The sequence below is a fragment of the Aplidium turbinatum genome, chromosome 5 (assembly GCF_918807975.1).
Source record: "Aplidium turbinatum chromosome 5, kaAplTurb1.1, whole genome shotgun sequence".
NCBI lineage: Eukaryota > Metazoa > Chordata > Ascidiacea > Aplousobranchia > Polyclinidae > Aplidium > Aplidium turbinatum.
Genome location: NC_137476.1, coordinates 36,223,122 through 36,295,210, shown reverse-complemented (window position 1 = coordinate 36,295,210; position 72,089 = coordinate 36,223,122). Strand labels below are relative to the sequence as shown.

Below are 72,089 nucleotides of genomic sequence, written 5' to 3'. Positions count from 1 at the left end.
TCGTGAATTTAACCTTCTTGTTCTAACGTTCAGTCCGTTCGCTTGCAAGTCTATTTTTGAATGAATGTCCTTTTCAATTCCCCGCTTACTTCATAATATACCGGTAGAGCCTTTTCATCAATAATAGATATCGTAAGAATCAAGGGAAAAGCTATACCGGTTTCATAGTTATGTCGCATTAGAAATACAGATGTGTTGAGCTAGATTCTGTGTGAGTGGCGTTTGTTAACAGGAAGCTTGACTTATGTTTTGTGAGAACGTTAGGTTTTGAATTTGCAGCATTGAAATGCATTTTGCAATAATGATAAATTTCGGTCAAATGTTAAAATATACATTTGTTAGTTAAAAACATGGTACATGTTACACACTTCCCTCCTTACGGCAAAATAACAGATAAATAATATTACAATAACTCGGTTATACATGATGCAATAATATATAGGTGTGTGGTTATAAGATATGCTTTTTACAAAGAAAATTGACAATTGTAGGCTAACAATTGCTAGGGGAAGACACATGACCCCCCTCCTTTCGTGGGATGAGGAGATTGGACGCACACATAAGTTAACAAGTAGTCGATAACGTGATTGCAGGGGTAACAGTCGTTTATCATAAGAGATAAGGCGATGTCTTAAGTTCCCTGGGAGCCATTTTGGCTTAGTAGGCTACGATATACAATAATTGCAGGACTGTAATAGACTACAGTAATTGCGGTTACAGGGGTAACAGTCGTTTATCATAAGAGATAAGGCGATGTCTTAAGTTCCCTGGGAGCCATTTAGGCTTAGTAGGCTACGATATACAATAATTGCAGGACTGTAATAGGCTACAGTAATTGCGGTTACAGGGGTAACAGTCGTTTATCATAAGAGATAAGGCGATGTCTTAGTTCCCTGGGATCCTTTTGGCTTAGGATGATTTTCACAAATTGCACTTGCGAGATAAAATACACAAATATGGTAGGCTAGGCTATACAGGCATGTGAGTGTCCTTGACTGTTCATGCCCCGCGTCCGGGGAGATAAGCTTGACACTCATAGAAGCAACCATAATAATAATAGAATAGCGGTGAGCGGCGCGTGCGCAAAGGTTGTGCGAGACTGAGATGGCGTTCATAAGAGTAATGTCTTTGAGGACCAGATATGCTATTGAGTTCGAGCAATGTTGAGTTCGAGACTTTGACAGCAGTGCTGATGAGCAGTTCAGTTTATGACTGTTGACAGATGATGGGCACGACATGAGGCCAGCTTGTAAATTCGCAAGCTGTAAAGCAGACGTCTTGGGCAGCTGAATGCTGGATAGACAGTGCAACTGTGGTGCACGTCGGTGTGTCGCAAGCAGCAGTGCTTCTTGTGTGAAGAAGGCTTGAATGCGTAACAATGCAACTACTGTGCACGGTATCGCAGTTTTGCGGAGGACATGAGTTTAACCATGTTGAAAGATAACGATGCAGCTTCGGTGCATGTAGGCGGCAATGAGGTTAGCCGAGTTGACGTCGTCTGCGCAGGGCTTCTTTAAGTAAAAGCATCTCTGAATAGAGACATCTCGCGTGGAGGTAAGTTGATGAGAGTCACCGTGTGGTGGCGATAGAGAGCTCTGTCGTGTCATCCGTCGTAGTGCTGTAGTCTCTCAAGGTCTCTCAAGGTCTCTCGAGGTCTCTCGCATCTCATCTAGCAACAACCATGTGGCGAGGTGGCGCATCTGCAAAATTCGATACGTAGTAGCATTCGCAAGATACATAATTGCGGTATAATAAGTAAAGTACGTACACGGTAGTATAACACAATAACAAAATATAGCATAAAATTGTTGAAACCACTAGGCGACATGATTTAATCATGGCGGCAGATGCCAGCTTATACGTGAAGCTGTTAAAATGCGAGAACAGGCGAGAAATAAAGCTACCCTTGTGTAAGTTGGGTTTGTGGGGTTTCTCCCCCGTTTTCCTGTGTGGGTTGACGCTGGGATTGTCTGCGCTGTTGTAATTTACCAACAGATGATCGCAGGCTTTTAGCGATGGTAGGAAGATAGTACTTTAGCGCTATGGTAGTAAGAACAGCACTCCAAAAGAAGGATAAAAACAACAATACGACTAGCAATGTAGGCTATTAATAAATGGGCCTGTAATAGAGGAAAGAATTTGAAAAAAAACATTTGACATCACTTGGCTAAGTGTCGATGACACGAATTGCATATCTGCGCTGTCGCCGCCGTCGATGTTGGACTGTAAGAAATCGTGAATGCGTTCATTGCCAAGTTGGGAAGCACTGATAGCGATCAGGATTGATTGCAAATTTTCGAAACCGTAATTTGACTGGTTGTATAGAGATTCGATTTCAAGAAAATCTGGGGAGTTAACCGGCTGAGTTAACGGTGCAAGGTGGGTTTGAAGCAACTTAATCTTTTTGTGGATGTGTGTTAGGGAATAATTTTCGTAAAGGTAAAATGCCTCGCCGATGCGGAACGTAAGAATCTTTCCAGGCATGTATTTTTCTAGAAGGTGGACTCCAGGGTAAGCATTTCCGTCTCTCATGACTTGACCGGTCTCTTTAGAGCCATTGTTTAAAAATTCTATTAGGGGACGTTGAGAGTAATAATTACCATATCGCAAGCTGGGAAGAATAGTGCCGTTTATTCTAATGCACGAAATTTTTGTAATTAAATCTCCCTGGGTAATAGCGGCATGTGTTCCACCTAACAGGGCAGAAAGGGATTCACCTGGATATTGTTTTGAAATAAGATGATACACGGTGGTGAAGAGGGAATGAATTTGGCATTCTAGAAAGTGAATCTCGTTGGTTTGTTTTTGAAGAATATCAGTGATAGTGTCAGACGCTTCCTGTAGCAGGCGAGTGGGGACCAAGCCTAGTTTCTTTCTAGTTATAGAGTTAGCATTTCTTATTGTTTTTCCCATAGTGTCGTGAAATGCAATTGAAGAAATGTTAGTACAATTAAACGGTTTTAATATTAGGCCAGCGACGTCACACAGCGCATTTTTTCCATAATAAAAAGGAGGTTTTTGGAGGACACTTCGCCTGTTGATGAAGACTGATTCCCAGATCCTTAACTTCTATACGGTATGGTTGAGGCGATTCGGAGTGGAAATGCATCAATAGAGTATGATTACCCATTGGTGTTGTGTTTGGACAGTGTATGCGTGGTGGGACAATCCAAACGAATTGTCTGGATCCGACAGTACAAGAACCCCGATTAATATTACATTTGGACATTGTAGCTAAGGCAATATAGTGTTTGTTAATGGGTCGTAACGGGCTTTGGTTTGAGTAACTACTGAACTTAAAGTCTTTCCCTCGGTAGTTGTAGGCCATTTATATTCTAATTTAACTGGGTTATGGGTGCCCCACATATTTTTAGAGATTTGTTTTAGAGAGCCTATATTGGTAGCGTGATGTGCTTTTGTCCAATACCAACAGCTACTGCTAGATGGCGGTGTTACTGATTTTGTAGTCTGATGATGGGTTTGCGCTACGAAGAAATAGTGCGTGGTTGACCATGTTGTTTCAAAGATTTGACACGAGTGAACAGTTAGCGGGACATAGGCTGCAGATGGGTTATGTACTTCAGCAATACAGCTGTGTACTGAAGCATGTTGATGTTTGAGGCATCGTATTGGTTTTTCTATAAAATATTCAGCTTCCGTCAATTGCGGTCTGCACAATTGAATTTCTATTTCCTGTGATTGGCCAAGCGCCAAAAAACAGAGGCCCAGTAATGCAGACATACATCATGCAACGTAATCACTTAACTTTGCAGGTCTGTAAATGACTCTTCCTCTGCGGCTGACGTGTACTGGTAGTTTCGATGGGCGTGGAAAGTGTTGTTTGTCGTTGCGTTCCGTGGATGGAGACGTGACGTTTGTCTTCGTTGTTCCAACGTTTGGCGTGAGCGAGTTGGATTGTGCGGAGTTTTCTGCAAAGGAATCGAGTGTAATTAAGTTTGCTAGCCCAATTAATTGATTGTCGTCGTCTGACATTTCCTCATTTCTGTTTTCTTCCAACAGATGTTGTGGGAGTCTGGCTGCTTTTAATCGGTCAATTGATACCGAATCAGATTTACCGTTTATTGCTAAAACGAAATACTTTGATTTTTTTTCTAATACACAATAGGGTCCTCTATACGGCGGTACTAACGTCCCTGCCTGCAGGTCGGTTCGTACAAAAACGTGGACTGCCAAAGTGCATTGTCGATGTATGGTTTCCTTGACGTGTTGTGGTGGCGTGTCGCAGTGTACCTTAAATTTGACATAATTTGCGATAGTTCAGCGGCATTATCTGATTCTTGGTGTGGTGGCGCTATTTCGTCAAAAAATTCACCTGGCAGCCTTAATTGTGTGCCGTACAGCATTTCTGCTGACGAACATTTTAGGTCCTCTTTCACAGAAGACCTGATGCCTAGCAGATTTAAGGCTAGATGGGGGAACCAATTAGGGGTGTCTGAGCATGCTTTTAAAGAGGCTTTTAGTTGCCTATGGAATCTTTCTGCCATGCCATTCGCAATTGGGTGGTAGGCGCAAGTTGTTGAATTGTTCGCTCCTAGTTTTTTACACATTTCTTGTCACACGTGAGATGTGAATTGTGCGCCTCGGTCCGTTGTTACAATGGCAGGGCATCCATAACGGGCGACCCAGCCCAAGAAGAAATGATCAGTAACTGTAGAGGCTTGTATGTCTCTTAGAGGTATTGCTTCGACGAAGCAGGAAAATCTGCAAATGCATGTTAATAAATAGCGGTAGCCATGGCTTTCGGGAAGAGGGCCGATGATATCTACATGTACGTGCTGGAATCGTTCTTTCGGCTGCTCAAACCTTTGAAGTGGTGCTACATTGTGACGCGTTATTTTAGAGCGTTGACAAGGGATGCAGGAGTTGCATCGCAGCTTGACGAAATTGCTCAGTCCAGGCCATATAAAACGACGAGATATCAAGTCTTTGGTTGCTTGAAATCCTGGGTGCGACAAGTTGTGATAAATGTCAAAAACAAGCTGTCGGTGGTGCATTGGTACAAGTGGGCGGAAGTTTCCTAAACTGACGTCACCTTTTAGTACAACATTGGTGCCTGATAACGCCCTGTCTTCTATCACCATGTTGTTATGCGACTTGTTGAGAAGTTGACTTATAGAGGGGTCTGTGAGTTGGTCCTTTGCAATTTCTACATAGTTAAGCTCTCCCTCTGGTAATTGAAGTGAGTTAATCTCTATGCGTGATAGTAGGTCAGCGATGTGATTGTCTTCGCCTGGAAGATATTTAATCTCAGAAGCAAATTGGGAAATAAAATCATAATGGCGGACTTGTCTCGGGGTCATTGTGTTTGGCGGTCGGTGGAATCCAAACGTTAGGGGTTTGTGATCAGTAAAAATTGTAACTGATCTGCCCTCGACATCATTTTGAAAATATTTAACGGCGAGGTAAATGGCCAACAGTTCGCGGTCATACGTAATGTAGCGCTTTTGTGCGGGAGATAGATTTTTGCTAAAATATCCGAGGGGTTCGCATACCCCGGCTTCATTTACTTGCTGTAATACAGCGCCAACGGCGACGTTAGAAGCGTCGGTGTTTAGTTGTAGTTCCGCGCCGTGAATTGGATGGGATAGAGCCGTAGCGTTAGAAAGCTTTATTTTTACGTCTTCAAACGCTCGCTTGCCTTAGTTAATCCAAGGGACAGCTTTTTTGCACTTTTTTGGATGATTACCCAGGTAGTTGTTGAGCTCTCTAAGAGTGCTGGAGCAGTTAGGAATAAACTTGCGGTAAAAATTCAAACAACCTAGAAATTTGCGCAGCTCGGTGATAGTTTGCGGCAGAGGCGTGTTTCGGATTGCTGCTGTCTTATCGTTTAAAGGCGAAATGCCTTCTTTGGAAATGTGATGGCTTAGAAAGTCGAGTTCTGTTACGCCAAACACGCTTTTCTCAGAATTTATGTTTAGACCATATTCATTTAGGCTCTCAAACAATTTTTTTAAGTGGCAAAAATGGTGGTCGTGCGATTTGGAAGCGATTAAGATATCGTCTATGTAGGGAAAGCAAAATGGCAGTTTTTCTGTTACCTCATTTATTAGTCTTTGAAACACTGAAGGGCAATTTTTAAAGCCAAATGGGGCGCGGTTGTAAGCAAAAGAACCTAAAGGCGTGCACATTGTTGTTTTCTCAATAGAGTCGGGGGCCACTGGAATTTGAAAAAATGCGTTTGTTAAGTCAATTTTAGAAAAAACTGTGCAATCACGTAAATTGTTGCGAAAGTCTTGCAAGTTTCTCAAGGGGTATCTGTCTGGTTTTGTAATATTATTTATTCTTCGGACATCTGAACATATACGTATTTTTCCATTTGCTTTTGTGACCACATGAATTGGAGAAGCCCAACTAGACCCAGAGATTGGAAAAATGACTCCTTTCTCTTGGAGGCGAATTAAATCTGCTCGAACCTTTTCGAGCATTTCTGGGTGAAGTCTGCGTGGCTTGCTAAAAATTGGTTGCGAGTCATTCGTAATAATATGTAGTCTGTGTCGATGCTTTACTGCTTTCGTACAATCGAATTCGGCTGTTAGCGCAGGAAATTCCGCCAATAGGGTGTTGTAAGTATCTGCGTGTGAAGGGTTTGCGTTGCGTGAAACGTGAGTTACTGAAAAGGTTTTGATAGAGTTACGTGCTAATTGTTTTTTAGCGATGTCAACGGTTATTTCGTTCGCCTTTAAAAAATCGCAACCTAAAGTTCCTTTATTAATGTTGCAGCCTCCTTCAATTCATGCACTCCCATACCACTGTCATTTACAATTGTGTTAAGCCATCTTGTTTTTGGGCGCCCCTTTCCTCTTCCTCCGCTGACCAAACCAAGCATGATGTCTTTTTCCATTGATTTGCTTCTCATTATGTGGCCAAAATATGAAAGTTTCCGGAAACATGCAAAGTACATGTAAACATGCAACAAACAAAATTAATGATTAGAATTTAGAAAAACTGTGATTTTACAATATTAACTTTGATTTGATCAGTGATCACAATACATATCAGTGTTGCCACTAGCGCAATGTTTCAAAACCTTATCCGGGTTTGAAAATGTTGCCATGAGCTCATTTAAAATTCATGTTTTTGCGGTCAACATTAAAATAATAATCCGGATCCGATGACAACCAATTAGGTCCGGATCCGGTTTCTGTACTCTCTGACGCAAACTTAGATAAGTGTCTGGTAAATCGTTCAGCCGTAACCAAAATTGCTTAAAATTTGCATATAACAAGTGTGATGCACTAGCGACAAATTCGTTGTCGTCGTAGTTGTTAAAGTTTCTTTGTTTGCACTTTTAAATTTTTGTTTTTGTTTTTTTAATTTCTGATTCAATCAGTTCAGTCAAATTGATGAATCAAGCGATCCAGGTAAAACATTCGTTTAGCAATTTGATATCTGTCCAGTAATTGAATCAATATTAAAACGACAGAGTTTGCTTGAAGGAAATAAAACTATTCTCCATACCTAGCCTCAAACGCATATTATCCAGTGCAATCCCTAGCCTGAAAAACTGTAGCAACGCTGTTCTTACAGCAGGTTACATTACTTTCCTGATACCAGAAATTATTGAGGTACTTTGTTTAACAAGTACCTTTTATTTTATCATATTCGTGATCACGTTTGACGGGGACTACATCTTAAGATTCAAAGTGACTTCACTTGATCAGTCATGGATCTTTTCTAATTTTTCTTCAAACAAGTCTGATCTTCATCTTAAAACAGGTCGACCAGTTGTCTACAGCCACTCTTACATCCCTCTGCAGTTGACATAATTGAGCAACCAAAATCATTTGGCAGAGTCGTTGAAAGGATAATTTGGGACAGATACCGTACCAATAAAATTCGAAACCGTCAAAAACTAAACAATAGAAAGCCAACGAATACGTTTTTCAGATTTCTGAGAAGATTTTTGGTTGCTAAAATCAACTCGGGCCCTTACCCAAAAGTGCTCACTGGACCTATCTACCAACGGTATACTACCATTGTCGGCTTCTGGCTAATCGGGGTTTTAGAAGCGTTAAACCGCAAAGAGTTACAAAATGTTGTTTGTTCATTTGTAAAAAATAAATTGGAAAAAAAGCTTGTAGGGTTTTGTTATTTTATGTAAAAAATAACGTTTGTTTTTTACAGTCTCAACTTATTAATCCTTGAAATCCTTTTTCATAATAATGCTATTGCTTATTATTTATTATCGCTTTATAACAGCTAAGGTCTTTTAGCGACAGGGCTCATTTTTAAATATGTATCAGATTTAAGATGTCATCACATTATTACCCGACTCATCCTCATGGCGTTATGCAAGAACCAATATTTTAAAGTCTGCGGTATGACCCCACGTGGAATCGATCACAGATCTACCAGCACCCGAGCCAAATACTAACATTAACATATTATTTATGGTTAGTGTTGGTGCAATATAAATGGTAGTGCAATTATTTTAAAATGTAGAAACGTTCAAAAATGCCTTATATTAATAAGTAAAAGTAATTTTTTGTTTAGTTTGGTTATAATTCAAGAATTTCAATTTTGAAGCTACGTATTTTCGGGAAATAATAATAAAAACCGACTTTCTGACGGTTTTTCTTTTCAAACACTTTATTTCAATAAATTTGTTGGTAAAAATTTAATTTCTATAAGAACAATACACATGGCTATTATCTAGTAAAATCTTTTGGCTTTGTGATTTTCATAGCTCTCATTATTAGCGATTAATTCGCTCAGACATCAGATAGCCATGACGTGCTTTACGCTTACGAAAACAGATCGTATCAAGATAGCTTTAAACGTGAAAATATCCAATCAGCTGAAGCTCACGTTGCCTTTATTCCGACAGGAAGTGATGTCACGAATTGGCTGCAAACATTCAATTCTCTCCTAACATGGAAGTCATTTTGTTCACTGAGTTGATGAGCTCACAGCAGTACAGATTGGTAGCTTATAGACAAGGGGTCACCAAAATACGTCTTGCGGGCTAAACCCTTGTTTGTCCACCTTGCTTGTCAAACTGTGCAAAAAATGTGTTATACAAACCAAATAATTAAAACTTTAACGTTGTGTGAAGTGTTTTAGCATTTATTTTACCGTTTTAGTCTTTTTTTGAAGAAAAGTTTTGAAAATAGTTGATTTTGAAAGCTTAAGTGACCTATACATTTGTGACTTTTGGAATTTCTGATAAAATAGTGTGTCTTTTTCTCCATAACCCTTTCGCTTGCAATAACTTGGAAATGACCATAAGTGTCAATTGATGCGTACAGGTGGATTCATCACACTCACTTTGTTGAATCACCCCCACCAGTTGCAGACAGTACTGAACAAAACGGTTATCCTACAGGGGAGCATCTCACAGTCATCTGATCCTTTCCTAAAAACGTTTACTTAGGCTACCTTTGCAATGACTCATAGCATGCAGTATCCAGAATGTATTGGCGTTTCGAAACTGCTGTCGCAATTTCTAAAATTAAAAAGTAATTAAAGATTTTTTGGCGAGTTCTGGCTACCGTGAACCAGTGAACCATAATTGGTCAACAATGAGAATAGAAGTGTGAGTCTTAAGGCCAGCCTTTTTTTTTCAAAGCTATTTAAAATCAAAGTTTTTCAATTTGTTTCGTGGTTCACAAATACTGTAGTTAGTTTACTTTATATCTGCCTACAATACCGCAATAAAGGTTTTTGTATTTACTGTAATGCGTCGAGCTTTGGCACGATCATTTATTTTGTACAGTGTAGCCTACAAGACAGTTGGCTAGAAACAAGAAAACGATCAAAATATTAAATATTGACATTTTAAAGATAGTTTAGGGAATAAATTATAATTGTGGCTGAATCTTTGGTTAAAGAGTGTTTAGTTATTATTGTAAAAGGCAATTAAGCTGTACAAGAGTTGTAACACTAAAAGTAAGTCTATCAACAAAACAAAACAAAATAGTTCTTAAATTTATTCTGTTTGAAGCTTGAAGTAAACAATTCGATTTAGAATGCCATGAAATCCATGTAAGCATTTTTAATAAAAGTGAAAACTAAAAGATCAGAAACCCCTCAAAGCACATGTAGCTCCACCCAAACTTAAAATCATTTAACTTTGAAACTATTTTTATGATATAAAAAATTAAAGCAATCCAAACTAAATTTCTTTCAGCCACAGACATATACAAATTTCTTTCACTGCACTAAAGAGAGCCGTATAACACAGTTGAACTAACACAGTTACCGAAACAGTTGGCCTCCGTCTGTAGTTAGTAAGTAGTTATGCCTTGTTCGCCATTTTCTTTAAAATCATAAAAAAGAGTTTTAAAATTCATATAGCCTACTTTTTTTTTATATATACTTTTTACTTTGTGCGGAGCAACATGTATTTGGGATGTTGCTGATTTTTTGTTTTTACTTGTTGAAGCAGTTTTCATCCTTGTGGTACCTTTTCTTACTTCTTGGGCAAATCCGGCGGATGTTTGAAGTGCAACCCTATTTTTTTCTTTCAATTGCTATAAACTTCAGTTATATTTAATAAAAAGTGAATAATCAAAAATAAATCGAAAACTGCTGAAACTTGAAAGCGTATTTGAAAGTAGATATTGTAAATTTATGTTAAAAAGTAACAATACTTTGACCAATGAAAATACGACTTAAAAGTTGCGTGTATACAATAAAACTCTGTATAGGTTGACCATGGCCACCTCGAAATGCGGCCTGATTTGTCACATTTTGATTACAGCTACTGCTAGTGCTTGACTGACATTTTTTGAGATGTTTTCACTTTTTGCGGTTTCCTAATGACATAAAACTTTTTTGTTGCCTTGGGGAAGCAGTAGCAAATGAGAAAAAGTAAGTTGAAAAACGCTAAATCAGACTGTTATTGAAAATTAACAGTCTGACTAAAATCTTCGAAATCAAATTTTCTTTGTTTTTCAACATGTGAGGATGTTAAAACCTATTGTGTCATCTAGGGAAAGGAATAAAGAAAGCGTAAAAATCTAATTTTTCGAAAATTTTATTTAAACGTTCGCCCAAAGTTAGAAAAACCTGGAAATTTCTGCAAAATGTGACAAATCAGGCCGTATCTTTAGGTGGCCATGGGTTGACATTAAAAATATTTGACTAGTTTTAATAGAAAGTGTTGCATTAGAATCTTTAATAATAAAAAACAAGTTAATAAAATGACAAATTATTCATTTGAGTATCTTTTAATTTCATAATTCTCAAATTTCTTTCAACTAGCGAATGTCTCTTTGTGTACCAACTATACTTCTCAACTGATAGGCATATCAACATTTGTCGTGCATAAGTCGTGCCGTTTGCGTTTTATTTTTATTTTTATTTTTCGTTTCCGTTTTGTTACGTTCTTACAGCGTTTTTCCATTTCTTTGTTTTTACTACTATTTTCTTTTGTTGCGATGACCAAGGTTTAACCCTTAGAAGGTTGGGCTCCTGGAGTCTTGCTCAGTTTGGGGGTGGGGGCGTCGATTCGTCTTATGCTTTAGGAATGATATCTCTGTTATTTTTTAAGGTACGGTTTCAAAATTTGAGATTCACTTGTAAAATTATTCACGCTGAGCATATCCGAAAATTAAAACTATGTGAATTTTAGAACTGCTCATATACGTTGAAATGTTGAGGTGACTTATGACTTTTGGATTATTTAGTATTATTTGGTAGAGTAATGAAGAACATGCATTGCAATTTTGTGATTAAATTTTTTTTACATAATCTCAATTTGAATCATTTGATTAACGAGACATGGGCCAAATTAATTACTTTCATCCAGCTGGTGGGAAAATTTTGAACAATAGAATATGAAACATTTCAGAGGATGTGCTGAGAATTGCCTTATATCTCTCAATTCATAACCTTTATTCGCTCAAAATTTCAGCTCAATAGAGGTGTATAAAAGTTAGGAAAAGTCAAGAAATCTCGTAGTCGCAGCCTCAGTGGTTTTATAAATACAACTGTTGATACAAAAAAGTTGAATTGACAGCCTCCCCAACCTTCAAACGGTTAAGAGAACCTATCTGTGGGCAAAATATAACTGGCAAGATCTTTACGTATTTCGCGGAATTTACGGATTGAATCATTAGATAGGTGAATATGAAAAGCATGATAGTGAGGCAAAACGGATAAGATAAAACCATAATATTGTAGCTCGATTGTGATGGGCATTAACGTATAGTTAAAGCATAAATTGAACATCTGTGTGAAAGTTCAAATATCGAATGCAATGTAACTGCAAACAAAAATTACCACCTAGTACAGGCCTGTATATATGTTCAATGTAATAATTACTTTGAACTAATTACTTTTTTCTAGAACGACAAAGAAGGCCTATTCTAGAACACTATTAAATAATGACATATTTGCATTACACAATCACAACAACACTAAAAATCGCTCAGTAAGAGTAAGTAAAAGTGATGATATAATTAATTAATGGCCAATTGCAAACTTTGAATACCATTCTCAAGAACTGTTGCTTTCAATTCTTGTTTCTCTCCAAGCGTAGCCTTGAAACTTCGCATCAGATTATTAGCTTGGTTCAAGCTTTGATAAATCTGTTTTCGGCAAAAACAAAATTTCGATAAGTGCAATACGATTTTAGACGAGATTACATTGATTAAATTACCAATAAAAGTTAGTTTGGATATTGATGGTAACTTATACCAGACTTTAAACAATCTTGAATCTCAACAAACGCAAAACGTTTGTGTTACATCTTGCGTAGGGCCATGAGGAAAAGAACATCAGTGTTTTTAATTATATCGTCCAGCATTAATGATAATAGTAAAATAATGATAATCATGATGACTAGGACTAAATCAACCTGGTTAGAAGTTGACAACACTAATCTGAGTTATTGCGTTCGCACCAAGGTGACAAACGTAACGTATAACACCATAAAAAATCTAATAAGTGTGGCGATTTTTTGTCATTAAAGTTACTTTTTTTAGTTGTACCAATTAACAAAAGAAATGTAGAATCAAAATTTCATGGTTGTTAGGTAAATATTTAAGAACTTATAAAGTTACCAAAAGTCACTTTTTGTGTTTTTAGATTACTTTTTATTTGTTAGGTCACTTTATTTTGCATACTTTTGACAGTGCTATCCAAGATATATTAAATGCTTTAATTAACTTGGTTAATTTATTGAAATACTATTTTTTAAAGGCAGAAAGTGGGGGCACGAGCTACTGCCTCCCTCTTTTGCGTAAGTCATTGAATTTAGGTCATTTAATTGAATGAAAATTGTAAGCTACTAAAGATTTACTTGTTGGTCAATCTCAACTAAGAATGTCTTTTCAGGTACAGTAGGCTACAATGTTTACATATTCACAAAATAGAAAATGGAATAATTGCATACAAAACCATGGCTATTTTTGTGGTTCTGCAATAACTTTTTACATTTATATACAGTAGAATCATTCTTTTCAATAATAGAATAGCAATAATATAATGTCACATATAATGTAATAATAATGTCACATAATAATAAAATCATCTTTCACTACATTCCTAGTTCCATTAGAAACACAGATAAAAAGAAACACCTTGAGCATATTTAAAAACTTCTCATTTCAAAGCAATGTCAAATTTACGAATAAATGCTGCGCTTGTATGTTTTTATGGGTCTGATGCATGCTTACGTAATTGAAGACCTTAGTTCAAGAATTACTGAGGCCTAAGTCCGAAATTCGAATTTTGAGACAAAGCGAAAGTTCTCTCAGAGTTGTTTAATCTTTTATTTCCTATGTAAACACCAGCGTGCGTTATACTGACATCAAGTCGTTTTTAGATCATTTTGCGCGGGGGCAGGCATCCATTGTAACCTACACCATATTTTTTGACCATAACTCGATTTCCACAGACGGTGACTAAAGTAGTTTTTCAAAATTAGGCCTTTAATTGCTCTTTGTAGAATTATTTGATGTTGCTACTATTTGTTGCAATAGGTAATACTAAGTGAATCCCTTTATGTACATTCTTTGAAGTTCCTAGAAACTCACAATGGACGCTATTCATTCTTTAACGTGTTGGTTGGTTATAATCTTTATGCTGCAACAGTTTTCAAGAAGTAATGCAAGTAAGTATCATATTACCTAATTAGCACAAAGCTAAATCCATTCAAATATATTATGCACTGTGTAGCATGTAGAGGAATAACTCGCATCTCTTAGAAGTGTTGACTCAAAGAGGTGCCAAGATGCCCTGTGCCCATTAGGCGTCCCACAGTTAATATATTTTAGCTTATCAGTAACAATTTGTTTGCTGTACTGATTTAGACTGTCATTCCGAGCAAATATGTAGCTATGGCTTAATTGATAGAAGTGTGTTTGCAATGAGTTTCATTTATGCTGTTTTTTTAAACTGGTCTAGAACTCAGAGAGTCTGTTGAAGGAAACTACATTTCCATATCAGTGCAGTGAAAATACACACTACATTATCATAAATCTACTTGCCGATAGGGTGGCCATATTGTTATGGCTCTAGGGTTAAAAAAGGCTTAGCACAGCACTGTTTAAGTATTTGTTGCAGGCCTCGGTTGTATGCATTGGCAGCTCTCGAGCAATTGTAACGGAGGAGCGGCAATCTTGATTCGATATATGTTTATTGGATACTGATAATTTTATTATAGTTTTAAAAAATGTGCAAGAAATATTGTTAAACTGTTTCGTAGCCAATAACTTATTGTAAAAAAAAAAACTTTCACTAACCTAGGTTTTTGTTACCAATGACACAGCCAAGTGATAACTAGCAAGCTATATTCATAATAAAATCTTTTAAAATAAATATATTTACACTAGTTACTTTTCATTACTGTTTGATTTAATTACCAACTCAGCCTCCCAGTAACTTCTCTATTTTTCAATCAAGAACAGCTTGATTCTCTTTTTCATTGCGCTTCACAGGCTTGGGTTGTTTGACTTGCAGCTCACCCACCAAGTATGAAATTTCAATTCATTGCTGGCAATATCTTGCTTTATTCAAGTTGCTTTATTCAATATCTTGCTTTATTCGAGTAATACTTAAACAGCTTTCTTCTACAAAAACAACTTGAGGGGCTGCAGCCCTTGTAGTCCTTGTAAACGAGCCGCCATTGGTTATAAGCATGTATAGTTTGGTTGCATGCTTATGTAGAAATAATAACACAAAATTGGTAAATGTTAATTCTAATTATTTTTTTCCTTTATGATAACAAAGTTTGCAAGATTATGGGGTTGGTTTTCATCCACAACTCTTACGTTTTATTATCACCCCTTCAATGTTTCACTAAAGTAGCATTACCATTACGTAAAAATATTACTTAAGGGTAAAATATGCTTGGTCAAGCCCGGGACTAAGCATATCAACCATTCTAGATTAAGTTATTTTGGCAGCCGATTGTAGCATTGAATAGACAGCGATAGACACGTGTTTCGCCCATGAGGCTGGGCTCATCAGTATCGCACCGTATTCTTGCCACTTGAGTAATCGACCGCCGCTTTACCAGTCAGTTTAACTCTTATCTTTGTGGAAAGAAAGAGCCAACAAAACCAGCAGGTGCCTGGGGTGGGTTATGTGAAGAAGTTCACATTCTCTTCACATTCTAGATTAGTTTAGCATTTGATTTTAGTTGTGCTGTTTTTAGCAAATTCCTTATCACTATGTAGGCTAAAAGAGTGGCCATCGGCTGCAAGTTACTCAAACCATTTTGTGAAGCAAACACCAGACAGCTAAGGTAATTTAGTAAAAACAGTTTATTTATCAATGACGTTTTATTTAACAGAAGTCTAATAAATTACTTTGGGAAAATTTTGCAGAATGCGACGACACTTTTCAGGCTCTTCAATCGAGATCTTTTTATATTTGGTCAAACAATAGAGAGGATGCGAACGGCGCAAGACAAACGTGCTCTTCCATGGGAGGAAAACTTGCTCAGATTGGAAACAATCCTCAAAAATTTTGCATTAGAAGGAAAATGCTACAATCGTATAAGGAAGGTACGGAACGTTCAGTTGGTTGACTCAAACCCTTCGTTAGTTGATCTATGCATCATTGTGCAAGAACATTCTACTAATTTAATCAAGCAATTATGCGATACAAGCTGATATGAGTTAACTCTAAACAGTTGACGATTTTTAACGTATTGACAACTTAAGTGAAATTGTTATGTAAGTCTTATTCATGTTTTTTCAAAGTGTCCAATATTTTTAGCGGACAGATGGAAAATTTGTTCACCAATATAACCAGTTTAAGATTTAGGCTTGCAGCTTTTGATTTTAATTTTATGTAACCATCTATATAGAATTTTTATGCGTGTTGATAATATCGGAGTTTTCTTTATTTGTTCGTTTTAAATTTTTCAAATTTTAGTTTTTCCTTGTGTTAGCAGAAGATGCTATTATTATAGCAAGGTCGATTCTTAATAAATTACACTAAGAGGTTAGATTGTTGTGCAATCGCCAGCATTAATTTGATGAATGCAAAATAGCAGTACCATCTTACTGTACAGTTTTATTACTGTGTTCATCAGTAGGCCTACAATTGTTATCCTTTGTGTCGTAATAGATCTTATAAGGCTTACGTTATATCTTGGTTTAAAGGTATGCTACATTATTTATCTCAATTGTTAAGGCAACAGGTATCAGTTGTCAGAGGATGTAACAGAAAATATATTTTGCACTTGCTAGTGTATCGTCAGTTCTGATATAGGGCAGTTAAAGCCTACAAGTAAACTTTAACTGCCCTTTATCAGAACTGACGATGCACTAGCAAGTGTGAAATATATTTTCTGTTACATCTACTGACAACTGATCCCTGTTGCCTTAGCAATTGAGGTTTTAGCTTTCTAGATGTGGACCAGGGATCGTTTCAGAACAAGACTAGGTCAGCAGCAGCCTAGAGCAGTCAGCTACATTATTTATAGTTTAACTGTTTGAAGGTTGGGGGGGGGGCTGTCAATTCAACTTTTTTGCATCAACAGTTGTATCTCTAAAACCACTGAGGCTGCGACTATGAGATTTCTTGACTTTTCCTAACTTTCATTCACCTCTATTGAGCTGAAATTTTGAGCGAATAAAGGTTATAAATTGAGAGATATAAGGCATTTCTCAGCACATCCTCTGAAATATTTCATATTCTATTGTTCAAAATTTTCCCACCAGCTGGATGAAAGTAATTAATTTGGCCCATGTCTCGTTAATCCTAACTGCTTCACAGCGTGAAGGAAATTGACAGTATGCGTGGACCTTTTGTTCTCACCACGGCTTATAAGCGACGTCGATACAAGAAAAGCTTCAACTTTGATACGATGAGTTACCGTCGCTTGCGGTTGAAATTGCGTAAAATTAAACATAAGACTTGGTGCCAATGCATCCAGAGCGAGAATAGTTTTTCGCAGACAATTATGTCCTTTCAATCAAACAAAGCATAGGCTACAACGTTATTGCCTACTATAGAAGCTGCTCTGTAACATATTATGATTTTGGTTTCAAATCTTTCCTTTTATCCGACACACTATCAAAAGCAGAAAAGGCGTCGATGTTCCCAAAGCTTCTCACATATACTTGTAAGCATTTATTTCCAAGTCGACATGTAAAGATTTGAAATGCAATACGCCTCCCATTTGTGTAGGATAAACCAGAACATCACGCTTTTGTGAAAAGGACGATCGTTCCACCACGTTTATACGTGATGCAGCTTAGTTGAATCAATATATTCGAGGCTTCTTGTACCAGGTTCACTGTCACTGATAAACTAAACCGCGATGCAGTACCTCGCAAAGCAATTGTAGCGTAACATTTCCATGTGCTATAACTCGTCATAAATTGTGAAAACTTGTGTATTTACTTGTCAAGTTGTCTCATGTGAAATATAAGTTTGCATAGCAATGTCACAATGAAATCTTATCTCCGTTTACCAAACTAAAGATATGAACTTATGCGACGTCTTGCAACGTTGAATCGACGGAAAGGCGGGTAACTGCCAAACTGAACTGAGAATGCATGAAAGAAATCGTTTATTATCGAATGGACGTGACGTCAGAAAACGATGAATCGACATAGGCTAGCGGCGAGAGATATTTTAGTTAGATAATGACACGCGGCAGCGCGTTTACATTGAATAAAAATACCTTTATTTTATCCATTTCTATTTCCATTCTTCCTAGTTTCGTCTCACAATAACAAACAAATGAAGTTACGCATATTTACTAAATTATACAATAAACAATAATGCATCATCCAGCATTATGTCAGCGCTGATTGACTAGACATATTCACGAGTTGTGTGAGAATTGTATTCGATTAATCGCATTATTTATTGTAGGTAACACCTGCAAAAATTCAAGTAATTGCAGACTCTGCCTTCATAAGTGTAGTTTAGAAGTAGCCACCTCATATTGAGCCAATCCAATCAATGTAAAATAGAACGCTTTTACTTGATAGCGCGTGTGATATATAGGTTTTATCTAACAACTACTTTCAGTTACATTGAAAGTGAATGAGTAAGCATTATGCAGTCTGTGACAAGGACTGGAAATGTATAATCAGAAAATATAATATCATAAAGTATATTGCGTTATGTACATCTAGTAATTTTTATGAACATGGTATCATTTTGCAGGCAGGCGTTTTTATAGAGATACAAACTTATTCCATAGTTTGATTTATGGCACTTATCCAACTGTTTCATAATGCGAATAGCTGTTTTAGTTGAATTTAGAAAAAAATATAACTTATAACCGCAGACAGATGCAACTTTTTTCATGCTTTAGGCAATCGGCAGTACGGTGAACTATAGTGGTACATAACATAACCCATATGCGGGGTAATCGCAAGGGTCAACCCAAGTAATGGAAAGGTTCTTTTTGAATTATGGTGATGGAATTCTTGTAATGCTATTGAACTTCATCTTTTTATGAAAAACTTATATTGTTTGCATTTGCAAGAAATATCAAACTTTTGGATTTTTTTTATCACTGAACTGTCCGTTAGTAGAATGTTTCTTTATTACCTTAGTTAGGCCTATTGGTAAGTCAGGAAAGTATTTGTTGATGTGACATATGAGGATATTGTAAGAGACCGAGTTATTTTGTAAATAGTATTTGATTTTTGGACACCATCAAAATTTTCTCACAATACACAAATGCGCATCGAGATATAGTGCTCACAGTTTGGAAAAGTTAGATTGTGATAATTACAACTTGCCTGAGTAGGCCTACAGCAAGGGACAATCAAAATAGATGAAACCGCATTCATGGTAATATAGACGTTTTGCAAACTGCTCTTTTCGTTTTCAATATAATAACAAGAATGACAGCTTATTTTCACTAAACATATAAACAAATATCAAAAATTATGAATGAACAGCGCATCTATATTTTTCGGTTTAGGTTCAACAATGCATTCTAGCCGTCAAAATGATGGAATATTTGGTAATTTAGTTGAGACATACCATTGCCCAATCGTTGAATTTACATCAGAGATAATTTTATTAGATAGATTATCAGTTTCATGCACATGGTTTCATTCAGCGTTATAATGTTGTTTTTCAAGCCACGTGGCGTTCATGGTCATAACGCAACATTGCAGAAACAGCCAATATTGATACCAGGTAGGCCTACTAATTATTACGCCGCTTTCGTCGAATCTACGTCGCTAAACGACGATATTGTGCAAACGCCTGTTGGATTTCCCTTCTACGTGTAGTTTATCATAAACGTGAAGCATTGCTCAAAAAGCTAATCTGAATCACCATAGATAACCATAGCATTCATATAGTTTCATCATCAGTAAATATGTAAAGTGCACTTCACAATTTTTAACAACGGTCTGACAATTTATTATATTGCAAAGTTTTGATTTATTCTCGATTTTTATAATTCTGTGTAACAGTTTTTTTCTAACTAGTTTCTATGGGACTAACAATTTGTTTCATTATACATTTTCTTTAGTATTTCAACGCCATTATTAAAAAAATTACGTCCTTTTCACTTTTAAATAAAACATGGCAAGGCAAGGATTCAGTGCTGAAGAAATATTGCAACATGTTTTACTGGATTCTGACGACGAAAGCCAGGCGGATGATTTGGAGGATTTATGGCACTCCGATTCAGATGAAGAAGCGGATTCTTCTCCGTCAACTTCCGCAACAGCGATTCCGATCGAGATTGACGACCAGTTACCTTCCATGGGCGATGTTCAACCGGAGTTTGCGCCATCAGGACGGATTATAACATCGAAAAGACTGGTGAACAGCATAGATTCCTATCTCGACATGAACAACTACGATGCTGTTGAGTTTTCCTGACACACTGAAGTCTTATACAACTTTTGTAGAAAAGCCAAAGAACAGACAAGAGGGCGGCGTCAGCATTACTTGGTCTAATGCGAGACCGGTGCACAATGGGAGAAGGGGCCGGGCTAACATTATATCTGGCCCGATTGGTGTTAGAGGAGAAGCCAAAGAAGCCAAGACCCCTCGGCAAGCATGGGAACTATTTTTTTCTTTAAACATTTTGAATATTATTGTTCAAGAAACAAATAGAAAAATTGCCACACTCATTTCTCAATTGCCAGAGAGAATTTTAGATGACAGCAGGTACTGCTATTTTGGCCCAACCAACAACGAGGAGATGCTGGCCTTTGTTGAATTGGAGTATTTTCGGGGGCTTTTAGGACAGGCTGGTCATTCCACGGATGTATTGTTCAATCAACTGCAAGGACATCCCGTGTTTAGTGCAACAATGAGCAAGAACCGCTTTAAATTTTTATTTTCGAACATTTCGTTCGACGACCAAAATACTAGGCCGCAACGTTGGAAGAATGACCGGTTGGCCGCATTTCGAGTCGTTTTCGAAATGTTTAACGAAAACTGCGGCAAACATGTCATTCCAGGTGACTACTTGTCGTTGGACAAAACGCTATACCCCATGAGGACACAAATTGCCTTCAAGCAATATAATCCAAACAAGCCTGCGAAATATGGCCTTCTGTTCAAGTCGGTAAACGCCAGCAGATTCCCACACACATTTGCGGCATCGGTCTATTCAGGTAAACCGAAGGAAGAGCCATTTAATTTTTACGTTCGTGGAACAGAAGAACTGGTAAAAGGAATGGTGATGAGCCTGGAACAACACGGTGACCTTCAAGGTCGGAATATTTTGTATGACCGCTTTTACACCTCCATACCACTCGCGCAGTGGTTGCTTGACAGGGGTATAACGTCAGCTGGAACCCCCAACGCTATACGTAGAGGAATACCCCTGGAAGTGAAGCAAGTGAGTGGTAGGGAAAAATCTTCGTACGAAATTTATTGGCAGACGAGTGAGGCTGATCTCAGCCTACATTCTTATGTAGTAAAAACGAAGAATTCTGGCATGCGGAATGTGTTGATGTTGACGACCATGCAACCTCTATTGGGGATTACCAAGGATGACGGCAAAAAGAAGCCAGGCTTGTATAAGCTTTACGACTTCACAAAGGGTGGCACCGATATCATCGTCCAAAGGATGTGTTGGTTCATTCACGTGCAAAGCGAAGTCCCCACGGTGGACAACTACTGCGTTTGCTTATTGAGAAGGTGCCAAAGCCACAAAAAATAAACTACCAAAAAACCGTGGCCAATGTCAATGCTGTGAAAAGCCTTTATGCCCTGCACATTCCATACGAGTATGTCAAGTTTGCTTTTGCGCAGAATAAACTATTTGAATGATTGCGGTTTTATAAACTTTGGCTTCAACCACAGCCTAAATAAAACGCGGAGCTCAATGAGAGATTTTCCTTTTTTCCTTTTATTAGACAGATAGCTATTTTTACGTTGATTCAACATATCAAGACGTTGAATACTTGTAAACATGTGCGGTTTTGCAATTAGATTGCTTATCAAAATCATCTATCCTTTTTTGTATAAAAAGTGGGTCATAAAACTAATCGTAATACTCGATGTAAAATTCAGCATTTTTATATGCTGAAACAGTATTGTATTCATATTTTATAAATCCATTTTCTATTTAGAAAATATCAATATAATGCGGTTTGAGCATAGCTGAATTTTAGCACGGATACAACGACTGATTTTATGACTTTTATACAAACAAGGACAGAAGAGAAGTAATCTAATTGCAAACCCGCGCATGTTTACATCGTCTTGCAATGTTGAATCCACGTCGAAATGATTGTATTAGCGTTGTATTCAATTTCTCGTATTATCGAACTGTAAATGTGCAGCCACTTGTAATTTCAATGTGCCTCATTGCATATTCTTAAATATTTCTGAATTTGTGTGTACATAACCTGACAGAACACAGGTTGCTTTACCATTGAATCAAGTTGAAAAACGTTGCTGCAAGAGCCTTGTGCCAATTGCTGCAGTCCGGTATTGCTGTAACCAAATCAAAATACTTATCAATATTTTGCTGCCAAACTGACATTTTTATCGCATAAACGCCCATTAGGCAAAAAAAAAAAGGCAGCTAATTCTTTGTAAAGTATTTCTCCAGGTTCACAATGATTTGACGCATAATAAATACTACTTTGAATAAATCTAAATATTGTTTGGATTTTAGTGTGTGGCATATGAATCTTAGAGAGCTTATTGAATCCACAAGAAAATGACCCGAGGCATTACAGATTTTCCTTTTGATGAAAAGCGTTGTGACGTTCTGTTAATTAATGAACCGTAACTGTTTTATTTTGAATTTCTTTCTGACTTCTGTTTATGTAAAGCATCATCGACTTTATCGGGTAATCTTACTCCTAGTACTAGCCTTGTATGTAGCCGAGTTCACATTGAACTTACATTGAGAGACGCTGTTGCAACTACAATACATTGCATTTAAACCGTTTTTTTTGTTGCATGATCTTCCATTCGTTTCGTGGATTACATAATAGTATTTGATAAACGCCACCCTGCTTCTTCAGCTGGTCTACATTTGTTAATAAAGCGTAGGAGTTGCTGTTCTTGGAACCGAGGTCACAAGATCATAATCCAAATTGGTGTGACACGCGTTCAGAAATCTCATTACTGCATGTAATTGATGAAGCATTGTTCTTTTAGTCAAGAAGCGAGCTTTATTTTGAGCGTGGGAAAAGTTATTATTTTGCATGAAAAATATAGATTCAAATTGAGATTATGTAAAAAAAATTTAATCACAACATGGCAATGCATGTTCTTCATTACTCTACCAAAAAATAACGTGTAAACTCACGCTACAATTGCTTTAATCGCAAAATAATCCAAAAGTCATAAGTCACCTCAACATTTCAACGTCTATGAGCAGTTCTAAAATTCACATAGGTTTAATTTTCGGATATGCTCAGCGTGAATAATTTTACAAAGTGAATCCCAAAGTTTGAAGCCGTACCTTAAAAAATAACAGAGATATCACTCCTAAAGCATAAGAAGAATCGACAGTCCCCCCCAAACTGAGCAAGACTCCAGGGAGCCCAACCTCGTAAGGGTTAAAGTAATCTCAAGCAGTAAACGGGTTGCTAAAAATATGTTTTCGTAAACATTTTTAACAAAACATTTTTATGTATGGACGAACTTACTTGTAGGGCCTGGTTTTAATTTGGATGGAATGTGATTTTGTTACTTTGAGGTTACGACGGAATGCTTTTTAGTTTCTTGAAGCATTAATATTGAAGCTAATATTCGATTATTACGTAGTGCAACAATTACTGTTGATTGATCATTTCATGAATAATCTTAACATTTTACAAAATTTTGAACTTTTTATATCTGAAATGGTGATGATAGACGATGTTGCAGGACATTCAGGGACAGTTAACATTTACCTAAACCCCAACAATCTCAATCAAACCAAATTTAGAGGGCCAGGATTCCTAGACAAACAAAAGATTTCTTCATGGAATCGTCCAGCCCGAGGAAGTCTTAGAAGCTTTAAACTGTTCCAGGGGTAAGGAAACGAGACTTTGACTGGAATTTAAATTTGTATTTGATTGTTTTTCAAATCAAAATTGTTTGTTTCAATGTATTCTAAGTGAGGTATGAAGGCACTCATTTAATTATTATTTTATAAAAAAAAAATGTTTTGTCCTACCAAGGCCACATTTGTGTGGCGAAACGTTTCAAAATGTTGAATTTATCAGCTAAGTGTAGGGCTTTACAGTATGCTGTATATTTTTATTTGGCACGGCAAGTGTATAGCCTAAATCATAAAAATGTGCACTCTTTGCAATCACCATAACTTCGGACTTTGACAAAATGCACGGGTCTTATTTTTTTTTAGAATAAACAAGACTTGTATTTTCTAAAAGTTGAAAGTATAAGTTGTATTTTGACTTTTTTTTTACAAAAACCATTTTTAAGAAATGAAGATGATTTGTTTTTGTTTTCTTCCTATAAAACTGGAACACCGCTGTCACAGCATATGTGTGGAAAGCGTGACACTTTCCTGACACCTGCCGTAAATGTTAAATTTAACACAATTTGAGTACAAAAATGCAAAAATTTTGTAATTTCCAATCCTGGCTGATGTTGTTTACTTTTTTAGTGTGTCAGACATTTTAATCATTGAAAGAATTTACAAGAAAGAATACAAAAATTTTGTAAATACATTCGTTAAGGTCGTTAAAAATACTATAACTTTCATGCTTTAGATACCGTTCTCAAAACACATCGGCTTGCATAATCAGAGCCTTGCTCAAGTTAGATTCTGTAAAATGCGTCGAAGAGATCGTGGCCGTTCAAGGGCTTTAAAATTCTACTTTAAGGAGCTAAGAGCAGTAATGAAAAATTTGTTTGCTAGATACTGTAGAAAAAACAATCAGTTTTTTTTTCTAGATTTTTGCGGTGGCAAGCACATTCAATGTCGATACATAACATGATAAAAGTAGTAGTAAGGTAAAAATTTGTTAAAGTTATGGAAATAGTTTAAAAATAACTTCTTGAACAAGCATACTTATCCACAAGATGTCAGTATGCTAAAGCAACTACCGGAAACATTCATATCCTCTCAATGTTGCCATATGGCAACAGGCTAACGTAATGTCACTACTTGGAAATTTGAAATGATATTTTGATTTTTTTGATGTTACCAAAGTACCTAATAACATAAACTAGATCTTTTAAAAATTTTCTTAATCTGGGCATTAAAGAATCATAGAGCAGGTTGTTACAAAATCTTTTTCCATATAATCTTAAAAAATCTGATTTCAAAGCAGTTTTGCGATACTTGCAACAAATAGGCTGCTAAAAATTGAATGAGGCTGTTCACCAGGCATTAAATTAAATAAGATGAGATATTCTACTGGTGCAAATTAAGCTAAACTATCACAAGATGTATACAGTGACAATCTGCTTTTATTCCGACGTTTCGTCAATCAGACACGACTGGCTTCTTCAGGGAGCTAGACCAGGAAGTGACTACCTGTCTAGCATGGCAAAACACAGGACATATTGCTGAAAACAACTAAACATGCAAAATGAAAATTCAACTTCTGGACAAAAACTTATCGCGCGCAAAGTTTGAAAGAAGTTCGAAAAAAAGGGGAGACTTAATTGTTAACGATCAACAAAAAACTTAAATAACAACAAGATAGGAGAGTGAACGGCATGAGTCATGAATCGAGTTTTGTACGCACTACTGCACTGTTTTACAATCCGCATGAAACCAATTTAAAAAAACGTCAAATAAGCACTTACAATAGTTTTTTGTAGATAGCAGGAAAAGAGATGCCATCATTGCGATTCATCACATGAGGCTTTTGATTGATGAACCAACTTTCAGAAAACATTCGCTTTTTATAATCACTTTCAACTTTTAGAATTTTAGAATTGCTCCAAATTATTTTATGATCTGAAGTTATGGCATGCATGCAAATAGCAGAAATAGGCTGCTAAGTAATTTTGCCACTGATAAGAAGTGTTTGTTTGTTTCAAATGATATGAAAAGTGTTTTTATTTGACTTTAGCGGTTACATTTTATGCCTTTTGTTTACTTTTGCTTTTCCAAATACCGAAAATGCTACTTTAGCCGACGTAGCTAAAACTTCAGCGTTTAAAAATTACCGAGCCGGGCTAAATTTATTATGTTTATATTTTCAATCGTTTTTCAATTTTTCTTCACACCAAGAAGTTAAAACAAAGTTTGACACACATCAACATCTACTGTATACCTTATTATTACCACTCCTAGCAAATAAAACAACCGAAACTCGGACATCACTTAGAAACGAATTTGTGTCAAAATGACTTGCAAGTGGATCACTTCATTAGATAAAAATGCCAAAAGGGCGATTATTCTTTACTTCCAAGGTTTCTCTATGATGCAATTTGCGTGAAAACTCACGGAAATGATTAAGATTTTCTACATTAAATGTTCGAAAATATTTCCTTTGCAAACTATAAATCCTCAACTGGTTGAAAAACTTTCAACAAATTAACATTTCTGAATTTGCTTTTTCAAAAACTGCTAACTTCATTATGGAGTTATGGACTAGTCATTATGGTCAGTTATTCAGCTATATCATATACTTGTTTGAAGAATCTAGATAAGCTTAAAAAAGTAAAACCAATACTTTTTGTAGACCAACCGGAGACTTCAACAACAAAACGACATTCTGCTTTTTTGAAAACCGAGATTCTTATCGACAAAAATGCGATCAAGGATGGAAATTCAACTTTAACCTGTTTGGTGGCACACCTAAAACTGAAAACGCAATCACCTTACGTCATGTGTTTGCTGATATTCCTGGTAGTAGCCGACTCCTGCTTCCTGAAGAACCAGTCCCTGAAGGATTTAGTGAGCCGCCTCAAAACGCCAGATATTTCCCTACATTATCTATCCCAGGTATGTTACAAGAAACAGTGTTTCACACTTTTAGCAACACAACAGCTTAAGGTGTTACGCTTGAAGCATGTTGAAGTCTTGTTACCAAGGAATTATTCCATCCATTAGGTGACGCGGAATGGACGGCAGTCCTTAGAATGCGCAGGTGTAGATAATAGATAGACTCATCCAATCAGTAAGGAATAAATGAAAATAATTCTACAAAATTTCAGAAATTTTAGTTGAATAATTTCAGACTTAAACAAACCGATCAAAGAAAATTTCAGATAGAATAAAATGACAGACCTGGTCAAAACAAAGTGCTAACAGAGAAATAGAGGAGTTTTAAGGCATAAAAAAATTCTTGAAGATTTTACAATTTAGGGTGGCTCGTTTTTGAACTTTTTTTTTAATTCTTTCGGGGTAGTGGGGAAATGGTGCCAATGAGTGAGAAAACGCTCATGACAAAATTTAAGATTCGTAAAAAATTGTCTTCAGCCTCCTCATGGGGCCCAAAAATTGAACAATGGGGTCAAAAACGCATTTTTTTTCAAAAATATTTTTAGTTTGGGTAGATACAATATTGTTTAGATATATCTAATTAGCCTAAGAAAGAAAATTGGAGTCATTTGAACTATTCATTCAGCTTCCTCACAGCTTCTGAAAATTTTCATTTTGCTGAAAATTTCGTATTTTTGTGGGTGGTTACATGATACATAATTGCGTTAGACACTTTGCCAGCTATAAAACGTCATTGTATTTCTCTTTATAGACCTGCCCTGAGCTGTTGCGTCATTTTTTAATGAAATTTGGTTAATTTAGTAAGAAAAAGTGACGTCTTTTATTTGAATTTACGTCACTGACGAAGTTTGTAATTATGTAAACAAGCTCTAATCATCAGAACTAAAGTTACAGAGCTTGAAGCTCGTTTCTTTCATAACTACAAATAAACGCATTGAAGACTACAAGTGATGCTATTTCAGACAACAACATCTTCATCGGAGCGCGATCAGATGTTGGTGAAACAAGTTGGTTTTGGAGTGATGGAACAGCGGTAAATGATGCAAGCTATCCAACATCCAATGCAAGTGTTTGTCAACAAATGTCATGGCCATTAACATACGACACTGGAATCAACCTGTTACCCAAACGATGTGACGAACAAGCATATTTTGCTTGTGAATTCAATTGTGAGTTCCTACGTACTTATATGAACATAGTGGCCCAGCGAAGTGTGGACTAAAACTCATATTAAATTTAAGCAGATATCCCTACTACTAAATTTATTTGCATTTATTTCAGATTTATAGTATAATCATCCTAGATTACTAATATTTTTATAAATTTTCTATTAAATTAAAGTTACACCAATGGCGAAAACTTTAAATGAGATCATTGAAACGCGCTGTCAAAAGGGACTATCACCTGCTAAGATTTTCCAGGTTTCGAAAGAGATTGTGAGTCGTTCTGGTGTATACAAGGCGGTAAAAAGGTTCAGAGAGACTGGTAGGAGCTTATCAAAAGTCAGGAGTACCCAGGTGTCAGAATACGGTTTATCTTGGAGCAGAAGTCCTGTGTTGTATCCCACTCAAGTGCTGAAGTTCTCAAGCAAAAACTACATGGATCCAAAAGAAAAATGCTGCTTTCTCTTGATGCATGGTAGAGCAAAAAGCCCTAACTACCTTACGATGGCGGTTGAAGCGTAACCATGCACGTCGTGCTTGGGAAATGCCGATAAAGCTGGTGCGTTGTCGTTGATTGAAGTGTGGAGTTTGGTGGCGTTTGATTTTCATTCAGACTTTTGTTTATGCTCTGGCCAGTTAGCCGCAGAGATGTTTTGTTTGTCAGCTTCATTAAAAATCAGGTGAGCGACTGGCATGAAAGGTTGTTCTACTGTAAATTTTGTCAACGGATCGGTCATATGAAAAAGCAAAGGTCTTGCTGTACTGTAAAGAAGGTCGTTTGGCTCCAAAGTTTGTCGACCGAGAGACAGATAGGCTCTTTGCAACAAAGTTGAGCGAATCGGATGCCAGATGCCACCTGTTGAAAATCACTGCTTTAACTCAATCAGCAAAAATGCTGTTTGAAGTTCTATCTCCTGAGTCCTGATCTTTAGTACACACAGTGTGCTTAATGATAGCATATAAAGCTACTGTATTTAAATACTAAGGTTTTGAAAAATTTATCTTACGTTGAACTGGACTGAAAGGTTTCTGTGATAATACAGTCGAGATGTAATTTTAGTAAATGATCTCTGTTCAACGTTGTAGACGATGTTGAGCACTGTTTTTACAGTGTTAGTAGTTTTAATTTTATTTTAAATTGACTTGATTTTTGTACGGATTGCCAGATCCTGTCACTTCAGACACATCACAAAGTGAAACAAGGACCTGCATCGTTGGATGGGGATATGATCTGGACTTAAATATAACATCATACAAAGTATGTAGTAGGGTGCATCATTGTCCCGTCATTTTTGAAATTCAACTTGTGCCATTGAGAAATCGTGACCATTCCAGGTCAGGTTTAACCAAAAACATACGAGATTCACCGGAACCTCTTACCACCACTTTCTCACTCCTCTAAATTTGGTTTAATAAAATCGCTATAACTTAAAACTAAACAAGATAACCACATAGTGTTTGGTATTTAATTTATTGTAACTACTAGATTTAGTTCACATATGCTAAGAAAGTAGTGTGTTAATCAATTTCTACTTTCTTTGTAGACCAAAGGCATAGGAATAGCTTTAGAAAGCAGGGACAAATAACAAAATTGAAACTTTGCCATACCAAACTAATAAACGAAAATAACTGCAGACTGCATTAACAACTCATTACTTAGTCTTTTTTGTAACTTGAGCAAATGAACATGTTACATTTGCTTATCTTCACTAACCAAAATGTATTTCTCATGATTTTTTGTATATTTTGATGATTGCTAGCTAGTTTTAAGAACAAAAGCTTTTCTGAAAGCTTTTTCTAAAAGCTAAGCAGAAACAATTCATTGAAATTATTATTATTAAAGTAATTTCGTCTCTCTGTTTCATCCACAACTTTGCCTGTTGAGCAATTTGTATTGAACCTCACGCTTGTACTACTGTGGATATAGGTTAAAATAATTCTTGCTTATTGTAATTAAATAAACATTGCAATACCAAGCAGATCTCGATATTTAAAGCTAATGTTAAATAAACTTGTATATTCCCCAATGACATTAATTTGCTTAATAAGTATTACTTAATATTGCTCTTTGTATGTTTGCACAATCTTCTTAAAGGGCGGGGAAACCCAAATTAACTTTGCGAGTTTTTTGTTTCAGCGTGATGTCATTGTGTACAACATGCGTTTTAGCAATAAAAAAATCCAAATTTTGTTGCTCTCGTCTCGCTAAGGCCGCTTTTGTTTGATACCCGTTTGCGAGGTCTCGTTGCGCATCAAGCTGTGATTTTGTTCGCTGTGACGTCACAAGGTACATATAGTTGTGGCCAAAAGTTTAAGACCAGACTTGATTTATGACGATTTTGCATTACTTCAAAATACTGCATCAGATATAAGATGATGCATAAAGATGATGCAACTGAAACAATATATGATGCAGTATTTTGAAGTAATGCAAAAATGGTCATAAATCAAGTCTGGTCTTAAACTTTTGGCCACAACTATATGTACCTTGTGACGTCACAGCGAACAGAATCACAGCTTGATGCGCGCGAGACCTCTCAAACGGGTTTCAAACAAAAGCGGCCTTAGCGAGACGAGGGCAACAAAATTTGGATTTTTTTTTGCTAAAACGCATGTTGTACACAATGACATCACGCTGAAACAAAAAACTCGCAAAAAGTTAATTTGGGTTTCCCCGCCCTTTAAAAACTCTCCAGATTATGGAAGAAAATGCTTCTACATTTGTTTGTTCTTTACGCCTTGACCAATGCTTTGTACAATATTTTTATCAGTGTATTTTTTTTAAGGAAATGTCATTCTAAATAGTATCAGCTTAAAGGTTAAGACATAGCCTGCGATTGAATCTAGTAAGTCTAACGTTGATTTCGATCAATACATTTTCTCATAAGAAAATTTAAATTAGTTTTCATATTAACAACCTTCCTTTGGTGTGTTATTGCACATTAAACATTTTCCACAGACTTACTGTGTTATACCAATATTGACATACATAGATCCACGCCGAATCCTATCAAGGGAGTAGTCAGTTCAAAGATGTTCAGAGGTTCTGTACTTCCCCTCCACAGCCCTCATCCTACCTTACAACAATGGATGTAGCGATTTACGCTGGAATAGGAGTGGTGGTTAACGTTTTGATTGTTTTTGGCATTATTCTACTTCGTAGAAGGTAGCAAACAATTTTATTGCATAGTTTCAAAAATTTTATTAGATAATTGTTTATGCATCTAATACATAATACGGTGACTTGTAATGCTTTTGATTTTCTAAGATTTACACTTGAAAATGGGTGAGATCTTGAAAATTCATACGATTGTTCTTCCATAACAAACTATTTGTGATAAACCCAAAGTAACATAGTGTTCGCACTTTATTTTCGAAACAAAATTTCATAAACTGCACCACACGAGTTCTTAATTTTATTGCAATGTGAACTATTGTAAACAAAACAAACAATTGTAAGCAAAAAACAATTTTTAATGTTTAATCACACTATCATTGGTAACGTTCCAATGCACATGGTTTGTTATTGTTACCGGGAGCAATGTTTATGATGTCCCTGCTTTATCTAATTAGTCTGTTATGTCTGTGACACTTTATTCGTCTGACAAACTTGTCACTATATCAAACATGAAAATTTGCTAAAGTGCTCAGTAATGGTTAGGTTGTTCAATAATATAAAAGATTACTAAACCAAATGGCACAAAATTTTGGTTGAAGGTGTATTTAAGCTTACTAGTTCATCATTTGACAATAGTTGAATGGCACCAAGGCCTCACCTGCAAACTGCTCTGTTTACTCCCGGACAGGCGCATGGTCCGCATCATCATGAAGCTCGCTTACATACAAAGCTTTACCTTCACTACCGGAAGTGGCAAACTAAACAGGTTAACCCGCCTTAAAAATGTCGTCTCTCAAGGATCTGTCCTGGTTCCATTTCTGTTTAACATCTACAGTGTTTTACAACCACGACTTGCCAAACACAGTATCTGCAAAGTACGCCTATGACGATGACTTGGCCATTCTACACCTGTCGAACGATTGGAAAACGTTAGAAGGGACTCTAAACCAGGACATGTCGACACTTTAGGCATAAAAATGTTAAAAGCAAATACAAAAATAAAAATTAATTTTTGAACAACGTCCGAAACCACATTTTGAAACTTGCGTGATTCAAAAATAGATAAACGTGGAACATAATTAAAGGCATGAAACAGAGTAAAACATTTGATCACCTAAACTTGATGAAACTATTCTCAGACGATCCAAAAAGCACTTTCAACAACCTTCCACATCCGATCCTACGTGCATCCCAATTGACAATACAAACCATCCTGCAGGTTTGTTTGTGTAAGATTTCACAATCATCTAATATCAAATGCAGACGTTGATGCAACTGTTTTGATGTGTGATTTATATGATTTTACTGTGTGTTAAGCTATCATTATTTTTTTGTTTAGTGGATCAACCTGGATACGAATGTTGTCAAGGAAACAATACACACGAATATGCCGAGATAACGTTTGTCCTACACGCATACGCAAACATCAGCCCAGCGCAAAACGTATCCACGAACACACATCGCCATTATGCAAACGTATTCAGCATGTATGAGAACTGATAAAGTGTTCAAATCTTCATCCTTACAAGTTATTGAACTTGTGAAATGGCATCCAAATAGGAACATAAGCGATGTTGAGAATTACGTTGATTTGTTTAAACTCGTTTTCTTCAACGCAGTTCTTTTCCAACGTCAAACTGAGTAGTTTTAACACAACTGCGAACATATATTTAACTTTTTGTCCGGCCTCATCATTTTTCAACGCTAACAGGCGGCACAGTTACATTGTAATTTCATGTATTTTGCATGACAATCAGCGTAGGTTTACTTTTTGTATGGTTTTATTGGTCAGAACGTTTCAATGCACTACTTAGACATATCTTCTTATGATTTCTGGAAGTTGCTATGTCTGCCAAGACCAGAAGGAAACAACCTAAAACTAAGAAAAACTATGTGGTTTGTGTCCAACCTGTTTGCCACGAATACTGTAAATTATTTACATGCAGATACAAGTGTGTTGTTTATGAAAATGAATAAAAAGCTTCCTAAGTCATCGTTGAAACTGTAAATAAGTTTTTTTGTAGTCTTTTATTATAACAACAAATTATTCCTGCAAAGATAAAAATTAATTTTCTTGCACTAATTCCATACAAAATAGGCGAAAGTACAATTGTTTCTATGTCACCTGTTAAGGGTGTAAATATCACGGGAAAGTGTAAAATTTCTTTCTAAAAATCGGCGTAAACAATCTAAGTTAAAAGTGTAGAAAGGTCAAAAAGTTTTAAGTCAATATGGCTTCCAGTAAAAACGTAAGTGTTACAATTCTACCTATGCCGCTCGACGAAGTTTAAAGATGTAGTTTTCAAAACAATATCCTGATATGTTCCAACATGATTAGTTTTTATTTCTATTTCCTTTATTTTATTAGTGTTAAATTTGTAAACTTATGTTTATAGAAAAACAAACTGCTTTGTATCTCATGGTCGTCGTTGTATCATATAAATCGTTACTATGATGCAATAAACTAAATTATGGCATGTGTTGTGTTCATTTAAAATTTAACTTTAAATTTATAATAACAATCACTCATCAGAAGATAATATTTTTGTTTGCTTTATCTACAAGAATTTAACGTTTATTTGGCGTAGTCATAAAATAATACAAGTCAGAGTGTAATTGTGCTAAAACATTTGAACAGCAGTTGTAGGTTCAATTAAAACCAAGGTAAATAATTCAGATCACAGTGACGCGGTCTGATCTACGTGTTGATCTATCCACTGAGACTGCGTGAATGAATCTATTAAATTACGTAGGCATAGTTTATTATATTGAAGAATTATCATAATTTTCAGTCGGACTAAGCCGAATGAAATATTCTAAACTCTGCCTAGGCTAATTAAACAATACAGTAGCTACTGCCTTACTAGGAAGCTGGGAAGCCTATTGAGTTAATTACACGTCATTAATGTAAATTAAGTTGGCTAATCTAATTATTTGAAAAGGTTTTGTTATAAATATGCAGTAACTTGCTCAAAGCCTGTTTGGACTTTGTTATATGTAAGAAACTTTAGGTTATCAAGAGGCTTTCAGCTAAGCTATACAATAATACACAACAAACGCTCTTGGCTTATACCAATTAAGCACTTTACTGGAGGCACCTTGCTGTGCATCGCGCAAAGCTCACTGCTTACAGTTTGAGCACTTTGGCAAGGTTGGCGGTAGTACCATTTTTTTCGGAGCTCTTTGGGTTCTAAAAATTGAAAAACGTCACACGGAGGTATATATCTCCGTGGCCATACCCAGTGTACCTACTACCTACTGCACTGACGAGGCGGAAGACCAAAACGGTGTGTGACTGTCTGCAGTTAATTTTGTTACGATATGTTTAAGAATTATGTGGCTGTAATAACTGCATGGCAATTGGTTAGCAAAAGTTTTGATTAAAATATTGTAACTTCATATTCTTATTACTAATTTAGTATATGTTTGTGTTCGCAACAATAGGCCTTGGGTTAGACCTTAGCATAGAAACACAAAAGCCAATCAATATATCGAGTAAAGATTTCAGTTTCTCAATTACTATACAACAAATCGTCACCGATGATGATGATTATTTCCTTGATTTTCTACAAACGTTGCTGCGGATTGGTTCAGATTATTTTAAATATGTAAATTTTTTCGATTTTTGTTTTTATCATGCTTAATACTTAATTACCTATTTTATATTTTCTTGCAACTCATATCTTGGATATGCCAATTAAAAAAATTAAAGTTAGGAGCAAATTATTCCTGAAGACAGCACCAGTTGTACTCAAATTGAGTTTCAGTGATCTTCTAATTTGCATATTATCTTGCGATAATTACACTGTTAAATGTCCAACGGTGGAGTGTGGTACGATTAATTAGCAGTAGTAGTCTTGTTAGTTAACATTTGTTAACAGTTAGAAGGCGACAGATGCAATATTGGTAAGGCAATTCATCGACATAAAAATTTGGGAAGTTCAGTAGGTTTTTATTTTCATGGTTTGCGGCCTAAAAAGAGCAAGTTATGGTCATTGGCAATGATTTTGCAGGGAAGGCGGTCGTAAGGCTGAAACACACGGGCTGTAAAGAATTCTCACAAGTATGGAAAAATGGGTAAAAAATTGCTCCCTCAAATTATAAACATAAAGCATGCAATTCTACAATTAAAAATTCCTACACGGAAAAAAACAGATAATACAAACTGAACACGCTGCAACCAAAAAAAAAAAAAAAAAAACAATTACAAAATTCCATGAGCAATGCCATTCTGGATGCCTTCAAATTAAGTTAGTTTTCTTCTTTTTGTAACATTAAGCCTACTAAATCAAAATTGTCTTTTGTTAATCTTTTAGAAATAGTTAATTTTGACCACTGAAGAAATCAACCTGCACATGTTAGGAAAGGCATCATTTTAGAAAACGTTTACAGTGAAAAATTTATATGTCAATAAGTTAGAACGACAGAACTGTTAAAATGATTAATTATTATTGTAACATATTGTCCAGAAAAGCATATTTGGTGTAAAACATATCTTGAGCATGGCATCTACATTCTACGACCTTAAGCAGATAATTGCTGACTCAAGAATAAAAGTTAGGCGTAAAAAGTCTATTGTGCTGAAGCAATCGTTTCCTTTATTTCAACCGAAGTTATGTCACAAGTTGGCTGTAAAAATTATATTCCTTTCTTGTTGTAATCAGGAAGTCGTTTGGCTGACTTGGTTGATTAGCCTATACTAACGTGGAATAAGATAGACTCATAGCACGCAGTATGAAAATATCTGACGTTTCAAAACTGCTGCCGCATTTTCAGGATCAAGAAAGTCTTTCAGCATTGACAACAAACTTAAAGATGTTTGTCGAGTTCTAATCGCAGTGAGCTTAGTAGGCTAACAACAACAACAAAAAACTGTGAGTTCATAGACCAGCCGTTTTTGCAGAAGTTGTTACTGCAGCCTACTGTAGGATGAAATCTGAAACTTGTAATTTATGTAATGCTTTAGAACTAATTTAAAGTCTATTTGGCTGCAATACTCCAGTAATGTTAAATGATTTCAAGGTTTAGACTTCAGGAAAAGAAAACTTGTTGATATGTTTTCCCAGCGATTGTTTCTGCATTACAGTAGAACGCACATTAGAGGAAGTGTCTTAGACCAGATTGATCGTCTTTTCCAGTTAGGTTTTCCCAATTCTGACGGCTCTAATGTTCTTTGTATTGAATGCATTTAACCTTTGGTGTAACTCTCCGTTTTGCAAAGCGTAAAATAAAATTGACCAGAAACAAGAAAACGATAGAAAACATTACACGATTAGACTGCAAAGATAGTCTATGCAATTAAGTATGTGACTTTGGTCTTATCTCCGGATTTACAGGCGAACTGTACGACAGTGACTACGCTAAAAGTAATTTTACAAGTAAAACTAGTCCAATAAATGTTGGTTGAAGGTTTAAAGTGTAAACAGTTAAATTAGTTTTTGTCAAATTTAATTATGTAAACGTCAACCTAAATCAAAAACTGCACGACATTTTCAGCATGTCTGAACAATTATAAGTCCATGTTGTTTTGTGATAGGAAATACGACTGAAAATCTATAATTTGACTTTATTAATCTTCAATCAAGTAGGCTGCAGAACTAAAACACAATTGATGAAATCAATGTTAAAAAAAAATTGACCAATAAAAATGCAATATAAGAAAACTAAAGAAACTAAAAAATTATACTACTCAACTAAACTCTCCCTGTTGACATCTAAATTGTTTGATTAAAATCTTACCTTCGTTCATAATGTTGTTAAGGAACAAAATAGAGTAAAATGACGTAAGGACTACGTAAATGTTTTTCAAACAATCGCCAATGTGGCACCCAATGCACGAAATTCCAGACCATATTTACGTAGTGTGCTGTCACAACACTGTTCTACGCGTGGGCTGTGTAGCAATAAATAAACCTAGGATATCAGGGTTTTCAAAAGTTGGAGTGAGTGAAACTATAATTAGATGCTGGTATTTAGGCAAAAAATGACTTAGAAATTAGAAAAAAAATACACACAAGTAGTGAAAGCATAGATAAGACCAACAATAATAATCGATTTCATTCAGTGTTTAACTCCAATATATATTTTGTTGCGTTGTTCAGGAACAACATCATCAATGGACCCTGGATGACGAGACTGGCTGATGACATCATGCCTGATGACGAGTGGCTGACGACGAGTCGAGTGGCTGATGACATCATGCCCAAACATATAGTCTCGAAGAACAGCTCATACGACGAAGAAGAACATCATCAATAAAGAGATAACAAATTTTTTGACTTGATTTAATGGAGCCAATGCATTGCGCTTTTCTACTTAGCTGAAATCTGTTTTATCCACTTTTGAAATCCATTTTATTTTCCGTTGGTTGTTGATAGAGTTTGTTGTACTAATCATTCCGGACATTTGGCGCTTAGAATGTTCCTTTAAGTTTGATAATTTATCTTTTTCCATATCCAACGTCTTCATAGATTTGATCCTCAATAAATACTCACTGTAATAGGCTACTTATTTCTTCATTTTTCCTTGGTACAACAAACTCGCTCTACGTAGTTTTCATTTTAGTGATTATATTTTCTGAATCAGTCAACTTGTTTAGATAAACAAATGTTGAATATGAAGAGGAGTGGAGAAATGAAAATAGGATATTATACTGCAAAGATGAATATGAAGAATCACAACTTCATTAACTTTTAAAAAGCAGAAAGAAAGTTGGACTAAAATCCTCAACGCAAATATCCCAATGGTGAAATAAGAAACAATCGCAGAGCTAAGAATCATATGTACAGTATTGTATGACATGCACTTACCGTACTGTATAACATGTACTTGCAGCACTGTATAACATGTACTTACAGTACTGCATGACATGTACTTACAGTACTGCATGACATGTAGGCTACTTACAGTACTGTATAACATGTACTTACAGTATACTGCATGACATGTAGCCTACTTACAGTACTGTATATATTGAAGTGAATTAGACTAAGAGGCTGAGAGATTAAAAAGTTATAACCAGCTGTTATGCTCTAGATTCGAGAAGAAAGTGTGCTTTAGAACTTGTTAAAGTGAATATAGCAGCTATAAAGACCAAAGTTATTTTTACAAGAATTCACTTCTACTCGCCGGACTAGCGATGCCCCTTGGTGAAGTTGGTCTATATATCAAACAAAACAAACGATATTCAGTTTTAAAGTCTGGAACCTAGCAATTTCTAATAATTCATTGAGTGAAAACATTGAAAAATTATCACTTCATTAACAACTTAACTGTTCCATCCCATGATGACTCAAAGTGACAGCTAAATGTGATGTCAGTAAATTTTGTAGAATTTCAAAAATAAATCAACCTTCTCATGTATTATTCAACTTGAGAGCAAAAAACAGTTTAGTATTTACAGTAGTCTGACTAAGATTTTGAAACAAATCGGTTATGCGTATTTGAATGATTTTTTTACTCCATTTCTGAACTTCCTAAAGCATCCACCATCTGCCGGCAAATCGTGTCAGTTGCACAAAAAAAATATAGTGAACTAAGTTTTTTTTTGCTAGAATTTTTGGGTTCTGAGGGTTTATCTTTTTACCATCCCAGGTTCATGATGTTCCATAACTCTAATGGAAGGCTACTGGAGAGCAGCCAGTTTTTGGTTTCATTATGTTAAGACACGCAGGTTTTTTGACTGAAGGGTGAATGCTAGCAATAGAATCACCGCTGTATGACATGCTTTTTATCACCGCTGGGGACAGAAAGTTTATCTAAGTCTAAGGTACAACCATGACCGAAGGTTGTAATAATAAAGCAAAGGATGTAATAATACATCGAAAGATGTAATGATACGCACATGAAGAGTCAACTTGCGTAACATAATATTCTCTTCTAACGTGTGTGTTTGCGCACATGTAAAGACAATGTATAGTTGTATAGTTGCTTGCACATGCAAGGGCAACCATCGTTCAATCACCGATGCGTGCATTCAATGCCAAAAACACTGCTTACAAGAGTGTATCGCTCTACAAGTTAGACAGGTTTCATAATATTTCAACACTATCTAGTAGGCTATTAATCACTTCTTTGTGAAATAAAACAAGAATAGTCCCAATAAGTTCCTTCCTGCATTTGAAGATTAAACATGCAAAGAAAAGTAATTTCACACTAGTACTAGCAGATGACATCCGTTAAAATCTTATTGAAAATTGTGTTTGCTTACTAATCAGCAGTATATTTGTTGTTTTTTCCTCGGAGGTATATATGAATACACGTAACCCGCTTTCAGACACAAGCTTGGATTTTGCTTGATAAAGCAAAACATCGCTTTGAAATATCATACCGAGTATAAGAATAATTTCAAGCCTTGTGGAAAAGCATCTAACCAATTTTTTTATCCTTTTCTTTATGAAGTTGTTCTTGAAACATGACGTTATCATGACGCCATCCCTTGATTGATTATGACATTATGACGTTACTGTGACGTAAATCTAGTGACAAAATATTATTTCATATGCAGTAAGTTTTACATGTTGGTAAGAAAAATATATCCCTAGCTTAAAAAAAATCATGAATGACAGTGTTAAAATCATAATATAGAAACAATAAAACATGAAAGATTAAAATTGTAAACACATCTAACAAATAAATGATAAATTACTCATTTGAGTATGTTTTAATTTTATAATTCTCAAAGTTCATATATTGGTTTATTTTCAACCACCACGTGTTCCTATTGCGTAGTTGTTGTGGCTCTTCGTAAATGCAAGCCTGGAATTTGACCACATAATGCATTTGGAGTGGTCATGTACAGTATGAACAAGAACAATTGACGCGTAAATTGACGTATAAGCTGCGGTTTCAAGCTTTCCTTGCGATAGAAAAGTAAAACTTAAAATGCGGACGTGATTAAATTTCTTGTTTGCACATGAGTATTATGAAACAGCATCTATGCACAACATTGTATAAGTACTTCCTGTATTGAAGGGCTTTTTGTTACTTCAATCTATGTAGCCTACGTCTAATCTCAAATCTTTGGGAATTTTATCAAATTGAATCTGCAAGCTAATAAGCTCTTATTTGATACAAGCATAGCAAACGTAGTTTGTACAGTTCTGCCCTAACTTATAGCATTTATGACATGGTACGGTCATCTTTCATTACGTTTATAGTTACATTAGAAATAAAGATAAACAAGAAATGTTTCCCACATCCAGCAGCTTTTTACTTCAATTCAAAGTCAAATTAACGTGTTAGACCAGGTTAAATACAGTAACTGTGAATGCAGCTTTTTTCTAATTTTATAAAGCCCTATATGTTTACTCTTTGCAGAGTAATTACATGTTGCTATATCGTTTCTAGCACTAGTTGCTACGTTCATCTGATGAAATTGAAAGTAAAATCAACAACAAACAAGATGGTTTATTGTTTCACTGACGTTTCGCGCACCATGGCAATGCGCATCCTCAGAGCGAATAACATACAAAATAAAATTTCACCAGGTTATATACTGCAGTGCGATTGAAGGCAAGAAAAAATAAAACACGCAATATTTAAAAAAAAAAAAAAAATTGGCCAATGATGTGTGAGCGGTTACTTTCCACGTGGAAAGTAACCGCTGGAAAGTAACCGCTCACACATCATTGGCCAATTTTTTTTTTTTTTTTTTTTTTTAAATATTGCGTGTTTTATTTTTTCTTGCCTTCAATCGCACTGCAGTATATAACCTGGTGAAATTTTATTTTGTATGTTATTCGCTCTGAGGATGCGCATTGTCATGGTGCGCGAAACGTCAGTGAAACAATAAACCATCTTGTTTGTTGTTGATTTTACTTTCAATTTCATCAGATGAACGTAGCAACTAGTGCTAGAAACGATAATTGTCCTGATGAACACCCAAACTTTTCAGTATTCATGTTGCTATATGTTGCAATAAGTGACTTGAAGATTAATTTTATACTGTGATCTGTTATAAGAAAGTACAAGTGAAGCCGAAGCACGTATTAAAGCTAGGACAAACTCATTATGGACGTTTTCCATCTTCTCTCTTGTCGACTGATTATTCTTATTCTGCAACATGTTTCCCAAAGCAATGCATGTAGTACGTATAATTGTATATCGTGACCTTACAAAATCGATGTTAGGTCGATAGATACAAATCTTTTATAACGAAAAGCTAAAGTTGGTTGCAAAGGAAAAGTGTACTTTCTGTATTTGTAAAAAAGTGCAAAGCTTGCATTGTTTGCCAGCTGTTGAAATAATCTGTAAATGAACGCAAACAGGTCACAATGCAACATTTCCAAAATCTGAATACAGCAAGCAGTGATTACACGCAAGCATAACAACTGCGCATGAGCAAAAATAAGTCTCTTGAAGAATATTTACATAAACAATTAAGAACGTTTGCTGTCATATCCTACCATTTATGTTATGTTAAATCCAAGGTATAATTGACCACAATGGTGAATCTCTTAGTAAAAATGTGTAGTTAGTTTAATAGGGCTATCCTACTTATTCATATCCAGAAATAATAGCGCTTACCAAAATTGTATATTTTAGAATTACGTATGAACCATTGGTGATATACTAAAACTAATTTGTGAAGGAATCACCGCAAAGCTTGTATTTGTTTATCGTTGTTGCTTTACTCAATATAAATCAACAGAACTTTAATAATTTATTCAGAATCCTTAGGCAGCTCCCAAGGACTTCGATCCGAGCTTTTGTATGTTTGGTCGGATAACAGAGCGGATGCCAACAGCGCAAGACAAACATGTTCTTCGTTGGGAGGACGACTTGCTCAATTCAGAGACAACTCTCAAAAAAGTACCATTATAAATCTAATGCAACAAAAATATAACCAAGGTAAAGAAAGATTATTTAGTTTATTTTTTAGTGGAGATTTTGATTACTTTTCCATCGTTTGTTACGCAAATGTAGACAACAGCATCCATCAGCAGTTTACTAGAACTTCAATCGGTACCTTTCCATGTTTCGTCGGTCGTTTACACGAATTGACTTTCATAACTTGCTGCCCACTCCGATACGAAGGTTGGCTGTCAATTGCTTCCACACATCACGTGCATCCGCTTCCACACATCTTTTTGCTTCTCCGATGCTTGAGAAGTGCAGTCCATTGTTTTGCATCATCTCACCAAATTTGTTTTCTTCTTCCCTTGTACCTCTTTCCACCACACCTTCAATATAATCAATTGGTGTGGCTGGCCTGCCGATTATTTAAATCTCCAGAAACTTTCAACTTTTGTTTCGCTAAATCGTTTACCCATCTGTCTTGTACTTCAGTTCTTTTTCTAATTGCTTTGTTTGATATAAATTTTTTATATCATAATTTTAGTATTCTTCTGTAGCGCCAGAGAGTAGAAAAGCATTAATTTGTTTGTAAATTTCTTTGTTGCAAGCGACATAACTTTCATGTGACATAATTGTTTCAATGAAACATGATAATAGTCTCAGTTTCAATATTCTTAAAAAATTCTTACATTTCCAAAACGACGCTTTTGCTTGATCGATTCCTCGGTGGATCTTCCTTCTTGCGTAATGCGAGACTTTAGATATGTGCAGGTAGTGACCTGCTCTAACTGTTCTCCTTCCAGCATGATCTGTCTTCGAATTTAGTTTCATTCTGTTCTTTCTGCTGATTTCATTGATTTTGTCCATGTTTGCTTGAGCTTTTCTTCTGTATCAGCCAAAATGACAGCAATGCGTAGCGTATGTTACTCACTTCTTGACCATTGAGTTTGACTCCTTTTCTGCTCAGTGTTGTTACCGTTTCCTTGATTATTGCTTCGCCATAGCCTACATTAAACAATATTGATGAAAGCATGCACCCGTATCAAACTCCTTTTGATGTTAGGAACAATTCAGTTAGACTACTGCCACTTCGAACTGCTGTTGCTTGTTTAAAATGTGTGTTTTTGAAAAGTCTTCTCAAGAGCAGGACATTAAATTTTTCAAGCAATTGTAGTAATTTGTTGTGCTGTATATTCTGTCAATACTTCACTGGAATCACTGTATGGAATAGACGTGCATTTTCCTTTTCCATTCTCCGTTCATCAATAGTTTATAGGGGGAATATCCTTTTTATATCTTTTAATTTTCTTCAATTTGTTGGTGTATTGTTGGGGTTAATCTGTTTTTGATAATATGTAGCAATATTTGGCTGGCGTGTGATATTAGACTTATAGTTTTTGTTTCTCGCATCTCATTTTTTTTTAATTTTGGTATTGGGATTAGAGCGGTCTTTGTGATGTCATCAGGATTTTCATCATTGCTGTATATTTTGTTTATCAACTTGGTCATATTCCCCAATCCCCTCTCTCCTAATTGTTTCAGAATTTGTGCAGCAATTTCATCCACTCCACTTGATTTCCCGTCTGTAGGCTTGTTAGGACATCTCTAATTTCCTTTTTTTATTAGTTTTGTAGTTTCAAACCTTGCTGGTGACATTTCCACAGCTGGTGACAGTTTTGTTTATCATCATGTAGTTTCAACACATATTCTTGCCTTTTTTTTGGGGGGGGGGGGGGATTTGAATTACTTGTCAATCTTCATCGATTAAATCCGACATTGCAGTAGGAAGTTGACCTTTCATTTCTTTCAGTTTTTAGTTTTCAACTAGGTTTTAATGTGAGTTTATTTGATGAGAATACAATAAAGGGTTTTTAGCTCTATGAATCATTTCAAATTTTTTCTACAGTTGGCTGTAAACTGAAGACTTATCTGCATCTCATGCTTCACCTAATCGTCCCGACCATGTCTTGCCATTGGCTTCTGAACTCTGAAGCCTGAGGCGAGAGAGTGAGGTTGAAGTCATTTGCAGCTTTTCCTCACTCAAAACAAACTTACGCGCAAATCATGCTTCCGGATCACAGTAGGCTATAACATAATTATCAACTGTTCATTCTTTGAATTAATTAAACTTTGTTTTCCGAAATGTATAAGTTTTCATTCTTTAAATTATAATTGTGAAAACATTAAAAGTATTATTTCAAAACATAATTCGTACTTCTAATTCACCGTCGTGTGTTCAATGTTGCAGAACAGTTAACACTCGGTTAAATACATTGGTACATATAGGCACCACAAGTTAATTTTGCTCTTGCGCATGCATTGTTTTACATATCAAGTCATTCCAAAGTTTTAAATCTAGCTCAAAGTGCGCACTTTAAAGTTAAATAAAAGTTTGGAAACTCTGAGCGTCTGTTCGCTAGAGGTAGCCACTTTAACAAGGAAAAATTCTGCCACTGCAATTGACTAGAATGCACCGCCAACCAATCATAAGCTACGTTTTCTATGACGCGAAAAAGAGCGAAAAGATGATGATACAAAGCAAATCAAGTGATGGATTTTCTGTCAGCTGGTTGGCTTAGGGGTTAGGGTTAGGGCTAGAATGTAGTTATTTCGTTGACGCGGGTTCGATTCCCACCACTGCTATTGCCCTTTTTTCTTCTGTAATTACCAAATAGAGTTCAAAACAAGCATTAACTCTATGGCTGAGTGCTAGAAAGGTCACAATTGGACTGCAGCCTCTTATAACATGTTCTGATTGGTTGGCGGTTGCATTCTAGTCAATTGCAGTGGCAGAATTTCTACTTGTTAAAGTGGCTACCTTCGCTAGATACCGGTGTCTAAATTTTTGCTTTTTTGACAAGTTGAAGCAACAGGCTTTTAGGCTATGCTGTGAAAAGGTTCAAATTTTTTTTTTTTTTACTAAAATTGAACTGAGCATCTTTCAAGGGTATCGAGATGACATTTCTAACTTGTTTTTTGTGACATAGTCAGCTGTGAGAACGTTTTTTTTTTTTTTGCTTGGTAGGCTACGTATAAGGTACCACTGTACCTCAAGGGTAGTAATGACCGTGTTGTGGTTGTTCATGTGGGTAGCTGTTATATTTTTTAGTAATTGTTTTATAATGTTGAACCATAGAGAAATAAAACAGAATAACCTTGGCGGGTTTAACATGCTTTTTTTACACACAAAAAATATAACATAATTAAAATAAACTCAAACGTTTTCGAGACGTACGTGTGTCCTCATCAGGAATTAAATCTGCAATATACATAAAATGAAAAATCGTAAGCCTATAAAATGGGGCTTCAAAATATGGTGTCGGTGCTATTCAAAATCAAGATATCTGTATGAATTTGACTTGTACACTGGTAACAGGAAAGGCCAAGTTAAACATGGTCTGAGTGAAGAAGTTGTCTTGCAGCTCACTAAAAAAATCCGGAATCTTGGTTGTCAAGTCTATATAGACAACTTTTTTAATTCACAAGCTCTTCAACAGGAGTTGTGGAAACGAAAAATATATAGTGCAGGCACAGTACGAGTAAATCGTAAAAACCTTCCCAAAACCTTGGTTCCTACGCACAAAGAAATGACAAAGGGAGACATTGCTTGTTTTTCTAGCATTAATTTTGTAAAGTGGATGGTTAGCAAAGGTGTGTTTTTGTTGTCTAACTTTTGTTTGTCCACCCTTTGCATGTAGCCAACCACAAGAAGAAAGGTTCTAGTGACAGAGTTGCCATTTCTTGTCCTGCGCTGTTCGGAAAAGACACAATGAGTATATGGGAGGTATAAACATTATGAATCAGAAAAAGTGACCTACCAATTTGACCACCACTCGAAAATCAAATACTACCTTCGCGTGGTATTTGATCTTTTGGACATTGCTATAAACAATGCTTTCATTGTTTACACCAAGTTGCAAAACGACAGCAGTGATGAAGTTAATTTGAAGACATTTAGAAGGGTTGTTGCTAGAACTTTGATTGGTTAATATTCCAACAGAAAACGAGCATTTCCAGACAGTGGTAAAGGTAAAGGTAAAGGTGAGTCGCATACTTGATCCAAGCATCGGGGAACGAGAAGATATGGTTCTTATTAGACTAAGCCTTCGGCACTAATGAGAGTAGAGTAGAGTAGAGAGAGTTCCTTTCTCTCGGCCGCCTTTACTTCAGCAACTACGCCCATCCAATTTATTACACCCTGGGTAAAGGTGAGCGTTGTTTTTCAACAATCAGCTTTAGCCTGGAGTCGAACCAGGATTGCATGATTGGAAAGCCAGCGCCTTATCCGCTGCGCCATCCCACCACAGACAGTGGTATTCTTACTCAAAGAAAGATCAAATACAGCAAGACCTCAAATGGCCCTGTCAAGCATACTATGCAGAAAGTAGAAAAAAATAAGCAAAGTTGCAAGTATTGTCGCAACGGCCGCACAAACAACATGTGTGTGAAATGTGGAATTTATTTGTGTTACGTGAATGGCCGCAACTGCTTCCAAGCTTTCCACCAGCAGTTGTAATGAACTTGTGTATTCTATGTAGATTTTCTGCATTTGTAACACGCATTCTAGTGTTTTTATACTTGACCGTGCTTAGTCAAGTTTGCTATTCAACTGCGATATTTCAAGTTGCTAAGTAGCAGTAGTTGCTTGTGATTGCGCATTTTTGTCTCCTAATCCATTTTTGACAACCTAATTTGTGTGTTTTCAATTTTGATTCTAAATTAGCAGCATTTTGTGCTCAGTACAAACGGAACCACTGCAATTGAGCGTTCTATTCGTTTCTACACGAGACTTAGAAAAACTCAAAATATAAAGCAAAGATAAAAATTTACCTTTAAAGCACCGTGGTACTTCTAGGTACCACGTCATATGTCAACGATTACAACTGTTTCATAAAAAAATCCCTTAAAGAAATCTCAATGGATCTTAAAAATGTAAAATTTATGCAAAGAATCATCTCCCAACTTTAATGTGCATTAAAGGGTTAACGACAGTTGACGTTTTCGTCAACCCACGTGAAGCTCGAGCAACCAAATTTAGAGGACCAGGATCCGGAGACCAAGAAAATATTGGGACCTGGAGTCGTCCACCTCGTGGGGATCTTAGAAGCTTTAAGTTGTTCCGGAGGTGAGGGAGCAAGTCCTTTCTGGATGGTTGCTGAGTTTGAATTAGTCTGGATATGTTTGTCTTTAAGAAGTCATCTTAACTTTTATGGCAAAAGTTGTGAAATCTATAACTATTTATTTTACATTATGTTATTACATGTATTTTTGCTACATTACATACAGTCTTTGAAGGAGAGTACTTACTACAAATAAGATAAGTAGCCTATAGGCTAAGTTACATTATATTTCATTAATAAGTTTTGAAAAGTCATTGTGAGCATGTATTGTACAAGGCCGTGTTTACCACTCCCTTTCCTTGATCGGGTAGGGCAATACTTCCCAACTCCCGGCTGGGGGCCAACCTCCATCTAGGAGCCCACATATATATAATTCGTGCAGCGTAGTCTGGCTTGTAATTTTACGTATACATATATTTTTTTCATTTTTCAAACTTTGCTTGCTTGCTTTGCTCACTCAACAACATTGTATTTATCTAACCAGCAACTTTGGGCATGCAGAGCTCCCTTCCTTTTTTGATACTGTACATCTTGCAGATTTTAGCTTGAGCAAGCCTTTGATTTTGAGTTGATGAATTTTGATAACCATGCTGCCAGAAAAAAAATATCAAAACATGAACATTATTGTATTTTAACAAAATATTTTTTAAAATGTTTTAAGTTTGTTCTTGAAAATGCCATCAATAACTAAAATTTCTGACAAATTACAAAAATTTTGCACTTTTTTATTATATTTTTCTTTCCGCTTGGACATCTAAAACAATCCTCAAACTGGCCTAAATTTCATCGCTAGATGTCAGACAAGTGTCAGGTTAGTTGCCACAGTGATGTTTTTGCATTATGGGAAGAAAAAACCAAATAAACTTCACCTTGCAAAAAAATAAATGTTGTCAGTGAATGATTAAAAATTGCAAAAAAAATCAAGTATAAACCTCGTAATGTTTATCCACCTTTAGAAAATTTAAGTCTTCCTCTTCTTTAAAAAAAAATAGGCTAAGCCTCATGCAGTTTGGCAAACAAACACCGAAGTTATGGTGATAACAAAGTGTATCTATTTTGTTGGAGGCTTGGCTATTTAAAGGGTTTTGTATTCCACAAAAAATTATAAAAAAATGTGATACTCCGAAGTCTGCCCCGATAGCTCAGTTGTTTAGCGCGCGACTTCGAGAATAAAGAAGCTTCAAGATCAAACAGCACTGGTTCGACTATTGGGGTATGCATGTGAGCAACGCATGCTAAGGACTGTTTTCTATACAGCGGCATATAGTGGATAGAATACTTCCCTGGCAACAACACTTCAACAATCGGAAAACTTCACTCTGCCAATCTCATTAGGCTAAGTATGTGAAACTAAATGGAATAACCAATCAAGCCTTTGTCAGTCGGAGGATAGATTCAAAACCAAATCAACGATTATCAATTAATTAACAATTGAATTGATAAATTTCAGTGTAAATGGAGATAAGTTAGTTGATATGTGCCATAAAAATAATATAAGCTAAGTAAAGCGAAAGTGAGAACACCTCAGATAGGTTTTTGAAGTTCTATTATGCTGAAAGGCTATACCATGGCTAGCCTACTAGACTATATATAGGGCATAGGCCTACAAATTTTCATGAAATACATTATTTAATTCCTTCTGTGCTGGTTCAATGAGAAGGATTACAGAAGTATCTTTGTTTAGCTGCAATATCCCATGATGTAATTTTATATCAAGACTTGCAAAACTGTTAAAAAATGTCCACAGTAAACTTATGAAAATGTTTCTTTGCAAGTATAGGCCTAACATGATTTTGTTTTCAGTATGTTGATGAAATGCTGTAATGAAATAATAAGTAGCAATTGTTCGCATCAATTAAGCAACAACAAGTTTTAACCCTTTGAAGGTTGGGGGGGGGGGGGGGCTGTCAATTCAACTTTTTTGTATCAACAGTTGTATCTCTAAAACCACTGAGGCTGCGACTACGAGATTTCTTGACTTTTCATAACTTTTATTCACCTCTATTGAGCTGAAATTTTGAGCGAATAAAGGTTATAAATTGAGAGATATAAGGCATTTCTCAGCACATCCTCTGAAATATTTCATATTGTATTGTTCAAAATTTTTCCACCAGCTGGATGAAAGCAATTAATTTGGCCCATGTCTCGTTAATCAAATGATTTAAATAAAGATAATGTAAAAAAAATTTAATCACAACATTGCAATGCATGTTTTTCATTACTCTATCAAAAAATACCAAATAATTCAAACGTCATAAGTCACATCAACATTTCAACGTATATAAGCAGTTCTAAAATGTACATAGTTTTAATTTTTCGATATGCTTTGCGTGAATAGTTTTACAAAGTGAATCCCAAATTTTGAAACCGTGCCTTAAAAAATAACAGAGATATCACTCCTAAAGCATAAGAAGAATCGACAGCCCCCCCCCCAAACTGAGCAAGACTCCAGAGAGCCCAACCGCCTAAGGGTTAATAGGCCAGACAAGTTAATATAGTTACTTTTCCCGTTAACTAACAAGTAGCCTATGTTAGAGATAAACTTTATACATTTGCAGGGCAACCGAAGATTTCAGCACAAGAGCAACGTTCTGTTTTATGACTGGACGAGATGCTTATCGTTCAGTTTGCAACCAAGGATGGATTAGTAACTTTGATGTGTTTGGTGGCACACCTGAAACTGAAAACACAATCACCTTACGTCATGTGTTTGCTGATAATCCTGGAAGCAGCAGATTGTTGCTTCCTGGACAACCGATCCCTGATGGTTTTAGAGAGCCGTCTCGAACAGCCAGAGATTTCCCTACATTATCTATTCCAGGTATGTTACGAGAAACAGTAATTCACACGTTTTTAGCAAAATACCAGCTTAACCGTTTGTCCTGTTGGGGGCTTGATTTTTTGACTTTTCCTAAAAATTATTGAAATTTCAATCTTAGCCAACATCTAAAACGCAAATCGTGTAAATGACATAAAGAGTGGTCTTGAAGCAATAGTCTGCTTGGTTACACTGCTGAAGTTGTTCTGCTGTATTACATGGAACCTATAAAGCTTCGCGCTTGCTTCTTTTATTATTAATAACGCCACAAGGTACAGTAGCCTACAACCCTATGTTTAATTTTCGGATCAAACAGTTAAGAACAAGATTTACAATTTTGGAAACTTTATTCACCTGTGATTCCATTTACTACAAATCATTGTGTATATTCTTTGTTTTTACTGCATGAGTGCAGGGATGTGCAAACTTGCAGCACTGCTAAGTCAAATACACACAACACGCTTGATCCGCGGGCCACAACTGGAAGTATTTGTTGTTCACTATGTTATGACAAATGTGCACGTAAAAAATGACCACGCAGCAACTTCACGCCTAACTAACCTGAAAGTACCTTCAGACAGAGCTCGGATAACCTCAGCGGATGTATCGGATGTTCACACACAGCACGCGTGTAGGCCTTTCAACAGCAAAGCAGCCCACGTTGCTTAAACTCCGGCCTTTCTACGGGCGAAAAATTTTACCTTGCGGCCACATTCGGCTCACGGGCCCGGGTTTGCACACTCTTGGTTTACCGTATAATTTTTTAGGTTGTTCATCCTTATTCTAAGCAAAATACATGTCTTCCAAATATGGAGCAGATAAAACTTTCCTGCAAGTCAGACCCCACATTTTTCGACTGCTGTAATTTCAGACAACAGCGTTTTCATCGGAGCGAAATCAGATGTTGGTGAAACAAGTTGGCTTTGGAGTGATGGAACAATGGTAACTGATTCAGACTATCCAACATCTGATGCGAGTGTTTGTCAACAAATGTCATGGCCGTTGACATATGACAATGAAATCAACTTATTTCCCAAACAATGTGATCAAGATCGAGCATATTTTGCGTGTGAATTTAATTGTAAGTGTCACAAATTGTAAGTATACTTAGAATCGCTTGTTTTTATATATTTTTTAATAACTTCTTAAACATATTGCTTTACACTTCTGCTAGCATAGGATAGACTTTCCTACAATGACACAAAAAGCTTCAATGTGCACTTACGTGAAATCTGATAATTTTTTAAAGTTTCTACGGCACTTTCCTTGAGTTAAATATTTGAAGAGCTTGTTTCCAAAACCGCTTACATCCACTTTCGGTGATTTCGAGAAAACCACGAAAAACGTTTATGACAGTTTCGCTTGGTAAATGTAATGCGCTTTTGATTTCTGACGATGTATAACTACCTACTGAATTGAGCCATGACGTTTGTCCAGATCTAAGGAATATTAGAATGCTTAGAATCGCCTTTTTATAAAATTAGAAATGTGGATATAAGCGGTTTTGGAAATAAACTGGAGAATAAAAATTGCCAGAATGAAAGAAACCAATTTTTGAAACCATTTTTCCAAGCTGACCACCACTAATTCATCACCACAACCCAAATCCACTTTAAACAAAGCAAAAAAACACAGTTATAAAGCTCAAGTAGGCTACTAAGCACCGTTGGTAACTGCAACAATAGGCTGCAAGCCTACAACACTGCTTATCAGTGTTGCCAGATAGTAGATGCTTCAAACTACCAAACACATTTCAAATTTTTCCAAACTGACCAGAGACTGACTGTCAACTCACCAAAAATGTTTTCCAAAATACTGCCAACTCAAAATTTTACTGCCTAACAACGTAAAATTCTGCCAAATCTCGAATTTGGTAGTGAAATTTACCAAATGGTAACACTGCTGCTTATCACGAAACGATGACGAAAACGGTTTAACAATCAGCGATATGTCACGTGATACAATGGCTTAATATGATTGGTTAATTGTGGATACAAGTGGTTTTGGAAACAAAGTGTGATGGCGCGTAAGCGGTTTTGGAAGAAAACGCAATATTTAGTGTCGAATTTGAAGCAGAAAGAGAAGGTTTTGGAAAAAAAGGAATGGATAGTAGGTACCTATGGTAATACTCTACCTAATGACACTCTAAACTCAATTTTGGTAAAAGTGGCGCCTAAGCGGTTTTGGAACTGGGCTCTTCATTTTTATTTAATTTGATATATAACAAAAAGTGACGTCTCCAATAAAAATACATGTCCTTGGCCATTTTGGCCATAACCAATGTAGCCTACAATCAAATTCTACTTTCAGTACTTACACTAATGTCTTAATGATAAATCTTTTTCTGGCATATTGTAAGCTATTATTTGATGTATTAGTTTAATATATTACTTTACTATTAACATATTATTTTGATGTATTAGTTTAATATATTACTTTACTATTAACATATTATTTTGATATATAGCCTGTCATTGCAATCACAGAAACATTTTAAAAGAACCTCACATCTACTTATCATTTACAAACATCCCTGCACATCTAAGCACCTCCTATACAAACATGCCTGATTCTTTATGATCATGCATTTCCATCTATAACGAACATCCCTGCAGATCTAACCACTTCTTTCACGAACATCCCTGCACATCTAACTACTTCTTTTACGAACATCCCTGCACATCTAACTACTTCTTTTACGAACATCCCTGCACATCTAACTACTTCTTTTTCGGCCATCCCTGCACATCTAACTACTTCTTTTACGAACATCCCTGCACATCTAACTACTTCTTTTACGAACATCCCTGCACATCTTACTACTTCTTTTATGAATAAAATCACTTCATGATCTTTGGCATATATTATAATTGAAACAGTTCTTTATGTTACTATTGCATTATGTTTATGTTAGCAAGTAACTTGCTGTTATTTCATAAAAGTCTATACAAAGTAAATATTTACACTTTCTTACAGAAGAATGCAATTAAAAGTGGCCTGAAATTTATTTCAATAAATTTTTATTGTGATTTTATAATGCAATGGCAGCAGTGGCCGAGTGGTTAGCGCGTTGGGCTCGCACACGAGAGCCTGCATGTTCGACTCCAGCCACCCGCACTTGCTGTTGTTTCTCTGGGCAAGAAACTTTACGATAATTGCCTCTACCCAGTGATCGTCGTCGTGTGAGCCTCTGGGCCCGAGGGTCTATCCTTTTACCACTCCAGATTCACGATGTTCCCGAACTACACTGGAAGGCTACTAGAGAGCAACCAGTCTTTGGTTTCATCATCCATGACACGCAGACCTTCCACTCCGTTAGGTGGCTTAAAGATGGTACAGTCATTGATGATATGATCTGCGGTCTGTTCCTCGGCACCACATTCACAGGAGGAGGAAGAGGCCATTCCCCATTGGTGCATGGTTGAGCGGAAAAGTCCGACGCCCGTACGGAGACGGTTGAGGCGCACCCATGCTACCCAGTGATCGATTTCGAGTAATGGATAGTACTAAATTTAAATCATAAGTAGAGTAGACAATCGGAAACAGACATTGCCGTCGGCTGCAGCGTGGGTCAGGTGTACGTCGGAAATCGTACACCGATGCATAGCGCTCAAGTCCGCTTTCCCGCAATGCAGGATAAAGATATGAAAAACAAACAAACAATGCTTTTTTATAATTTTATAAATGGCGTGTAATCAATTAAACTTCAAATTTTCAGTTACTCCTTCATTTTCACCAGTACAATGCAATGGTTCTCTTCTTCGATTGTCTTGGAGGCGAATTACCTTTGTAGGGTTGCTCGACGACGAACCTGATTTAAATGTGAAAGTTAGTAATAAAAATAATGTTATGGTTTTATTGTCATTTTACAATTGCTGAGGTCTTTTAGGGACAACGACAGAGTTTATTTTCAATTTTATCTCAGATTTACAGCGTCATCACATTTCTACGGACTTATCCTCATTGCGTCATACGAGAAAGAATACCATCGCTACGGTTTTTAAAGTCTTCTGTTTAACTCGACTTGTAAAAGAACTCAGACCTACGAGTACCAGATACCAGAACTGGTGTAAATATGCTAGTTAGCTCTTAATCTTCATACTATTAGCATTTTGTAGATGTTGTCACAGTTTAATCCTGTTCAAACATCAAACACATGGTTAAGTTTAGGTTTTTTTTAACGCAAGAAACATTGACTTTGAAACTGACCTCAGGGAAAACAACAAGAAATAACAGAAATCTAATGCTTGCACTTTATTCATTTCATTTTTTTTAAATCGCTTTGAAAACGATTGTATCAGTTCATAAAAACCATCCTTTAAAAGGCAATGCAAAAAAACATTGATGAGAAAAAAACAAATAAAATAAAACATGATAAAAATAATTTAACAACATTTAAAACAAATGTTTATTAATTTATGTGACAGTTAGTCAAAAACATTGTAAACGTATGGGCATTCCAAACGCCTACAATGCAACCCTCGTCTAATTATGGTAACTCGTATGCATTATGCAATCTACGGCAACCGTTTGACGTCTTATATTCAAATTACTTAGAATAACTTTTAAACAAGGTTACGAAAAAGTTAATGCATTACCGATTGTTCATCGTTCCAGTTATCTCACATGACATTGCTTTGTGTATTCCTCCGAAAATAGGTCAACGTACTGGAAAGTAACATGAGTTCCATAGTCGTTCCATACAACATTTCTGAGCTTACTATTAATGGATTGTTGCAGAGAATGAATTACTCTGTTGAGGTATGAACGTTGTAAGAATGACTATTGGTTAATTGTTCTTATTTAAATAAAAAAAAGCGACCCACCCATATTGTAAAAGTGTGAAAGCAATGTAAACTAAAAAAACGATATCAAAAGCGTAATTTATTTTGTAGAATCTATCAAATGTAAAATATCAAAAGCGGTTTGAATTCGTTTTATAAAACATTAATAGCTTTTAAAGTTTAAAACTTTTTTGGCCTAACTGTAGCGATTGTGCATGTAAACGACTGTAAAATGTGAACATTTCTAGGTAAGTCTTTTTCGGGGTAATTTGCAAGATCAACAGAGTGTGGTGACGATTCTTACGTCACAAACGTCGTACGAATTGCCAGATCCTGTCACTTCTGCCATAGCACAAAATGCACCAAGTGATCCAACCACCTGCATCGTTTCCTGGAAATATGATCCTCTGTATTTACATATTGCGTCATATAAGGTAATTATTATGAAATATTTTCAGCTCGATAAACCTACAGCGTAAATATCGGTGTAGCAAACATCCTCGTTAGATAGATACACGATTCTTTGGAATACAATATCAGTTTTTAAAAGTGGTGTGATGAAACCTCATCCAAAGGTGCTATATTTATAAATGTACTGTAACAATGCAGCTTTTGCAGCTTCCGATTTATTAAAAAGCTTCTAATATTTTGTTTCGAAATAGAAAACTAAACGTTTCTGTCAATCTTTGCAAAATGGCACAATAATAATTAAAATGCCTGCTAAGAAAATAGTCGTCTGCATTTGTTTTTTATTTGTTACAGTACCAAACAATTTTTTGTTTCATTTTTCACGATAAAGAGTGTGTAGCTTTGTTTAAGATATTCACTATCTATAAAAGTGGTTTCATTTTCATAAACATTAAGTGTATTTTAGGGATAGTCACTTGATTGGTTTTGATTTGTGTATAAATGCAGTTTATTTTGTAACTAATATTTTGCATGTTTTCGTCTTATTCTTGTCAGATTTAACCAGTTTTGTTACCGGTAACTAAAACGCCATAAGAGCATGTTAAGCATTACTAAATAGTAAATTTAAATGAGGCTGTTGACCAGAGATTTAGTTCAATAATGGAATACCCTACGTTGTAGCGAGTAGTTTTGCGATATTGTCAGAAGGTTTGAATGTATTAAAAATGTTAATTTAATAGATTACTTCGGTCTCAAGCATGTTCTAACTTTCACGTTTTGTTTTTTCTCTCTATTTCTAGACTTCTGATATGTTGATATTTACTGTTTTGGCTGTGATGGTCAGAAACGGCTGAAGTGAAAACTAGTGAAGTAGGCTACAAACGTAGCTTTACACTCATCCCTTGCCTACCCAGAAAATTTATTTTTTCACCAGATATTCACAAACAGCACAAAACACTCATCGACCGTTATTGTTGACGTCCAAGATGCCACAAATATTGCTGCAATCGCTACAGATGGACAAATGTTAAACTACACTGTTGATTTATCCCAGCACGGATACAATAACACAGTCCTGTTTCAGGTGAGATAAATCCATAAATACTACTGTACTTTATACAGGAAAATCAGCGCTTTGAGAGTCTAGGAGTAGTTGGTCCACTTGCTTTTTGTTCATTTGAGCTTGTTGGGCGAGTGAGGGTATACTGTATTTTTCATCATCCTATATCCCGATGTTCCAGGACTAAACTAAAACGCAACTAGAGAACAGCCAGTCTTTAACTTTATAATCCAAAACACACAGACCTTCCACTCCATTCGGTGAATTGAATATGGTGCAATTGTTGCTGATCTATTCCACTGCACCACATTTACAAGAAGAGGAAGATGACTCTCCCTAGTGATGCATGGCTGAGCGTAAATGCACGATGCCCGTGCAAAAACGACTGAGGCGCACCAATGCCTGTCTCGATAGTTTCAGGCTAGTGGGGCAGGTGTCGGTGTCCGAGATGAACAAACGGTATCTGCTGATTCCCTTTTCTGGTGCGCTCACTTAGCCACAGAGATGCTTTGAATGTCAGAGTCATTAAAATAGAAGCAGAGCGGCTGGCACGAGTGAGTGTCTGAAAATATGCAATATACCGGTCCTCGCTCTGCAGCTGGAGCTTGCCAGGGGTTTTAGTGGCACAGCGCGTGATGACATTTTTTTGCATATTGACACCAAGTAGTGGTGGTGCGTGTAGCCCCATAATGCCCCACTGCACAATCTTCTTGTGTTGACAAGAACACTAGATTAAAAATTTTACATCTTAAGCACCCAAAGGTGTTGTTTGATCAGGATTCTCTTGAAAGGAAAAGAGAATAGAATAAGATCTTTAGTGAAGCTAGACGACATGCTGTATGGATGTTTGCCTGGGAAGGAAATGACAGATGCTATTTTTATTTTGAGAAGGCTTAAAGAGGAATATCGGACAAGGGAAATAACTTGTACATATCCTTCGTAGACATGAAAAAAGTTCCAAGAAAAGTGATGGATTAAGCGTTGAAAAAAAAGAATTATCAGAGGCACTCGTGCAAGCAGTAATGAGTCTTTATGACGGTGCAACGACAAAAGCTCGCGTTGGATCTACCCTCTCTGACGAGTTTTCGGTGAAGGTTGATAAAGTTCAAGGTTCTGTACACTCTCTAATCTTTGTTATTGTGATTGATGTGATTACAGAATTTGTAAGAGAAGATTTATTAATGCATACTGTACGCCAATAATATGGTTTTGTTAAGTGACACAATGGAAGATCTGAGGGAGAAATTTGAGAAGAGAGAGGAGTCGCTTCAATGTAAAGGTATCCGTGTCAACATCACAAAGACAAAGGTTGTAACTAATTCGTGGAACGGAAAGGGAAACCACAATGAGAAAAATCTACCCTTGTGGAGTATGTGGAAGAATAGTAAGGGAAAATTCTATTATGTTTTCGAAATGCAGGAAGTGGGTACAGGAAATGTGTGCAAAGATGAAGAGGGTGACATGCAAATCCGGAGATTAAAGAAAGAATGGTTGATTCTGTTGGAAAGCTGAATGACGAAGTAGAATCGGTGAATGCCTTTTGCTATCTAGGAAATAGGTTGAATGCCAGTGGTGGTTGTGAAGCGGCAGTGACTGCAAGAGCAAGGTTTGGTTGGATGAATATCAGGGAGTGTCAAGAGTTGTTACGTGGTAGAAGATTTTCGTTGAGAATAAGAGAAAGAATTTATACTAGTTGTGTGAGATCTGCAATGCTGTACGGAAGTGAGACATGGTGCATACTGGAAAACGAATTGGCGATTTTAAGAAGAACTGAAAGAGCGATGGTGAGAGCAAAAGGTGGTGTGAAGCTGATGGACAATAGGAATACCGAAGAACAAATGAACTTGCTTGGATTGAATGAGAATGTTGATAAGTTGGCGAAGGCGTATGGAGTAGGGTGTTGCAAATTTTACAACCTATGTTGGAAGTATGATTGTAAGGTGGCAAATCTTCCAAAACCACACCAAAAAATTTTTTATTTAAAAATATTGATATTTAGGGGTCCCACGCTTACCCCGAAAAGTTCATTTTCGGTCGCAAATAGCAACATTTTTAAATTGTTGTGAAATCTACATTATAAATGATAGATATGTCATGTTACATATCATTTTTGTCAGAATTGAATGTAGAATGAGCTGCAATAAACAAAAATGAGATTTATAGGATTTTGAAAATTTTTAGGCAAGTGATTAAAAGTAGATTTTTTTCTTATTTTGCAGAATAGGTTAGAGGCATTCCATTAATACAACTAATTTTTACAAAAGTCCAATACCTCCTAAAATACTTGGTTTAGACCAAAAACAATGCCATTTTTGGATTCTGTATCCTCAAAAATGATGGAATAGACACTTCAACCATCTTTCTACCTTGAGTATAGTGTTTAAAATCAAAAATTTAGTTATGCGGATGAAGTGCACCACCTAGTGATGGCCCAAGTCTCCAGCTCGGCATCCACTGACCTGATTTTGAAAAGTAAATTTTTGATGGTCTTGGGCTACAACATATATTTGAACCATCTTATTCTGCTACCTAGTGGTTGCATTGATTTGTTGTATTATAATGGACTACCTCGTAAACAACATAAAATAAAAGGCCAATTTAGACATAAAAAACAAATTTTGAGTGATTGTTAGCCTACAAGCCCTACATGCAACCACTCTTACTTTCAATTTGAGGATGCGCTGAATTACCGTAACTTCCGAATTTTAATCTTACCAACAAAGCAAAGATTAGACTAATCTCAAAATTTGAAGAAAATTAGCGAGCGATTAGCAAAACAAGAAACTTTGCATTCAATTCATTTTTTTTAACATTAATTTATGCATATGAACCAGAGGGACCACACGTACGTCCTTCAGACATATTGTCTGACCACTTCAACACTGGAAACCCTTTTTAGGGTTCTATTACAAGTCTTTTGTTGGACTGGGCCCCACGACTGGTAGACTGCTTGGCCCCATATTAAAAGGTCAAGTAACACATCGTATTAACCAGAATTTTGGCCACAATCCATTTGGAAATGAGCAAACTTTTTAGCACTAGAAAATTAGAAATGAAGTAAAAACTAACCATGGTAAAAGTTGTAAAAATTGTAGCTTACATTAAACAAACGAAATACACAATCCAATGCAAAGCTAGTCCTAAGAAAGGTGTTAAAAACAAGTTTTGTCAAGTGTCTCCAGTCTTCACAGTATTAATGACTTGCTTCTGACATCATAGTGAGAACATTATGCTCTAACTTTATTATCTGTTGCTTTTATCTCAGCATCTGTCATATTATCATCGCTGCCTTTGACCTTTCTGTTTTGAATGTATCTGGTCAAATTTTCTATCAACCTTTCAGTTGCCATTTAATTGTCTTTGAAAGACATCCAGTCGCCTGGTGAACCAACTGAAAGGCAAGGAGAGCACTGAGTCGGTAATGTCAAAGAATGCAGACAGTGGACGATTGGTTGAAAGTAGTTTTTCTGTATTAACCGATGCTGTCGCAATGTTTTTAACAGCTTCTGGAGTCATCACTTTACTTTTCGAAAAGCAAATAAATAACATAATTTGTGTGAAGAATATTCTTCTAAGGCTCAACTGTGCCCTAGCTATTCACTTTCCTTTAGGACAGTGGTTCCCAACCTTTTTGTTGTCACGGACCCCTTTAAACAAATTATGAATTCTGCAGACCCCTACGTAAATTTTGCCTAACACTCAATTAACATACTATTGACTATTGTAATAATTATGCTTCTCAACTACTGTACTGTGTCATATTGCATTACGGCTATGACTCCTGCGGCAAATGTCAGGTTAAACAGTTGCTCAAATAAGAAAATGAATAAATTGTTAAAAAAATGTCAGCAGTATTTGAATATTAAGGTGACCCACAAGGGCATGCCGAAGCTTTTTCAATGTAAGCAAATTTAATGAGAGAAATGAAAGTAAAACGATTATTTTTTGTTTTTTTTTTCTCTGAAATTCATCAAGGTAATCACGGACCCCCAAATGCTTTCTCATGGACCCCAGGTTGGGAACCACTGCTTTAGGAATTGATAACTGTGATCTTTTAACTATAATACTTGACTGCTGGTTGCTCATCTAACAAACTTTGAATAGCCGACTTTCAAAGTCATTTTTGTTGCACATTTATAACCTAAAATTGTGGCATGTGTAAAGAACTTTTTTTAAACGTTTAAAAGTGAATGTTATTTTTACATCAGTTTATTCCTCATAAAATTCTGATTGCAGCAATATGTTGCATACCCTATTTAATCCAAAAAATATGTATTTAACTAAAATATTCAGATTTCACTAGTCGCGAGCCCCCCAAAATTTCGGGATGAGCGTGGGACCCCTAAACTTTAATATTTTTTTGAAAAATTTTTTCTACCTCATATTTTGGCCATTTCCCACCTCCCATTTATATTTCCAAAGTTAAAATCCAAAATTTTTTGAAAAATGCAACACCCTAGTATGGAGTGAGGTGGTATGGGCATGTTTTGAGAAGGGATGAAGACGATGTTCTGACAAGAGCGCTGGAGTTGAGAGTTGAGGGCGTAGAAAACAAGCAAAACCCAAGAAAACGTGGAAGAGGCAAGTTTAGGAAGAAAACAGCAAGGTGGGCTTGACAAGAGAAGAGGCGTTAGACAGATTGATATGGCGACTACGGCACTTGGAAGTGAATCTGGCCACATCAGTATAACGGGAAATCACCGGATTAAAAGTGTTATTCTGCGGTTAAGGTATTCTATCGAATCAGCACATATAGTTTTTGATCAATACATTTTCCAATCTGAAACAATCAAACTTCTTACTAACATTCAAGTGATTCACACAGATTCAAGCTGTGTCGTGCCAAAAGAGCAGTGAGATCAGAGATGTTCAAGGGTTCTGCACTTCCTTTGCACAAACCTCACCAAACCTACCATCAAGCAATGCAGGGATGTATGCTGGGATAGGAGTGGCTGCTGTGCTCTTGATTGTCATAATTGCTGTTGTGGTTTATAAAAGGTAGAAATTAATTTCAATATGTCTAGTTTTATAAACTTTAGAAGTTATTCGCAATGTAAAGTATCATGAATCGAAACGTTTTGTGCTCTGCTGACATTTTCCCAACGAACTAGGTGGAATTCTGAAAATTTTTCCACAAATTCTTTATAATTACTTACTTGGGATAAACGCAAATTACTTTCCTCATGCACTTAATGTCGTCGCAGTGCTAACAGTAAACATTTTATAACGTCAAACACATTATTATCATCTTCAACACTTCAATCCAAAATGTATGTTGTTATCTTTGCCAGCTATAATTTATGAATCTGCACTTTTCATTGAATTTCTTGATTGTGGCAGGCTTATCTAATGTTCCATCTCTCAAACTTGCATTCGTTCTCTGATAATTTCATTTTTACTCGGTCCTTCTTTGTCAAACCCAGAGACCATCGCAATATTTTCATTTCTGCCACTTGTATTTTCTCTTTCTGTATTTCATCAGGGCTACCGCCTGCATCCCATACAACATTGCTGGTCTTACCATCGTTTTATAAAGTTTCCCTTCAACTTTTCTGGAACAATCTGCATCTTTATTTGAGATTTGGCATAGATGTTTACGGCCAGATGCCCTTCCTTCCACCAATCATCCCCATTTATGGGGATCGGGACCGGCAACCAAAAGTTCTACATATAAAAATGTTGACTTTTATTTACAGTAGATTGAATAAAAAATGCATAATTAATTTTATTAGTGAATAAACGAAATCCGTAGCCTCTCAAGTAGGAGAGATGCGGGACCTATGGAATAGGGTGGGCCAAAATTGAGCGTTTTTCAAATTTATCTTTCAATCGCTTCAATAAATTGGTAAAAGTTGCCATTTTCTATATGGTTAACGATGGAAAAAAAAATTTTTTGAATAAAAAAGTTTTTAGGGTCCCGCAAACGCCCCAAAGTGCTCCAATTTTGTTAAATTTCGCAAAAAAACGACTTAAAACGCTAATTATACCATCTAAATTATCGCCAATTGTTCTTATACTTGACAAATATATGGAACAACTTGATACACAACATGTAAAAAAAATTGATTAACATGGCTCAAATACTTAGTGAGATATTCATGTTTAAAGTTTTAAAATTTTCAGCCACATGGTGGCGCTATAATTTTATATTTCCTTTAATAACTGGTGACACACTGAAGCCATCGACATATACAAGGTATCAATGGGAAGGTAATTAGCACGGCTAAACGATTGTGTATTGAACTTGGTCATGATAATGTTTGATGACGTCATTATGACGTAATATATTGGAAATTGAGTTCATATAAACGATTCATTTGCCTTTTACAGTATATCGAATTCTTAAAGTACAACTTTTAATTAGTGATATTTTCTTCCCAGTTTAAAGTAACATTTTCTTTTGGATGCAGGTGATCGGAAGTACGTGGTTTGTAATTATACACTTATACAGACAGTAAGTGATACTAATGCACAACACTATAAGTCAAGAAATCAGCCAAAGTTTTTTTGGTTACTGGTTCAGATGCAGTAGCTGCAGATCGTTGGAATTTTCTAACTGCATCAATCACTTTATATGTTGCTTGTAGCTGCTTTTCATTTTTTGGCTTTGTAGGACCATGAAGAGATGTTGCCATGCCGAGTGCTCTTTCGGCACAATCATTTACCACTGACAGATTCTTGACAACAGATATGGTATATTGATAGTCTGGTGATTCAGGCCATTTAAACGCTGACAGTTTTAGCAACTCTTCATTGAAATGTAGAAGATCAAAAAGTCTATATATGTCGGCCCCAACAAAATCTTTCAATTGCTTATTGGAGAATGAAGAGCATTGTGGCATCTCCTGACTTTTTTGAAGAGGTTTTCATTTGTATTTCACCAAAGCTGAGCGCATTGCTTCTTTGGTTGAGTTATCCACTGATGTATCGAAAAGAGCAAGACCTACCAGCCGTTCACTCAAGTACCAAGTGTGATCTTAAATCTTATCTAGAGCAGGTTGGACAATCTTTAAAAACTCATAGGGCAATATTCCTTTAGCACTGCAGATTTCCTCTAGTGCTTTGATGAAAGCCAAGTCATTTGAGGGAGCTTTGGAAGCAAACATGCATGTTAGCCACGCTTTGGCATAGTAAACGCTGTAGAATGTTGTCAAACTCCGGAGTCTATGTCATGGGCAAAATATGGCTTAAGCATTGCTAACTTCATAACGTAGAGAACTTTAGACATTCATCTTGCATGATGGTACCGTAAGCAGACGGTGCCCGCAGCATATATTTTCATATATTAAATAGCATATATTTTCGTGGAAGAATACCACCAAGATACACGTAGCAAAGTTGGGCCATTTCTAAATAATCATGCCTTAACACTGTATCATTTTCCAACCAACTTTTCAAAAATTGTTTAGCTTCTTCAATGTGGCGGAATAAAGTGCGTGAAAGTTTCTTCTTATCCAAGAGTTCGAGATTTTGTGTATCTGTATTAATATCATTCCAAGCAGAACACAGCTTCTTAAAAAGTGGTTCATAAGGTGATGTGGTCTTCTTCTTATCTCCAGTTGTAGACAATTTTCCGAGGACGGATTCACTTGCTGCACCACAAAGCAACTCGTAAACATGATTCCCGCAGCTAATTCCAACAGTGCATGGGATAAGGAAGTTTCCAAGCGTTTTACAATGCCAAATTTTACACCAGTATTAACTGCGGTAGTGTCAAATAACTTACGCATGCGATTATTTTGTTTAGTTCTATGCCCTTTTGTATGAGCAGATTAAGAATTTTGGAGTGCTCTTCAGCTGCAGATCCATTTTTCACAGGTATTATTCCGAGTAATATATCGTCTCCCTCAGAAGTGGTTGGTAGCTCGGCCACTCGCTCCTCCTTGTCAGCACAGTGAGTGAGAGCTTTGAATATTTTCCCGTCCCAGTGAAGTGTCAAAAAATCAGTAGCTGCAGCAAGTTCATTAGCTAAGAGATTTCTTTCTGCTTCAGTAGAAAATTTTATCTGCTTTCAGCGTAGGCCTACAGTATTTACAGAGAGAATTTTGTTATTAAGACTATTTTCTGCAGTCGCGGCACCTACCATTTCAAACATTTGCCTGTTTGACAAAGAATATTTGGCTGCCAGGCTGCAAACTTGGGGTGTAAGAACTTTCTTTTTCTTGGTTTCCGTTGTCTTGCTTGTTTTTGCCGACAAATCCCCCACATAGGTTTGATCCAGATCTTCTCCACTTTCTTCTGTAGAAGTACTGGATTGCAACAAATCTTGCGGAAGTGGTGTATCTAAAGCATCTTTAAGTTTACGTTTTATACCTTAATCTTGTCTCGTTTTCTTTCTTTTCATTTTTATTTGCTCTTGAATATCTAAAGAACCCAAAGTGGCTTTTCGATTTTTACCCCGAATTGCTTTAACCCTATTTCCTGTGACGTATTTTGGCCAGTTGACTTGCGGACGGGGGGGGTCGGTTCGACACTATCACTTTCAGCTCGTGTAACTCAAAAACTACGCAAAATAGATCAATCAAATTTTCACATGATACAGATAATTTATCTGACAACATAGCATCGAAACTCTTTTGCAATTTGTTCAACAGGGTAACTTGAAAAATCAAATAATTTGATGGTTGGTCATATTTTTTTATTTGACTTGAGAAATCGTTTCTTAATTACTTTATAATTGAGTGTGACGGGATAATTCTATTGTGTTGGATTTTAATCTCTTACGCGTGGACGTCGTCCACGCTTCAATGAAATCGTAATTGGCGTCTGACTTGCGTTTGCTTGTTGTTTTGCCCGAGGCATTGCAAAAATCTTTCGCTTTGTCTCAACATTTGCAGAAAATGAGACAAAATCACAGCAAAATAAGCTGTTTCAAGTCATTTTTGAGCCATATGTTATAGTCTACACATTTTCAAATGTACTGTCATCGCTTGATATTAAAACTAAATCAAGCAATGAGCTTTAGTAAACATTTTATTTGTAACAATTGTGTTCAGTTCAGTTTTCTTTTCACATTCATACTTTCCAATTTGGTTATACATGATCAAGAAACACTTTGCAGTTTACAGCACATCCCAGGGAGCTATTTATTTGTTTTTAACATTGTTTCAACGTCTAGAGACGTTGAATCGATGTAAAAAGTATCTGATTTGCTTTCTAGCTAGCGGTTGATACAGAAAAGTAAGGTAGCCTATTGGTGTCACATGGTGTTTGAACCACAACCTTTCCAAAGGTAGTTACTTGCTTCGATAGGAGCTCGTTCCAACTTGGACCTTCATGCTCTTCAAAAACAAAAAGTGTCTAAAACTCCTGACTGATAAACTATGTCACGATGCATAACAAAACTGATTTGTTTCCATACCTACCAACAATGATCACTTTGAATGAAACAATTTTGCAACAGTTTTGATAAAGTGAAGTGACAATAATCGTTTAGTCAAATCGTATTGGTAGGCTATAGAAAAGGTCGTTTGTACATTGCCAAAGGGAACTCCCGTTCTGCGTGACAAACTCAAAGTCGTGGCATAACGATAGGAAAAATAAATACATTTAACAAGATATCAAATCTTGCAAAAAAAATCTTTTTTAGGCTGATTGTTATTATCATACAAAAAAAATCACTAAAATTTTGACTTTTTTCTTCGGCAAAATTGAAGGTTTTTGATATTTTGAAAATGCACGTTTGTGTCTAAGCGATTGAAACGGCTTTTTTATGTTGTCAACTAGATTTGCAAGATAAGGTTTTCTACATGTTTTTCTAATTTGTTGGACATGCATTTTGTGTCAAGCTATTTCTTACGCATTAGAAGATTTCTTTCTCTTCAAATTTTGAAATAACATTTTAGATGCAGTTTGCGGTTGACGGCATTACTGCAGAAGCCATCTTTTGTAATACGTAACCAAAAACAAAAGGCGCATAAACTACTGCTGGCTGATAGACCACGTAACAATACATCATAATGATGTTTTTCCGAACCAAAGACCCAGAAAACCAATTTTGTTGTATATTAGTTCAGACGTTGAACCAATGACAAAAAGTGATTTGCTGATTTGAAACAAAGTGATTGCTGTTCCCTATGTGCAAACCTTGTGATAAAAGTAATCAAGTTTTGGCCACAGCTTTCTGGTCCACTGAGGCTACTCTGGTCAATCGACTCACGTTGCAAATAACTTATCGAGTCGGCATTCCTGGGTAGGCTCACACTGAAGTTGTTTTGTGTAAAGTATTGCTTGTGAAAAAGTCGAAGTAAAAACACAAAAATGAAGTAAGTTATATTTACAAAATATTATATTCTTGAATCAACCACAGTTTTAAAAAAAAATAGTTTGAACAATTTTCATGTAATAGAAACTACAATTGATATCATCGCGAAGGATCAAATAGCTGTGAAAATCACTTCGAGCAATTGTTTGTTATGATTTTAATTTTTCATCATGCAAACCAAGGTGAACCTCAATATCATATTTTTATGCCAAACGATAAAAATCGTTTTTATTTTTTTTAGTTACTTTTAGGAGACAAGGAAAACAATCCGTATAAAAAATAATTCAATTCGACATATTTCCCTTATTTTGTCAGATATGTATTTCGTACAACAATTTTTTAGAAAAATTGCTGAGTATGGTATCGCGTTTCAGATGCAGTCAGAGAATGCAACTTCGCGGTTGATGGCGTTATTACAAAAGCCAATCTTTTGTCACGGAAATGTATTCGAAAACAAAAAGGCTCAAAAGCGGCTGACTGATAGGTTACGTTGCGATACGTTACAAAAACAAGTCATTGATTTCAGATTCTTTCAACCAAGCAAACAACTTTGCTCCAAATGACATAAACATCCAAATTTATTGAGAAAATGATATATGCCTACACCTTTTTGAGGTAAGCTTTTGTGAAAATAAGCTTTTGAAGATCAACATTTGAAAACAAAGTTTGAAATTATTGAGTTGGTCCTAATAGTGTTTCTGCTGAGATATATCAAAACTTTTCAATCCTCGTAGAGAAAAAATAATTTTGTAATCTCTCAAGCAACTGCAAAATTACCATTTAGGTAAAGATTCATTGCTGACAATACAGTATGTGCAATGTTTGTCAAAGCACAACAATTTCGCTGCGCGTGTTTTTCCACAAAAGCAAAGCAGTTTAGATAGACGATGTCAAGTTCTTTTCAGTATCCTTCAATCTCTCGTTTTTATAAAAACGTTTTAACAACATCCATAAATATTTATGTGAATATAAGTGTACCGGTACATGCAGAAGTTTATTGGCGGGTCAAAAACTCACTCCTTGTTGCTTTCCGAAAAGAAATCAACAAAAAACTTCCCACATCAGTTTGTTTGTTTTGTGAGATAGATTGAGTTTTGTCAAGAAATTTTCGTACGGCTTCTTGTTATAAGTTAGAAACAAAATGTATTGGCCATAGAAAACTATGTAAAATTACATCTTTTTCAGCATGGCTTATCGTATACTTACTCTCTGATATAATTTCAAAGAAACTCAGATGTAATTAAAAGATTAATCAAAGCAACTCAAAACTCGAGTTTGCAAACAAAAGACGGAATCATTACGGTCGAATGCTTTATAACAAAGCCAACTCACGAGATATCTGCGTCGCAGTTCCACGCACGACGGCGCTCAGTAATCCTATTAATCCGTATAATTAGAAAACAAAAGGACTAGCTAGTAGCAGGCTAAAATTTCCGAGTATGTTATGAAAATCATGTCATATCTCTAAAACTATAGACAATAGCAATGCCATTTAAAGCGGAATAAATACTTGAATAATATTTAGGAAAAGTCAAAAAATTTCAAAGGTGTAGATTGCGTAGTTCTTTAGTGATATTGCTTTGAAAAGCGCCAAGTCCCACCCGACCCCCCCCCCCACAGGACAAAGGGTTAAGATAATTCCAGTCCTCCATTTTCTTAGGGTTGGTAGACGTTCTCAAATCGTCTTCTACGTTTTTCTTAACAACCCATAGCGTCTTGCAGATCATCTAAAAATTTCTTTCTGTTTCTCTTTCTTTTCCTTCTCTGTGTTTGCATTTTTTCAAATTTTTATACCGGTCTATCAACTTCTTGACCATGTAAGTTATAGCATCTGTGGTTTTAAGACCGATTCCTGTTTTCTTCCACCATTGTTTAATATCTTCGACAACTAGAATTATTGCTTCTCGTTTCGGGGAAGTACCTTTCGATTCTTCTTGCTTAATTGTGTGATAACCATGGAAGTGAAGCAACACTTTCTTCCCACATGGAGGATACTTTCCAATAAATCCAAGTCTATGGACACCAGCGTTGAGATTTAGCAAATGTGATTCGTCAATTAGCCATAGTTTTTTTTTTAATACATTTTATTTGATTAATTGCAGAAAGGCAATTTTAAATAGTATGACGTCATAGTGACGTCATTAAATATTAGTTTGGCCAAGTTTAATACATGATCGCTTAGCCTTGCTAATTACCTTTCCATTGATACCTTGAATGTGTCGCTAGCTTCAGTGTGTCACCAGTTACTAAAGTAAATATAAAACTACAGCGCCACCATGTGGTTAAAATTTTCAATATTCAAACATCTTCTCCACATGAATATCTCACAAGGTACTTGAGCCATATTCATCAAATTTTTTTAATATGCTGCGCATCCAGTTGCTTCATACGCGTATCAAATATGAGGAAGATTGGTGGTAATTTAGAAGGTCTTATTGGCGTTTTATGTCGTTTTTTTGCGAAATTTGACAAAACTGGAACACTTTGGGGCGTTTGCGGGACCCTTAAAAGTTTTTTAATCAAAAAACTTTTTTTGCCATCGCTAATCATATAAAAAATGGCAACTTTTTCCAATTTATTGGAACGAAATTCCAAAGTCGGTTTTTTTGGCCCACCCTACTATGGAACCAAGGGGCCTATAAAACCATTGATACTTTACATAACTTGTTGATCGTTGTCATGCGTAATTTCACTAGTAGAGTTAAGATTTAATTATCTTTCAATACCACATGTAAGTTTGATGAACAGCCGTGAACGCGTAAGTACAAAAAAAGCTTAAATATTTTAGAGCCTGAAAGTGAAAATAAAAAATTGATTTTGTAATTAATGTAACAAGAAGTATCAGCAAGTCATATTACGTTTATCGGAATTTGAGTTCAGTTGTTTATGACGTCATCGACAAAGATATCACAACAAATCTTAAAAAGGGAAAAAAAATCGCACTGCTTCAGCATTTTTTTAATTTGTACTCCGAAAATTTGTATAAGTTCATAGGTCGTCACCCATGGGGACCTATGGGAAATTTCAGTGGCGTTTTGTAAACGTAAAAATTTTCTGCAATAAACAATACAATTTTACTCTATTTTTGTGAAACGGATTAAATGGGAACTGTAGCAGTTTATACACTTTCCTCATAGTGCAATTGCATATAAGATGCGTTAAATTTCAATTAATCTCAACTTGGCACCATAAGTCCTATTCTTACTCTATATGTAGCTCCACACAAAGTGAAAATTACATGACTTTTGACAATGCTTTTAACAAATGTTTTTAGAAATAAAAAAACAAAACAATGAAAGACATTGTTAACAACGTACACTCGTGCAGTGGCCATTGTACAGTGCCAACGTACAGTGGCCTTGCAATTACGATCTTACTGATTTCTTCCACGTAGTAAAATGAAAGTAGTTGTCTTGAAGTTTCAAATGAGATAATGGTTTGCGAAGAGTGATTAAAAAGCCCGATGAAAATTGATTTAATTTTTAATTTCGGACTTCAACAAAACGTCGTTTTCCCACCAATTATAAATTTATGTAAATGCTGTATAAGCTTATAAATTAGTCTTTAAATTAGCTGGATTGCTTTCACTATATACAATAATTGTTTGAAATTCCCTTAAGGAACCTGAGGAATTTAAAAATAATTAAAATTTAAAGAACGTAACTGAAAGCAATAAATTGAACAAATCATTCATCCATCGTTTAATAACAAAAATTGATAAATTTTTCTTAGACAATCAAAGAAACCCGTTAAACAACCCACATCCGATTCTACGCATATCTCAACTGACAATCCAAACCAACCTGCAGGTGTGTATGTGTAAGATGTAGCTGAAGTAAATTCCACGGATCTATCGTGGATGTTGATTGTTGATTTAGGCTACTTTTTTAAGATGTGTTTGTGTAATTTTTCTGCATGTTAAATTGTTGTCATTGATTAGGTTTGGTGGATCAACCAGGATACGAATATTGTAAAGGACACACCACACACGATTATGCTGAGATAAAGCCTCTCGAACATGAATATTTAAACCCCATCCCAGCGCAAAACGTGTCCACGAGCACTGCTCGCGACTACGCAAATGTATCCAGTGCGTATGAGAACTGATAAAGTGGTCAATTCATTCACCTCATCAATTGAAATCAGCTATCGGATAAGAACAATCTAAGCATCGGATTTATTGTTCAAAGAAAAAGTGCCTCCGTTCATTAAGAATGTTTAGCAATTCCTTTTTCTACTTTTTTTTTTGTTGTTTCAAACTAAGTTGTTTTGGCATAAACTAAGAAAATAATTTCAAACATATTTTGTTTGGCATTTGTCTTGAGAGTCTCTGCCGTATCTGTTTTTGCAAATTCTGTAATATCTACCAATGTCCATATCTAACTGCCTATATTTTTTTTGGTAACTTTGTAGGCCTACTTGTAGAACTTATTGAACAAGCAACCATATTTTGTGTGCAATTGTTTCCTGTGAATCGTGTTAATTTTCACTTTCATTCTATGAAAATTGAATTACATGACTTTTGTAGCACGTTGAATTCTTACTTAAATATAAAATTAAAATTAACATCAACGCATAATCGGATAAAACAAGTTTTATTTGTTAGCAGTACAGTATAGTCCGAAAATAACAACAATGCAGAAAGTGTTGTTGCATTAAAAAGTTAAACAGCAACTGCAAGTTCAATCAAAACCTAGTGAATTTAGTTACATCACAGTGACGTAATCTGTCAAAGATGTTAGTTTGTTTATAGCCACCTAGAGATGCGGCCTGATTTGTCACCTTTTGCAGATTTTGATTGCCGATGCTGCTAGTGCTTGACTGACATTTTCTGAGATGTTTTTACTTTTTGTAGTCTCTTAATGATATAAAATCTTTTTGTTGCCTTGGTGAAGCAGTAGCAAATGAGGAAGATAAGGTGAAAAACGTTAAATCAGACTTTTGTTGAAAAATTAACAGTCTGACTAAAATCTTCGAAAACAAATTGTTTTTGTTTTTCAACATCTGATACCTTTAAAACCTATTGTGGCATCTGGAGAAACCAGTAAAGAAAGCGAAAAAATATAATTTCTAGAAAAATTCATTTGAACAGTTGCCCAAAGTTTGCAAAATCTGGAAATTTCCGCAAAATTTGACAAATCCGGCCGTATGTTTAGGTAGCCATGGTTTGTTTTGTTATACCAATTCAATGGTAAACACGTTTAGCCATTATTTATCAGTAGATGTACAGTACAGAGCAATCATTTTTGAACGTTTTTCATTCTCAAATAAATGTTATTGTTTTTCTATTTTAAAAACTTCTGTTTTAGAAACTGGGCTGAGACCATCCATGTCTGTTAATTATTGTTATAAAAGTAACAATAAATGCTACTGCATAAGTAATACAAAAAAAATGTTCAATGCTAAGCACAAAAGCCAAGCAGAGCAAATTACATCAAACTCAGCTTCTATTCACTAATGACCTTCACTTGTTGTTTCACCTTATTAGGATCATTAGAAAGTTCTTATTCAAATACAAATTTATTGTATTTATTTAAATGTAAATATTCTGTGTCGGTTGCATAGTTGTGAGAACCATAGTTTGACTTTTGAAAGGCCGCCGGTTCGACACCGCTCAAGAGCATGTAGCTGTTTCTTTGGCAAGACTACTGTTTCTGTCTGTTTCTTTGGCAAGATTACTCAGCGACGCCCCTTCGACTATACTTCTAGATAGTAAATAGCGGTGGGATGGCGCAACGGATAAGGCGTTGGCTTTCCAATTATGCA

At 35.9% G+C, this 72,089-nt stretch overlaps 1 protein-coding gene and 1 pseudogene across 1 annotated transcript; one reads left to right on the top strand and one right to left on the bottom strand.

Annotated features, from left to right (window-relative positions):
- Positions 1-1,628: 1,628 nt before the first annotated feature.
- LOC145771228 (uncharacterized) lies at positions 1,629-3,366 on the bottom strand (annotated as a pseudogene).
- Positions 3,367-40,817: 37,451 nt separating this feature from the next.
- On the top strand, positions 40,818-71,846 carry LOC145770396 (uncharacterized). The gene is made up of 12 exons (XM_082582030.1): positions 40,818-41,159; positions 41,744-41,923; positions 46,850-46,994; positions 49,548-49,810; positions 50,679-50,888; positions 53,526-53,635; positions 54,467-54,568; positions 54,840-55,025; positions 55,934-56,083; positions 60,885-61,057; positions 70,056-70,132; positions 70,264-71,846. The coding sequence occupies exons 1-12, from the start codon at positions 41,084-41,086 to the stop codon at positions 70,428-70,430; spliced, it is 1,839 nt and encodes a 612-aa protein (XP_082438156.1). The 5' UTR covers positions 40,818-41,083; the 3' UTR covers positions 70,431-71,846.
- Positions 71,847-72,089: the final 243 nt, after the last annotated feature.

Coding starts and splice junctions, on each gene's coding strand:
- LOC145770396 (XM_082582030.1), top strand. CDS start 41,084: ATGGACGTTTTCCATCTTCTCTCTTGTCGACTGATTATTCTTATTCTG. Junction 50,889..53,525: donor TTTTGCGTGTGAATTTAATT/GTAAGTGTCACA, acceptor TCAAATTTTCAG/TTACTCCTTCATTTTCACCA. Junction 70,133..70,263: donor CAATCCAAACCAACCTGCAG/GTGTGTATGTGT, acceptor GTCATTGATTAG/GTTTGGTGGATCAACCAGGA.